General features: G+C 43.5%; 3 protein-coding genes across 3 annotated transcripts in view; all 3 read left to right on the top strand.

Moving 5' to 3' along the window:
- The window catches only part of ankrd34a (ankyrin repeat domain 34A), a 69,325-nt gene extending 63,808 nt beyond the window's left edge, over nt 1–5,517 (top strand). Inside the window, exon 2 of the mRNA XM_085421948.1 lies at nt 1,440–5,517. Within this exon, the coding sequence (XP_085278074.1) occupies nt 1,524–3,122 (1,599 nt within the window). The 5' untranslated portion in view covers nt 1,440–1,523 and the 3' untranslated portion in view covers nt 3,123–5,517. The remainder of the gene's footprint in view (nt 1–1,439) is intronic.
- A 29,236-nt stretch (nt 5,518–34,753) lies between these two features.
- LOC146660064 (uncharacterized) lies at nt 34,754–35,383 on the top strand. Its single transcript, XM_085424223.1, has one exon. It carries the CDS (start codon nt 34,754–34,756, stop codon nt 35,381–35,383), a length of 630 nt encoding a protein of 209 aa, XP_085280349.1.
- Nucleotides 35,384–37,011: 1,628 nt separating this feature from the next.
- LOC146660063 (membrane-spanning 4-domains subfamily A member 15-like) lies at nt 37,012–71,665 on the top strand. Its single transcript, XM_085422092.1, has 7 exons — nt 37,012–37,143; nt 37,233–37,340; nt 40,415–40,471; nt 41,679–41,846; nt 66,628–66,729; nt 66,829–66,930; nt 71,636–71,665. Exons 1-7 carry the CDS (start codon nt 37,012–37,014, stop codon nt 71,663–71,665), a joined length of 699 nt encoding a protein of 232 aa, XP_085278218.1.
- Nucleotides 71,666–72,089: the final 424 nt, after the last annotated feature.

The following is a 72,089-nucleotide window of genomic DNA, read 5'->3' as shown; positions in this document are numbered from 1 at the left end:
TGATGATGGACCACAGGTTCTCAATGGAGTTCAGATCAGGTGAACAAGGAGGCCATGTCATTAGTTCTTCTTCTTTTATACCCTTTCTTGCAGCCACGCTGTGGAGTACTTGGACGCGTGTGATGGAGCATTGTCCTGCATGAAAATCATGTTTTTCTTGAAGGATGCAGACTTCTTCCTGTACCACTGCTTGAAGAAGGTGTCTTCCAGAAACTGGCAGTAGGACTGGGAGTTGAGCTTGACTCCATCCTCAACCCGAAAAGGCCCCACAAGCTCATCTTTGATGATACCAGCCCAAACCAGTACTCCACCTCCACCTTGCTGGCGTCTGAGTGGGACTGGAGCTCTCTGCCCTTTACCAATCCAGCCACGGGCCCATCCATCTGGCCCATCAAGACTCACTCTCATTTCATCAGTCCATAAAACCTTAGAAAAACCAGTCTTGAGATATTTCTTGGCCCAGTCTTGACGTTTCAGCTTGTGTGTCTTGTTCAGTGGTGGTCGTCTTTCAGTCTTTCTTACCTTGACCATGTCTCTGAGTATTGCACACCTTGTGCTTTTGGGCACTCCAGTGATGTTGCAGCTCTGAAATATGGCCAAACTGGTGGCAAGTGGCATCTTGGCAGCTGCACGCTTGACTTTTCTCAGTTCATGGGCAGTTATTTTGCGCCTTGGTTTTTCCACACGCTTCTTGCGACCCTGTTGACTATTTTGAATGAAACGCTTGATTGTTCGATGATCACGCTTCAGAAGCTTTGCAATTTTGAGACTGCTGCATCCCTCTGCAAGATATCTCACTATTTTTGACTTTTCTGAGCCTGTCAAGTCCTTCTTTTGACCCATTTTGCCAAAGGAAAGGACGTTGCCTAATAATTATGCACACCTGATATAGGGTGTTGATGTCATTAGACCACACCCCTTCTCATTACAGAGATGCACATCACCTAATATGCTTAATTGGTAGTAGGCTTTTGAGCCTATACAGCTTGGAATAAGACAACATGCATGAAAAGGATGATGTGGACAAAATACTAATTTGCCTAATAATTCTGCACTCCCTGTAAAGCTGTTTCTGTGCTGTGATGAGCTCTGAAACCTACTACTGCCAGCTTCAAGGCAGAGATAGGTTGAACATATTTAAGATTGAAGTATTGATTAATGGTAGGAATTCTTTGAGCAGTCTTGTAGGAAAGAAGGGTCTATAAGTCACATTGATGATTTGGAGAATACAATAAGATAGTCTTTTATTGTCATTGTACATGTACAACAGAATTGATGAGAATAGGATGAGGAAGTTATTACTGACGTCAACTCAGAAAGAGTTTCAATAAATATCAGTGGTTAAAAACTCCATAGAATTTAAATAGTATCTTTGGTTCCATCATGTTAGCATGTTTTTTTTATTCAGGTGGACTCACCTCAATGTACTTTTTCTGCAGGTCATGTAACTTATCAAGGAGGATGGAGATTCAGCATTAAGCCAGCATCCTGTGGGCAGGAGGTCTGAGGAGAGGCAAGGGATCATGGGCGATGGAGGACCCCTGCAGACTGAGGGGAATGCCCTCCTCAAAGCTGTCTTCCAGGGGAAGTTGAGGCTGACCCGCCTGCTGCTCGAGGGTGGCGCTTACATCAATGAGGGCAATGAGCGTGGCGAGACGCCCATCTCTGCTGCCTGCTTAGCAAGCTACGATGACCCACAGACCCGGCAGAGGATGGTGAGGTATCTGTTGGAGAAAGGAGCTGACCCGAACATCCCCGATAAGAGTGGCCGGACAGCGCTGATGCATGCCTGTGCAGAGCAGGCAGGAAAGGAGGTGGTGTCACTGCTGCTGGAGAACGGAGCCGATCCCAGCCTCAAAGACTACTCTGGTTCCTCTGCTCTTGTCCACGCCATCAACAAAGGGGACCGTGACACCCTGCAGGTTCTGCTGGACTCCTGCAAGGCCAAGGGCAAGGAGGTGATCATCATCACCACCGACACATCTCCGTCAGGCACCAAGAAGACCAAACAGTACCTCAACTCCCCACCATCCCCAGGCATTGTGGACAAACTGTCTCCTGCCTGTATGTCACCCTCTGAGGTGGAGATTGGCACCTCCTCCCCTGCAGGAGACAAAGATGAGGAAGGGATCTTCAGCTTCAAACTCACCTCAGCATTACCTTTACCTTCAGCTCGACCTCCAGGTGAGAAGAGGCCACCTCCCCGTAAACTGCTTAAGCGTCTGAACTCAGAACCGTGGGGCCTGGTGGCACCTTCAGTTCTCAGTGGGGTTCCCCAGGACCGGGTGGATGGAGGTCTGGAGGAGGAGGAGGGCAACAGCAACCTGAACAAGACGATCACAGAGATGAACGGACTGACTGTCACAGAGCCGGTGAGGCCACTATTGTCACGGCGTCACAGCATTGAGACGCACGACCCCACATCCCCTAAACTCATTGACCGATCCTGCTCTGAGGACTGCGCAGGGCTGTCTGGTCCATCGTGGGCTGACAAAGTGCAGCAGCACCAGATCCTCTACCGCAGGAACACAGCTCCAGAATCCCAGGAGAACGCTGCTGGACCTGGGACAGTTGTGGCCCGAGCCCTAGCTCACCCCAAGCTCACACGGATGGAGCACTATGAGTCAGATACCCACCTTTGTCCAGAGTCCATTCCTGGATCACCGGACTCTGGGAGGATTTCGGTAGAACGGAGGAGGTACAACGCTTCCCCCTTGTCCCTGGTCACCAGTTCTTCCAGGGAGTCTCTGGAAAACATCCCCAACTCAGTTTCTCCCATCACTATGCGACGGCGTGGCCCAGGGCTCCTGGAGCGCCGGGGCTCTGGGACCCTGCTGCTGGACCACATCTCCCACACCAGGCCCGGCTTCTTGCCTCCGCTTAACATCAACCCGCAGAGACCCATCCCTGACATCCGGGCCAATGGGAAACCCACCTCCCCCATCAACTCCGGACACAAGATCCTGGTTCCAGTAGCCCCAGCCTCACCCAAACGGGGCCCAGACTTCAAGATGAAGAAGAAGCTGATGAGGAGACACTCAATGCAGACAGAGCAGATGAAGCAGCTTTCGACCTTCCAGGAGATTCTGGCGGAAAAAGTCATTGAGTCCAACGGGGATTGATGAATGAAGACAAGGGAGCAAAGCAAAGGGTAGCTGCAGAGACTTATCAGGGGTTGATTTACTGTGAAGCATCTCCATTAGATCATCACAGATGAACTCAAATTAATACCATGGTGTGGTCTTTAAGGAGAGCTGCACCAACAAGGACTCAATTCACCTGAGAAGAGTTTAGGTTTAATACAGGTTTTGTCTGTTCCTGGTGTGAAACTGTGAGGTCAGTATGAGTTTAATCCAACCAACATTAAAGATCATTGCAACATGCAGTTAGACTCTATCACCTTACCGATTACCTTTCATATATAACATCACATCTTCAGGAATCAGATTATTCTGAGAATATGATGACGTGTGCATGTCTGTGCAGGTTCATGCAGGTGATAGCAGTATTAAGTTGATTAGACTTCTTTTTTAGGTTATTGAAAAAGCGTTTCTGATGAGACTCAAGTATATAGAGAGTTCCTAGACGTGTACGTCCACACGCAGAGACGTGTTCATAGACGTGTACGTCCACACGCAGACGTGTACGTCCACACGCAGAGACGTGTTCGTCCACACGCAGAGACGTGTTCATAGACGTGTACGTCCACACGCAGACGTGTACGTCCACACGCAGAGACGTGTTCGTCCACACGCAGAGACGTGTTCGTCCACACGCAGAGACGTGTTCGTCCACACGCAGAGACGTGTTCATAGACGTGTACGTCCACACGCAGACGTGTACGTCCACACGCAGAGACGTGTTCGTCCACACGCAGAGACGTGTACGTCCACACGCAGATCATGTACAAGATCATGGGCTCTGAAAATAACAAGTAGAAAATATCAAATTGTAAATATTAAATCCAAGAAACTAAATAACGATCAACATGTGAGACCTTATTTTCTTACGAAGCTGTTTACAAACCTGTATTAAATTAAGTAATGGTGCTTTATGTGGCTGTTCAGTGACATTGCGTGACGCTTGTCAGCAGTGTCTTCACAGGTAGTCCTAATTTGTTTTAACATATTAGTACGAAAGCTGCATTTTAAATCAAACTACGTATTCTTGATCACAAATACTGTTCTGGCATCTTTAAGAAACCAAAGTGCTTGAAAATCACTTTAAATACAGTGAGTTATGAGGATATACTTACCTTGTTTGTGCAGAGGCCCGGCTCCCCCTGATCAGCATGGCCACTGTGCTGACATACAAGGGGGAGTTCTTAAAACATCTAAAATTTAAATTAAACTCAGAAGGAAGATTATTTACACCATCTGCATGCCTTCAGTTCCTAATAAACCATATGACATATGTAACTGACACAGCGATCACCTGCTTTTCATACGGTGCATGTGCATTACAACTTGTAGGTTACAGTGGGTCCTCAAAAGCATAAAATGTTAATGTTGAGTATTTTTGAACTAGAAAACGTTGATATTTATTCTTTATGAGTCAAACATCATGCAGAAGTACTTGAAATTTTCCATGCAAAGTAAATGCTGGTATCACCGCAGTCAGCCACGCATTTGACTAAAGTCCTGGAGCAGTCGGTGGGTTGGTTCTGGCCTAGTGGGCCATAATTTGATATACAGTGTTTAATGTCTTCCAGTGACAGTCACGATTACTTCTTTATAGTGTGGCAAACAGATGAACAGCTTCCTGTTGCATCGTTTTGCCACAGACAAACTGCAGTACCTCTGGATGACCAGTAGGAGATCCACAATATTGGTGTAAAATTCTTACATCCAAGGAAAGCTCGATGAAGAACTCCAACCCAAGATCAGTTTAATGAATAAAAGAAAGGATAACTGAAATTACCCAATACTAGAGCTCTTTAACATATTTGCTCATACACGTGGTAATTCGTTTCACCGTTGTAGCTCCCTCAGAGATTTCCAGCAGGTTGAAGTTGAAACTTGTGGGTGAAGCTCTCCTTACCTTCATTTAATTGTCTGAATGTTTAGCCACAGAAAGCTCCTCAGATTCCTCCGAATTTCTCATCCTCTCCTCCACTCAGACCTGAACTGGCCTAAAGAGAAATAATCAGACTCCTTTGATGTTTACAGATGCACAATTTGCACTGAGGTCATTTCCATTTTCCTCCTGCTACCAGATGAAGACACAAACGTCCTGCTGCAAACTAACTTGTTTTCATTCATAAAGCTGACATATTTATTTATACGCTCCTGTTTGATTGATAACGTGTAAAACTACCTACTGCGCTGTATGTACTGTAATGATCTATAGTCAATATAATAGTTGGTATATCTGTGGAAACCCATCTTTATTTTACCCGTTTCCTGTGTCTGTACTTTCAGAGATGATATTTTGATTGAACTTGTGTTGAGAAACATTGGTTTATTGTTTATGATACTCCAAAGAAACCAGTTCACACTGTAAGTACTGAAAAACAAATCTGTAATGTTATACACTACACCTGTTTCAGCACGAGGGGACCCTGTTAAAGGAGCAGCTTGGGCAGAAAAAGTCAGTTCACTCATTTTATTCTGAGATGTTAGCAGGTTTTAAATCAGAAGCACCTTTATTAATAAACAGGTGGAAAAATCGTTGGAAACTGGGGCGTGTCCTCATCTCACAGCTGAACCTATGACCCCCTCAGTTCACTTTTATTTATATATAATCCTGTGAAAAAACCAAGCCCACTGTTACTAGTTCTATAGGCATCAACATGGTGTTACCCGAGGGAGGCACCCATTGCAGTAGGAATGAGCCGTAGGTATGCAGTCAGTCCACAAGGCTAATCCTAATACAAAAACAACTGTTCTAAACAGGTAACAGGAGCACACAAGACAATTGTAGGTGGGAGACAGACAAGCGCTGAGGGGAATATATTAAAAACGAACACATTAAACGGCAATCCACACTTGACGATGTGTCATAGAAACTCTTCAATGCCCGTCACCGCGGTAAGATAATATAACCTTTATTAGTCCCACGCGTGGACAGTGCAAAGTTACATAGAAAAATTAGAAAAAAATAAAGACTGGAATAAAATATCAATAAGATACTGTACACAACTGTACACAATAGAATAGAATAAAATACTATATACACAATTGAATAAAATAGCATTTGTATTCTATTTTATTCTATGTACATGTAAAAGCGGCGAGAAAAAGGATCAGCTTCCACGTGGCGCCTTCGCTGTCTGCGGTGCTAAAACACAATCCGTACATTAATGGGTGCTGATACGATGAGATAATTAACAAATAGACCAAATAAACAGCCACAACCATCAGAACAGTTCTCAGCTCTTCACTGTCAAATTAAATCAGCCTCAGAACACATGGCAGCAGACACAGACATCCAAGGACGTCGGCCCAGCAGCCATTGGCTATCTGTAAATTAAAACGGGACATTACTTACACTGAGCAGGTTACCTCAGAAGGAATATCCCTCCCACTTTGCCTCATGTCTGTTTTTCAGTTAACTGCCCCCGGCAAGTTTCCACACAGTTTCTTGCTACTGGGGTACAAATAACTTTAAACCTCTGCCAAAACTCAAGCAGAACGTTATCTGGGGACTACCTCACTAACAGAAGGCCACACCAAGCTGTTGTAGAAAAGCTAAAAAGGCCAAATAGCGCTGCTTAGACCCAGTATTCACACAACTCCAGGTTCACACAAGAGATCAACAAATTACCTGCACCTGTGCTTATAAAAGGGAAAAACCCAGCTCTGCCTGCCAGGGCAGTTTCCAGACTCAGGTCTCGCCTGTCGCAAGGGTAAGAAGCAACCACCTATATAAAAGTAGAAATGTTGTCAGCATTCAAGAATGTGTTATCAGTGCTCAGGATGAAAGACATCAGCAATATTCTTGGTGCTGTCCATCAATCTGGGAGGAGCGATGAGATCATTTCCACACAATGTGAAAGTCCGTCATTCTACAGTGAGAAGGATTGTTCATAGGCGGATGTTGGTGTGGCTGCAGTCAATTTGTGCAAATATCAAAGCGCTCCATCTCACACTCTACAGGCCTCAGTTAGCATCTTAAACACTGAAGTTAATGACAGCACAAATAGAAATAGACCAAAGAAGTTGATAGGTTTGTAGCTTGAACCCATCTGCTGGAACGTTGAAGACAATATAATTACACTGCAAGCAAGACGCAAGTAGGCAAACTTCTTCATGGTACTCGTGCACGGGAGAGAACCAGACAAACGCCGTTCCTTCGCTTGACCCCAGTAGCTCTCGTCCGTTCTCCCATACACTGTCCTTTTATTGAGGTTACATGAATATGCATAGGTTCATTAACATACGACGTCTACATACAAACAAAGAGTACCTTGCCTGTGTGTGTGTGTGTGTGTGTGTGTGTGTGTGTGTGTGTGTGTGTGTGTGTGTGTGTGTGTGTGTGTGTGTGTGTGTGTGTGGACTGCTGATCAAAGGGTCAAACATCCTTGGTCAGGAAGAGGGTAGCCTCCCCCTCACCCTAGATGGTTCATCCTAGATAACACGGTGAGGAAGTCCTGCAGTTCATCTAAACAAAGAGCACTTAGACTAGAACAGACGCAACTACGTTAATCCTACCATAAAACAATAAGACACGGTATGACCTCTCATGCTCCCAAAGTGCTGTCTAATACACACAAAGTTTGCAGACTATCAAGGATCAAAACCTCTACCAATCTACAACTAATTACAAAACTCTAAGCATATATAAGTAAATATTTCTAAGCATAAATGACAATCAACAATACAAATCTAACAGAAGTATTGCTGCTTTAAAAGAGAAGAGGAGAAAACATGACTTAGGTTTGTAAAGCCGCAGCAGACTTCAGCAACAGACGAGAGTAAAGTGCACAGCAGCAAACGGCTCGCTGTGAGCGCCGTGCAGGAGTGATGACGATCCGAGTGGACCGTGAACTCCCCGTACATCCGAGTATTCCAAAGTCAGAGTGAGGCCGTGTGTCCCGCAGCTGAAGCTCGGACCAATCGGCAGGACGCTGAAGCGAGCGCAGACGGAGCTGCTGCAGCGGTCCAGAGTGCAGAGCTCAGAGAGCTGTGCATAAACGAATGGAGCAAACTTCAGCAACGCTGTGAAGAAGAGTGGAGCCAAACTCCTCAGTTAAGTATCTGAGGCTGTGACCACGGGACTGTAACAACATGATTGTTGGGCTTCATTTCTGTATCTAACGGTAGTTTTAAGATGAACTAGTAAATAACAATTAGCTAATGTCACGCATGAGACGAGTGTCATTACACTTTGGTAATGTAAATATAATATGGCTAATATATCTATTATTATATTAATTAAGATTTATTACAGCAGTGAGCTTGAACTCTGTGTCAAATACTGAGCTTCAGTAAAGATTCAAGTTGCAGTTATTTATATTTCCTATCACCATAAATCTTCAAAGACAAGCATCTGTTACATGGTATATACAGATGTATTATATATAAGAGACAAATATTGTTCATTTAATTTGTTGGCATTATTTAATTTGGCTCATTGCTTACATATATGTATAAAAAGCAAATGTACGAGCTGTGATAACTGTTTCTGATAGAATGAAGAGTAGACTGATATATGAAATATTCCTTTATTGGGTGAGAAAATCAGACCATGTCATAACTGCTGTAAGTCACACAGAATAGATATCAGAGCCTTAAACAGGCTGACGTCTGCTAAATGGGTCAAACTGGGCAGAAAGTCTACAAACACATAACATCCTTATAGAATATGATGTAACACTATAGATCAACTTAGCTCAGAATATATAAAGCATATAAACAGTTACAGCAATATGATGCAACAAACACAGCAGCTACTGATCCAAAATACTCAAAGCTTCATAGAACTGGAACAAACATTTACTTTTAGCTCCATTCTGCTGCTGATACAGACTTTAGGTTTCTGAACATTAAACTTGTTGCTGCCTTTCATAGTGTGTAACCTGAAGGCCCTGAGTACTCTGAGTACTTTCTCCCACACTGGAAACACTGGGATGATCACATTATGTGAACATTACCTAATAAGACTGATTCAGCACAGACAGTCATGTTAAACTTTCCTAGCAGTCCTTCACAAACAGGGAACAGTCTGTCTATTCTCTCCATCTGTCAGCTGCTGCTGGCTCTTCCTCCTCCTCTTCCTCACACACTGCTGAGTTTGTCCTGGTGGATCATCAGGGCTGCAAAGCCTCACAGATGATGTGCAGCAGTGGCTCCCTCAGTCTGTCCTCACTCTGGACACTTGCAGTCGTCACACATGGAAATCAAACGTGTGATAAGCTGCAGGATTCAGACACAAGTGTAACTTATAAACACATGTTCATACTTTTATTCCACAATCAGAGAGAAAGAAACAGAGAGAGAGTGCAGGACAGACAGACAGGTTAAAGTCTCAGGTGTACACACTGCTACAAACAGGAGGATTTAGTGTTTGTGTTATTACAGTGTAAACAAGAAGAGTTCCAGATGGTGCAGTGGACACATGTGTGACTGCTGTGATTAAAGCATCTTTCTTTCAGCTTAACGAGTGAACCGTCAGCTCGTTCAAACACACGTTAAAGTCCGTTTGGCTCGACACCACCGAACAGAGGCAGCAATATAACACAGCTCACATTAACAGTGCAGTGAATCCTGCTTGTGCCGTGATGTTCAGGACTGCAAACCGAGCAGCATCACTGACTTTCAGCTTGTTGTGTTTGTGGATATATGACTGACTTTAATTATCCATGAAATCATCAGAGTCTCTGTGAGATTAAGCTCAGCTATTGAACGGCGTATATTTAAAGGCTTTAAAACCAAGTTAGTACAAACGTCACTAATGTCACATAACTGTGCCGACATGTGGCCAACAGTCATGTTTTAATGTTCTTCGTTATTAAACATTCGCACATAAATAAATAACATTCAGTACTTACATTTAAAAGTTCACTTTTCAGCTGCTCCGCTTCACCCATCTGCGATTTTTTTCACAAAAAACTATCCACACCCACCGCCGCGCTATGAATTGTGGGATAGGTTGGGCCACGAAGGCTACACCGGACTCAGCCTTCAAATCTGGGGAAATTAAGGATGCATTTGGAGGACTCTTTGAGGACAGCCTTCGTTGCGTCGTTGTGACGTAATCAGTCTACAAATGTGCACTACAAAGCATGCGGTCGCTGGATTGGGACACAGCCATCGTCTCACATTGCAGAGTCACGGTGTTAAATCACAGGTTCTCTTCTGGTGTTTATCTCCTGTTAGGGTTAGGTCTCCTTTTGCATTTAGCGTTTTGGCCAATCAATAAGAGTTCTCTAAAGCTTTGTGTCGTAAATTGAACATTTATCAGGCTTCGGGGATTTTAGAGTTTTGCACTTTGATTCTGGGCTGAAGGTGGTTGATTAGTTTGGTACATTTTAACATTTTATGACTGCAATTTAAAAGAAATCTGCAGATTATTTAAAATTAGATTTATTTAAATATATTTAAAATAGATTATTGATCACTGGGCCTTGATACAGGCTATACGGTAATACGTTTACTTTCATAACCAGTTTCCCAGATGTGGATTAAAGCTAGTGCTAATTGAAAAGCCATTTTAACCTGTAGCTTCACGTAAAAAACATTTTTGGTCCAAGACTGGACTTAATACATGTCTGAGCCTTAATGTTTAACTTTCAACAAGTCTGCTCTGATTGGTCCAGCACTAAGCAGGGTCAGATTCAAGAAGTAATGTCGCAATAAAAAAGGCTGAACTTTTACTCCCAGAGATGAGCTGTAAAAATCAATTTTAATCACCAAGTTTTGATTTTGTGAAAATAGTGTCTTTAGGATGGGCTGCCAAAGAAGCATGAATTGAATGAGTGAAGTCCTTTACAACACGTTACAGCGGTGGTTCTCCAATGTTTTACATCATTCCCCACATGGCAGGAAGAAATATTTTCACGCCCCATCTAAAGAAAATTAAAGCCATAAACTCAGTCACAATGAATCCTTCAGTCATTTTTGTTTTAAACAACTTTCATTTCAGATAACTATTTGTAACGTTTGTCCCTCGACTGCTTCAATCGTCTGAAGCACTTCTTCTAAAAAGCAACAAGTTGAACAGGATGTGAACCAAACATGGAAATAAGTCCAGAAACTTTTGAACGGAGATGAAAAATATATAATTTAGTGAGAGTTTAATACTTTTCACTCTTAGTGGCTGCAGTCAGCCTGTTTTTGACTGCAGAGCGGTGGTGTGGCGTGGTCTGTGATGCAGCTGCGGGGGAGGCGGCTGTCACAGGCTGGGTCTCCGACCCAGCACTCTGAGTTTTCTTTGTATTTTTTGATATGTTATTAGTTTGTGTTATTTCCTATTTGCCTTTAGTTTAGGCAGTTATTGTTCCTGGGTTTTCTATGTTTTGGGGTTTTCTATTTATTTCATCACGTATTAGGTCTGTTAAGTTGTGTTGTCATTTCCTGTTTTATTCTGACAATGTCATGTGTTCTTTGTTCATTGTATTTAGCTTTCCTCTCCTGGTCCTGTCATTAGGTTTATGTCTGTCAGCTGTTTTCCCCCATGTGTCGCCACTTCCCCTGATCACCTCATGTCTGTATTTAAGCCTTTTGTTTTCTTCATGCCATTGTCAGTTCGTCTGTTTATTCTCACCAGAGTTACAGTCATAGTCATAGTCTTAGCCTGTTTATTTTCCACCTCGGTCATAGTTATAGTTTTTGGTCTTAGTACCTTTAGTGTTTTGCCAGCTTAGTGTTTTGTTTCTTAGTGTTTTGCCTGTTTGCTTTGGTCTCTTGGTTCATTTCCTGCCGTCATCGCAATAAAGGTTCACTTTTCTGTTAATCATTACTATTCCTCGTCATCATCTGCTTTTGGGTCCTGTTTCCGCACACATCGGCGCACCCCGCCGTGACAGCGGCTGCACCTGAGCAAAATCCCCAATCATGCCTTGCCGGCTTAAAACAGAAAGAACTGGGTCCTATGTTGTTGTTGTTGTTGATGTGTGTAGGCTGTAGCTGAAACACTGCAGTTGCATGTGTAAGTCGCCAGCCGCAATAAAAAAGTGTACTGAAAAGTGCGAACACGTGGGCGAGTCTGTCGTGCCCCAATCCAGGGTTTCAGCACCGCTGTAAACAATGAACGACAGATTCGCCCATGTATTCGCACTTTTCAGTACACTTCTTTATTGCAGCTGCCGACTTACACACGCTGCTGCAGCTTTGCAGTGGATGTACATGTTATTAACTTCTGCAAATTTCTTTGTTCCGCTGTAAACGTGATTGCGATGTTTAACATCAGCTCCGCTTGAGAACCACTGTGTTACAGGGACAACACCAGAGAGAACATGGGCTCTTTGAGTTATCAGGCAGAAAGCTTTATAAAACATTGATGAATCTTTAGGTTGGTTAACCTTAATGGGGTTTAGACTAGGGATGGGTATCGTTTAGGTTTTATCCGATACCAGTACCAAACCGGTACTTTTGAAGCGGTGCTGGTGCTTAAACGGTGCTCGAACCGGTGATTAAATAATCAAGAACATAAACACTCTCATGTTTAGCTGTTTTCTTGTAAAAAGATAACAATGTTAGCCTTTTCTGCAGCTATGGGGCATATATGGTATCACTCTTGGCTGGAAGCAGTGCTTAAACAATGGAAAAAACACAAACTTTGTCCAAAAACCTCCCATGTTCAGCTGTTTTCCACTTTTTCTTTGGTCATTTTAGCCTTTTTGGCCAGGGTGCAGGGAGTATCTGCCATCAAACAAGAAGACAGCCGCATGTAGCTATGATGATGTTTGCTAGTTCACCTTACATGCATGCGGGGGTTTAAGTGTTAATAACGTGGTTAGCCTACTCAACGTAAATTACACACCAACAACATTAAGCTACTCACACAGAGAAGAACAGCTGCTGCTGCATCATCATCCTCATCATTTCTGCTACACTGGCAGGGCTAGGGGCCAGGACTCTCCTCTTCGGGTTTTTGGGGGATGTTGCTAACTCCGGGTCCGATAACAGGCACCACACTCGCAGTAGATGCGCTCGGTGTGAGGTCTCGCAGCAAGCTATCAAATACGGCGCATTTCTCGGCTTTTAACAAAATGCTATAGGTCGCCAGGTGTTTCATCAGATTCGAGGTGTTACCTCCTTTGACAGTATCACAGTATCAGCTTAAAGCACTTGTTGCTGCTGAGTTTGCATATTTTGCTGTGAAGTACAGCCAGACTTTGACAGCTTCGCCTTGGGCATTTTTAATCTGTAGCTCTGCTCTAAAAGAACGTACGTACTTGGGCCCGCCTACTACGCTTGCAAAGGTAAAATGATTGGCTAGAATCCAAATTGTATGACATTTCAGGGAAAAAAAGCACCGAAGTAAAGCACCGAAATGTGCGCTGCTTTTCGGTCTGGTTACTACCGTTTATGTCAGAACCGTGCCATAATGGCACCGGATACCGGTGCCATTATGGCATCTGTCATCAGTCCTTGAATGCAACACAAGGAAAAAAACTTGACAGTCTGGGCAGCACAGTGCATAACCATGAGAGCAATTGTTCCTTGGAGATATACAGGGATATAAATATGTAAAAAATCTCAAAACATATAAATATTTGAGGACAAAAATTTTGCATTTTTCTAGTTCTTGAAGTGTGCTTTGACTCTTTGGCTGCCAAAATATACACAAGAAAAGAAGAAGAAGAGATGATCGCCGAGACTCAGTCATTAGAATGAGAAGCAAAAACCAATTCCACCTGTGGGTGGATTCCCTTCATCGTCCAGGGGGGAAGTTAGAAAAGGTTTCATTTTATCACAGCAAAGTATTTTTCCCTTAACCTACAAACGCGATACAGGGCTGGTGTCAGGTGAGACATTGACTTTATTATGAATCTATAATCTCTACTCATCTAGCCTCACATGATGAGTAAAAAGTTGTTATTTAGGCACTGATGGGTGTTTTATTGTTGTCTTGGCAATAATAAAATGAGAGCTGATTGGCAAAGTCCTCCAAATTACTCTTTAATATACACGATTTTCCACTGACTTCCTCAGTCTGTTCAGGTGTGTTTGAGATAAAATGATAAAAATCCAGTCAATAATTAACTCAGTACTTAGCACAGCAGCTTGACTCTCGTGGGCTCAGACATGCAGCAATCTCCATCAGCAGGGGCGGCATCAGGCACCGTGGTCGTGGTTTTACTGCGGTACTACATCACCAGAAAGCAACTGCCGGCACTGGGGGTGAGACACCTTTACATCCTGATGGGGTCAGATTGAATCCAGACAGAGATGATTAAACCACTGATCTTTAACCTGTGGATGCTGAAGGCATGTGATTCACAACCACGCTGCTGCTCTGCTGTCGATCTCTCAGCTGACTTTAATGACAGAGGACGTCTGTCCTCAGAGGCTTTTGGATCGCCTCGGAAAATAATCTCTGTTGGAAATTAAAGTTCAGAAAGATAATGTCCAGAAGACAAGCTAAATGTGAATACAGACTCGTGTTACCGGTTAGTTCAAACTTCCTCTCAGCACAAAGTGTAAGGATGTGGTTCAGTAGATGTGGAGATAACATCTTTGGCATCAGGACAACTTCATCAGGGACAATTTAAACAGGACTAGAAGTTGGAGGTCAGCTGATTGTTAATGACTTGGCGGGAACATCTGACTTTCAAGCATAAATGTTTCAAATGTTAAAGTGTTTCTTTCATCATCTCTTTGGCATCACTTGTTCTTACAAAGGCTGAATGAGCCAAAGGCTCTGAATGTTTCCTCTGAGACTTTATGTCTTCCTGCAGGTGATTCAGATCATGGTTGCTCTGACTGTCATGGTCTTTGGGGTCCTGAGGGCAACATGGTCCAAAGGTGTGGTCTCTGATTGCATGGTGTACATCTGGAGACCAGTGATGGTGAGTCAGCTGACACTTCTTCCCCTTCATATCGTTTCCCTAATTAATCACTGCTCTCTCTTTTAGTTCATCATAGCTGGGTGTATGACGATCTATGATGGGACTTCACAGAGACCTAAGGTCAGTAACTCATCTCTGTGACTTCCTCAAGAAGGCTTCCTCAAAGATCAGAGTGGTGTCTGCAGGTTCCTTTGAATGTGTGCTATGCATATGTTTTCGTGTATTAAACACATTACTTGCTAATTGTCTGTGAGAGCCAATGAGAGAGTTGCCTCATAGAACTGATGAATATTTTCAGGTGTTCCAGGTGTACTAATAGCAAGGTGTGGTTTTCTATGCACAGTAAGAGTGCTGTGGTTCTAAATGTTGCTGCTGGTGTGACTTAACTTGTCACAGCGACGGTCTTCTTCCTGGATGCATCTCAAGCATTTACCAACAGCGACCCTGGGGAGTCAGACCTGGACATAGTGAGCTTTTTTCTTTCATATTAAATTAAATGAGAATGTGTATTTAGAGCACAGGTGAATGCGGACTGGCTGTAACAGCTGTGACCTAGCTGCAGAGGTCTGTGGAGCAGAGATTATAGGTGTTTGACCAACATGCTGAAGAGAAGAGAAACTGTTTCAAATTTTTAGTTAGGGCAAGGGAACATCAGCAGCCTGTTTTTCTTTCTTTCAGTCCAGCCAGGCAATTTCAGGATTTTCAGCCATTCTCTGCTTGATCCAGCAGATGTTGTGTGGCTGTTCTGCAGGAGTAGGCAAACCTGGAGGTTGCTGTGATCCCACACGTCAGGTGAGTCTATCTACTGAGTTTTCCTCAGATCAGTTTATTAGCTACAGTTGACTAAACATAATGGAATTCAGTTCTATTCAGTTTTATTTATGTAATCCAAAATGATGACAACAGTTGCCTCAAGGTGCTTTATATTGTACAAAACGATGCTACGATAATACAAAGAAACCTCAGTAATCAGACTCTATAAGCAAGCACTTTGGTGACAGGGGGAAGAAAAAATTCCCTTTTAACAGGAAGAAACCTCTGCAGAAGGAATTTCTCCCTCCCATTCTACTTTTAAATACTCTAGGAACAACAAGTAGGCCTGCAGTGCGAGAGCGAAGTGCTCTAATAGTCCCTCTTTCTAGTCCCTGTCAGGACTCTTGCTGCAGCATTTTGGATCAGCTGAAGGCTTTTCAGGGAGTTTTTTGGACTTCCTGATAATAATGAATTACAGTCGTCCAGCCTGGAAGTAATAAATGCATGAACTAGTTTTTCAGCGTCACTCTGAGACAGGATATTTCTAACTTTAGAGATGTTGCACAAATGGAAGAAAGCAGTCTTACATATTTGTTTAATATGTGCGTTGAAGGACATGTCCTGGTCAAAAATGACTCCAAGGTTCCTCACAGCGTTACTGGAGGCCAAGGTAATGCCATCCAGAGTAAGAATCTGGTTAGATACCATATTTCTAAGCTTTTCAGGGCCGAGTACAATAACCTCAGTTTGATCTGCTCAACCCCATCACACCCCCTCAAACAGATGCCACTACCGTCCAATCACATTCAGCATTCTGACTTTTATTTGTGCTTCAAAGTTTCCCTTAAACAGACTGATCATTTTGCCTGTTACTGATTATCATCGATTATGTTATTAATTGCTTCTCATCCTTCCCTTCACTTTTCTGATTTGATGTCAGCTTGTTGTAACTGTTAAATAAAACAGTGTCATCTTTATTAATAATTAGAGAGCTTCGAATAATGACAACACAGCAGAAATGATACAGGTGTAATACCTGGAGATGACCACCCGATGGCGCTGTGTGGTCAGTAACATCATCACAGGTGAGACAGAGTTTTTTAAACCTCACTTCTTGAGATGTGTGAGGCCGAAAGCAGCTCCTCACACTGTCTCTGTGTGCAATAAAAAGGAGATTTTGGACATGTTTTCCTGATGTGGCATCTTTAATGGGCCAATTCTCCAAAGGCAGGTTTTCAATATTTGCTGTCAGAGATGATTAAGTGACCTAAAAACTTACCTCATAACTTGTAAATCATAATAAAGGACTTTGTATCATGGTTATATTACATCTTTGGAAAGATCAGACAGCAGGTTCAATCCTCTGAGGGAAAACTAAAGGATTACTCATCGAAACAGCAGGATATGCGGACTTCCTGTTATACAGGAATGACATCATGAACCTGCTGTTAGTGTAAAGTTACATGAAATAAAGTTTGTGTTAAACTCAGGATAAAACAAGCCACACAGGACATTTTCACGATAAAGCAGAAAGTTTCAGATGAACTCAGAGATGACGAGGGTACCTGTAGAGAGCATCCTGAATCGTCTCAAACAGCATGTTCAAGATTCGTGTTTGAACCACACAGCAGATACACATGGTGGTACATACGGGTGTGCCATAGCTGGATTCAGACAGCTTACCTGTGGATGAGGAGTCCTGCTCAGGGTCCTGGATTTGTCTGAATTGTTTCCAAAATAAACTTCCCTTACAGGAAGGTGAGAGGGGATCATCTTGTAGAGGTAGAAAGGTAGAGATCATAGAATAAATAAAAAAGCAACAGATCAGCTGTAAGCAAAATATTCAATAAAGATTTTATGATCAGAATGTGAGTACACGCAAGCCAAAGAATCCAAAATGTTTACGAAGAGTCCCAGAAATCTTCTGTATGTATCCAGTCAATGTGAAGGAAAATATAAGAAGATAGAATTAAAATCTTCTGATAAATAAATAATTTATTGTTCCCTTTGCAGAAAACATGTCTGTGGATTTACTTCCCCTCGATTTAAAGATGAAACACAACAGGGGTTCTGTTTGAGTTGTTCTTCAGTGATGCTTGGGTTCACCACTTTCAGTCTCCTCCTGACCTCATGTTCCTGAAGGGAGATGGAGGGGGAAGTGTGGGAGGAAGGTGGATGTGGGTGGCAGGGAGTATGAGGGAGGGGTAGACTCAAACCAAGCAAACAAGGTGTTGAGCACCTCTGCCAGGTTGAGGCTGCTGGGGCTGGGGGGCGCATTAATAGTTTTTTGAGGGCTTGGATGCCTCCCCAGACCTAGCTGCTGCTGGTACAATTAATTAATTAATTTGCCATTACTTAAAAAGCCATCTCTAGACCCAGTGGTCTTAGCTAATTATTCTCAGGTTTGGGTTGTGTGTAAGCAGGAGAGGACCTAAACGCACGATTCAAGACAGACGGGGATAAACTCAAAAGGCACGGCTTTATTAACAGGAACACAGGGCGCGATACAACACTGTACTGGGAGAAACTAAAAGCTAACGCACAGGGGAGACACAAGGAAACACACACAACCACGAGGGACGACACGACACGGAACAGAGGGGACGCTGACATAAATACACAGAAGGTAACGAGGGAAGTGGAAGCACACGGGAAACACAGCTGAGGACAATTACACATGACAGAGCGGGGAGGACACGAAACTGAAAATGCTGATGCCAAGACACGGACCTTAAACATCACACAGAAGGTACACAGAGACAGCCGAGACAGGCAGAGAGAGAGAACATGATGGGAAGAGGAAAACACAGGACACAAGGAGTGGAAGCAAAGCACAGTAACTCAAATCACTATATACACAGTCACACAGAGGGAGACACAGAGGAAAACACAGGGGCAAATCTAATAAACAATACCGAACAGAAAACCTAGGGATCTTAAGAATACAAATGAACTTAATACACAATGTCAAAACATCAGGTCAGAAGTCCTGGGACCATGATAATCATAGGCCAATCTCCAACCTTCTGTCATGGTCTACGGTGGGTGGCTGGAGTTTCCATTAGGCTCCTGAACTGACCTGGGATCCGCCCCTGGGCAGGGCCAACTCCAGCTCCTGCACACCTGGAGCCTATTGCAGGCAATCAAGCCAGAGGGATTTAAACCACACATCGATGTTCACTCACTGCCAGTTCGTCATCAACCCATGTTGGTAACAGGTCTTGTGCTTCAAATTCTCGCTGTGATTCATCTTACTAACAAAGACTCTTTTGTACTACAGTTGCTGTACCCACCCAGGCTCACTCCACCTCCGGACTCGGGATACCTAGTGCTCATTCTGGAAATCCCTCTGTGCCTCACCTGCCTGCCCTCCTGCCATCACACTCCATCTGGAGCCCCGGATCTCAGGTCAGCCTTTCCACGCCACTCAGCCTCCCCTGGATCTTCATCACCCCCCTCTCAAACACTCCAGGTCCCTAACTGTAAGTAAGAATTGCTGCTCTTATACTGGCCACTTCTGAGCTGCCTTCACTACCTGCCTAACTCCTATATCCTCTTCCCTCAGTGTGACTGTTCCCCACTCAGCTCCGTTCCGCTTCTCAGGCCTCGTTCCCTCGCCCTAGCCACGTTCCCCTGGGCACGCCACACCAAGGCTCCACGTCTCGTCATTTTCTGTCTTTGCCACGTTTCCTTTTTTTCCCCTTTGCACTTAACCGTAATAAACTGTTAAATCATCTACTGTCTCCGCTCTGGGTTTCTGCACCTGAGTCCTATTCAGTACCGGCCATCCGCCGCCGTGACACCTTCCTTTCATATCAAACATCCTTGAAAGAGTAGTTGTCAAACAGCTAACAGATCATCTGCAGAGGCTTATTTGAAGAGTTTCAGTCAGGTTTCAGAGCTCATCACAGCACAGAAACCGCTTTAGTGAAGGTTACAAATGATCTTCTTATGGCCTCTGACAGTGGACTCATCTCTGTGCTTGTCCTGCTAGACCTCAGTGCAGCGTTTGATACTGTCGACCATAATATCCTATTAGAGAGCGATTAGAACATGCTGTAGGTATTACAGGTACTGTGCTGCAGTGGTTTGTATCATATCTATCTAATAGACTCCAGTTTGTGCATGTAAATGGAGAGTCCTCTTCACACACTGAGGTTAATTATGGAGTTCCACAGGGTTCAGTGCTAGGACCAATTCTGTTTACATTATACATGCTTCCCTTAGGCAGCATCATTAGAAGACATAGCATACATTTACACTGCTATGCAGATGCGCCCTCTCAATCTCAAATCTCCATTTGAAGTTTCAGCGATCCTGGGATCAGCTCCTGGGAATTGGCAGTAAAGGAATTACCTAAGTCGTTGGATCCTCTCATTTCCATGTGTAGCAGGATGGATGATCACATGCACGAGTATGGTAAATGGACCTCTGATCCTCGGACCGCCAGCAGGGGGATTTACACCTGCGGCAGGAGACACTTCCACAGAGCGGCGCTTGGAGGGAAGCGAGTTGGCAGATGGGGATGAGCAGCCCATGCAAGTCAGCCGTGCACAGCTTTCCCTGTTGGATCGGAGAAGACTGCTAGCGGGTGAGTGTTTCTATCGTGGGCAGAAGGGGCACTGTGTGTACACTTGACTCCTCCTGGGTGAAAGATCACGCCCATTGGTAAGTGTGGGGTTGCTGGCAGGCACGATTCGAGAAACTTCCCTACCATGACTCACCTGTTTAGCTAAGTTAATGCAGAGCGGAGTAAAACTTTATTGATCAGGTGTTAGCTCAAAGTCTTGGTCATCCATTGATCCCTCTGACAGAACCACTACAAGTCTCGGCTCTTAATGGGACCCTACTCGCTGAACATTCAGCTATCACTGTTTGGTAACCGCATGGAGGAGGTTAGTCTGTTTCTTTTCCATGCTCCGAGCACTCCTTTAGTTCTTGGCGACCCCTGGCTGGATGGAATACCTAGCATTACAAAAATTGCTTGTATGCAGCTACACCTAGTGTGACTTCCAATGAACTCCTCGACCCATTAGATAAACCTGACCTTTCCGCAGTTCCAGAAGTTTACCATGACCTCACCAAGGTTTTCAGCAAAGATTTGGCTCTCTCTCTCTGCCACCTCACCATCATTACGATTGTAGCATAGATTTGCTTACTGGCGCCCCATCGCCCCATTACCCATCAGTCAACTGTATAGTCTGTCTATGCCAGGAAGCTTGACATCCCACAAGCTTTGGATGTTGCTGGGACACAAACAAGGTCAAGGTCACGTTTATTTATATAGCACTTTTAAAACAACAGAGTTTACCAAAGTGCTGTATAAAGTCTCTGCACTCATGTCTGACAACACAGATTGTATCTCCTTGCCAGGGCTGACGGGTTAGGGTTAGGCTTAGTCTGTTTGGTTATAAAAAGGGGCAATGCAGTCCAATACAGCAGTGCAGGTAGATATAAAACAGTTTGTGAGGTCCTCAGTACTCAAGCTTGAGCAGAAGTCCAAATTGCTCAAGTCATAGCGTAAGGCTCAGTTATATGTCGCAACAGTCAGCGTGCTTGTGAATAGCTTTTATTGCTGTTGTTGTTTATTCCAGACAGCTTTCCAACTGTCTCCACACTACCTTGAATTTAAAGAGCTGTAAAGCTCTTGGCATCCTTCATGCGATGGAACCATTGCAGCAGGGTGTGGTCTGAGCAGATGGTGAATGAGCATCCTAAGAGGTAGTAACAAAGAGTCGACCGCCCAGCGGATTGCCAGACATTTCTTCTCTACCGCACTGTATTACCTCTCAAAGTCAAAAGTCAAAGTCAAAGTCAACTTTATTTGTCAATTCTGCCACATGTACAGGACATACAGAGAATAGAAATTCCGTTACTCTCAAACCCTAGATGAAATAGCAAATGAACATTTAAATATAAGAGAGTGATTAAAAAATGCAAATAAAATAATTAAAAAGTAAAAATTTAAATAAATACAATTTAACAAGAAAGCTATGCAATATACAATATACAGTATTCAGGTAAGGGTAAATGACATTGAGTGTAAACCAGGCAGAGTAGTGCAAATAGGCAAATAGTGCAAATGGAGATTTAGTAATGTACGGTAAGAGATAGTGTAACAACAAAGTCTTATGAGGTAATGGCAGTCCAATGCTCCACAAAGTGACTGGTAACTGGTGCAGGCCAGTGAGTGAGTCAGAGAGTGTGTGTGTGTGTGTGTGTGTGTGTGTGTGTGTGTGTGTGTGTGTGAGACAGAGTTCAGTGAGACCATGGAGGAGAAGAGGGGGCAGAATCGGGAGGGAGTTAAGCTTCCTGACAGCCTGATGGATGAAGCTGTCCTTCAGTCTGCTGGTCCTGGCCTGGAGACTCCGCAGTCTCCTCCCTGACGGCAGCAGCTTTAAGAAGCTTTGCATTGGGTGCGTGGGATCAGCCGCTGTGCAAAGGGCTTTTTTTAGTGAGACGGGTGCTGTAAATGTCCTGGAGGGAGGGGAGAGAGACACCAATGATCCTCTCTGCAGCTCTCACTATGCGTTGGAGGGTTCTATGGCAGGACGCATTGCAGGCTCCAAACCACACAGTGATGCAGCTCGACAGGATGCTCTCGATGGTGCCTCTGTAGAAAGTGTACATGATGGGGGCTGGTGCTCCTGCTCTTCTTAGTTTGTGGAGAAAGAAGAGACGCTGCTGTGATTTCTTGGCCAGTGCTGTGGTGTTGTACGTCCAGGAGAGATCCTCTGTGATGTGCACACCCAAGAACTTGGTGCTGCTCACTCTCTCCACAGACGCTCCGTCAATGGTCAGAGGAGCATGTTGGGTGTGCATTCTCCTGAAGTCCACAACAATCTCCTTCGTCTTCTCCACATTCAATATGTGCATGCACTCTGGTCCCGGTCATGTTGCCCCAAACCTTTCATCAGCTGTAAAACAGCCTGTTTCAGTTTAAGAGTTGTTTTCATGCCCAGCTTGAATCATTCTTCACCACGACGGCCTCCTACAGCGGTCGCATCACTGCAGCTGTGGTCCCAATACATCTGTTGATCTCTCGTTCCCCTCTTTGCTCACTCGTGAACAAGACTGTCCTCCACGTGGGGCAGTAACTCATCCCTGATGCAAAGTAGGTACTCCACCCTTTTCTGGGTGAGGACCATGGCCACAGATTTGAAGGTGGTGATTCTCACTCCCGCCACTCAACACTCAGCTGTGACCTGCTCCAGTGACCACTGGAGGCCACCACCTGATGGCTGACCAAGCCCGACAGGCTTCATGGTAATTACTATCACGACAGGCACCAACAACCTTACTGTCGCAGCTCCTTGCAGCAGCCTAAATGATGTCCATTCTTAGCCGCCCTCAGAATGCTGTTGGGTGTGCTAGGTCTGTCCGTCATGCTCCCTGCCACCTGATCCAACTCACCACCAGGTGATGATTAGCTGAAAACTCAGCTATCAACTGAGGTGATTATCTCTCATCCTCATGCATAAATCAGGCACTCTCCCCACCAGAGAGGTGATATTCAACGTCAGTCTCAATAGCTCTGAGCACCACACAATAATGCAATGAAAGCATATTTTTTAAAAAGGGCGACAAAAACCTTTCATTCCTATGAGCTGCAGAATAATTTGGGCACAAAACTAATTTCACTGTTCAAAAACTTGCAGCTTTCACTACAGACTGTGCAGACAGTGTTGGCAGTCTAAACTAAGTCTGTGTGATATAATCATGAGTTACACAGCATGTCTGTAGAATTAACTGGAGTCATCAGCAACAGCAGAGAGCAGCCCCACCTTAAGTCTAATAAGAGAGGACAGGAAAAGAACATTTTTAACAAAACAAATACTATTGTTATTATTATTTAAAATGTAATTAAACAGAAATGTCCGTTAAATATAAAAGCATTTTGCTTATGTTGTTAAAGAAAGGCTAGATATGATATTAATAGATGCCACGGATGTTCAAAAACTGCCATAAAGCATTAAAATAAATACAGGGATTAAGTATATACAGTTCATATGTTATAAAGGTTCATATGGATTAAAAACAAGCCCCATCCCCTAATGACCACTGCTACACTACGGTCAGGGATGCTACAAGGCACAATCCCGCCCTCCTTTTGGCAAATCCGATCACGCTGCCATCTTCCTCATGCCAAAATACAAACAAAGGCTGAAACAGGAAGTTCCGGTTCAGAGGAAGGTCGCGCGCTGGACGGACCAATCGGTGGCCGCGTTACAGGACGCACTTGATGACGCAGACTGGGGCATGTTCAGAAACAGCTCCAATGATGACGTCAACGTGTTTACGGAAGCGGTTGTGGGATTCATCGGGAAACTAGCGGATGATACCGTGGAGACAAAGACTATCACAACGTTTCCCAACCAGAAGCCGTGGGTGGATAAAACCATCCGCGACGCTCTGAGATCCCGCACCGCTGCCTACAACACGGGACTCACAACGGGGGACATGGACCCGTACAAAGCCGCGTCATATAACGTGCGGAGGGCGGTGAAAGAGGCGAAGCAGCGCTACGGGAGGAAACTAGAGTCACAACTCCAACAGAGTGACTCTAGGAGCCTGTGGCGGGGACTAAGGACAATAACGGACTGTAAAGCACCAACAACCGGTATGACGAACGCGGCCGTGACTCTGGCAGACGAGCTGAACACTTTCTATGCTCGCTTCGAGGCTGCAGCTAAGGACTCCACGATGCTAGTGCTAGCGGCGCTAACGGCTGCAGACAGGAAGATACTGCCAGCACCGGAAACGTGCTCGTCATCTCCGAGCATGAAGTAAGGAGAGCCTTCAAGAGAGTGAACACCAGGAAAGCAGCAGGACCAGACGGCATCCCAGGTCGTATCCTCAGAGACTGCGCATACCAGCTAGCTCCTGTGTTCACTGAGATATTCAACATCTCTTTATCTCAGTCGGTGATCCCCACATGCTTCAAGGAGTCCATCATTGTTCCTGTCCCGAAGAAACCCCACCCTGCTTCTCTCAATGACTATCGCCCTGTAGCCCTCACCTCAGTAGTGATGAAGTGCTTTGAACGCCTGGTCAGAGACTTCATCATTTCTTCACTACCAGACACACTGGACCCACTACAGTTCGCTTACCGTCCAAATCGTTCCACAGACGATGCCATCTCTCATCTCCTCCACACATCACTCACTCACTTGGACACTAGAAGGGGGAATTATGTTAAAATGCTCTTCATAGACTACAGCTCTGCATTTAACACCATAATTCCCTCCACACTCACCACCAAGCTGGAGCATCTGGGACTCAGCTCATCTATGTGTCAGTGGATCTCCAACTTCCTAACTGGCAGACCACAGGCAGTAAGGATGGGCGGACATGTCTCAGCCTCCACCACTCTCAGCACTGGAGCCCCCCAGGGGTGTGTTCTGAGCCCCCTGCTGTACTCTTTGTACACATATGACTGTGTGCCCACTACCAGCTCCACCACCATCATCAAGTTTGCTGACGACACCGTCGTGGTGGGCCTGATCTCTGATAACAACGAGACGGCCTACCTGAAGGAGATTAGGAATCTGGAGAACTGGTGCCAGAGGAACAACCTCCTTCTAAACGTCAGTAAGACAAAGGAGCTGATAGTGGACTTCAGCACTAAGCAGGAGAGGAACTACCAGACCCCCGTCATCAACGAGTGCCCAGTGGAGAGAGTGGACAGCTTCAAATACCTCGGAGTTCACATCACGCAGGACCTGTCATGGTCCTGTCACATCAACACCGTGGTGAAAAAGGCCCGACAGCGTCTCTACCACCTCAGACGCTTGAGAGACTTCCAACTGCCCTCCAAGGTGCTCAGGAACTTTTACTCGTGCACCATAGAGAGCATCCTGGCGGGAAACATCTTAACCTGGTTCGGGAACAGCACCATGCAGGACAGACGAGCTCTACAGAGGGTTGTGCGGTCAGCTGAGCGCACCATCCGCTCCGAGCTCCCTGACCTGCACTCAATCTACAGCAGGCGGTGCTGGACCAAGGCCAGGAAGATGGTGAAGGACCTCAGCCATCCCAACAACAGACTGTTCTCTCTGCTGAGGTCAGGAAAGCGATTCCGCTCCCTGAAGACCAACACAGAGAGACTGAGGAGGAGCTTCTTCCCGCAGGCGATACGGTCTCTCAATCACACCACCACACAGTACTGACCCACACATATGGTTCTTACACACACACTGGACTTTCTGCACTTTGTTTACACTAATTCGATTAGATGCGTGGTCATCTAATTGAATCACTTCATCACTAAATCACTTTAAGCATATTTGCACTGCAAGAGACACTTAAATGTGGATTGCACAACACTCAAGGTCAAGGTAACTTTATTTATACCCAAAGGCAAGGTAAATTTGCTTTACAGAAAAATGACAGCATTTGGCATCCCTTTAAAAACACACATACCTAGTAAATATAAAACTCACTGTGGCACATATATAGTAGTTTTGATATTTCGAATCAAAAACAGTTCTTATTTAATTCAGTGACAGCAACGGGGACAAAGCTATTTTTATAACGCTTTGGCCTACATCTCGGAAATAGAAACCTCCGTCCTGAGGGAAGAAGCTGAAATTCACCCCTTAGAGGATGGGAACCATTTTTAAGGATTGATAAAGCCATCCTCTGTACCTGCTTAGAGTACAGGGAGGCTAAACAAGACTGTGGCTCACCTATCAGACGACTGGACCATCTCACTATCTGATTTAGAGAGTTTTTCTCTGTGACAGAGGTCTGACCAAACCATGCCACCAAACAAAAGGATAAAACAGACTCAATAAAAGAACGATAAAACAAAGTTAAAATTTTTTGGTCAATGTGGAAGTGAACAAGTTTCCTAAGACAATAGAGGTGCTGGTGACCCTTTTTACAAACTGATTTGCAATTTTGATCAAAGTTCAGTTTTTCATTTATTATGGTCCCAAGATATTTACATGATTGTACTTGCTCTATTTTCTGACCTTTAATTAAAGTGACTCCGTGCCCATTTTGTTGTTTCCTAAAATCAATCACCATATCTTTTGTTTTAGATATGTTCAGCTGGAGATGAGACTCCTCACACCACTGAACAAAGTCATCAATGACTGGACCGTGGTTAATTTCACCCTCTTTCAGTAAGCTGACAATAACAGAGTCATCTGCATATTTAATAATGACCCTGTTTTCATGTCTGCCCTGACAGACAGAACCCCATTTATTCTCACTCTTTGTGACCTGTCAGTTAGAAAATCTAAAATCCAGCCCACCAGGTTTTTCCTGATTTCAAACTGTTCTAAAAGTATTTTAATTAAAATATGGGGCTGTATTGTATTAAAAGCCGAAGAAAAATCAATGAAAAGAAGTCTTGCAAAGGTCCCTTTACTCTCTACATGTTTAAGAATTAGATTTAGTAAAGTCAAAAGTGCGTCCTCCACTCCTCTGTTGGGCCTGTATGCAAACTGCATTGGATCCAGCTGATGTTCAGTCTCTTTCATAATCACATTTCTGATGATTTTTTCAAAGACTTTCATGACAACTGAAGTGAGGCAACAGGCCTGAAGTCGTTTAGATTTAGGGACAGGAACCACGACTGCTTCTTTGCAAAGAGAGGGCACATGTTGTGTTTGCAAGGATTTGTTAAAAATAACCTGAAATATAGGACTGAGTTCATCAGCACAAGATTTAATTAGGCGGCCACTAATATTATCAGGACCTGGCTCTTGTTCACATTGACTGTATGAAAGGCCTTTTTAACATCGCTGAGTTCAATGATAAAGTGCTGAGTATCTCTCAGTTTCTGTTTCAGTTCCAAAATATCCTCGCTAAAATCAAAAGAACTAAAACGAGCATAAAACATGTTTAAGGCATTTGCAAAATCTCTGTCTGAATTAAAACCATCTAAGATGATCTGACTGCTGCTCTGGGGATTTTGAAACCCTGCTATGGTTTTCATACAAGTCCAGGCAGACCCAAAATTTTTTGCAGCAAATTTGCTTTCAAGAAGGTTTTTGTAGTTCTGTTTTGCTTTCAAAATCTCGATTTTCAGGTCCTTGGTGGCTGTCTGAAAATCGGTAACACCCCCCTCTTCAAAGGCCTGTCTCTTTTTCCTTAAACAGGATTTGACGCTTTTAGTGACCCATGGCTTATTGTTAGCGTAGACTTTAACGCGCTTACGGGGTATAATCATGTCTTTACAAAATACTGCATAAGAGCTAGTAACATCCACCAAAGCGTCGAGATCATCTCCACAAGACTGAATAAAAACTTCCCAATCTGTAAGCACAGATTCTTCTGACCATATGTCAACATCCTTAGTCTTTGTCTTCTCTCGTTTTAAGACAGTTTTGTAGATGGGCAGAAGATGCACAGTTATGGTCAGAAGATCCCAGAGGAGGAAGCGGGAGGGATTTATAAGCATTCTTCACCGATCCGTAACAAAGGTCCAACATTTTATCCCGTCTGGTAGGACAGGATACATATTGATACAGATTGCCCAAAGTTGATTTAAGGGAGACATGGTTAAAGTCCCCCATTATAAAGTTTGGTGCATCAGGAGAAAGCGCCTGCAGCTTCTGTACTACGTCTGAGATGATGCTGCAGGTGGAGGCGGGGTGAGCCTCCGGGTGAATGTAAACTACGGTAATAAAAAGTTGTGGAAACTCACGGGGGAGATAAAAAGGGCGCAGTGACACGGATAAAAGTTCAACATCTGGTGTACAAATACACTCTCTAACAGTCACAGCGCTACAATAACGTTTGTTCACATACAAGCATACTCCCCCTCCTTGAGATTTCCTTGTTACCCGGGCACCCCGATCCTGGCGAAAGGGAGCTCCAAAACCGTCAATTGAAAAATCGGCGTCCTGATCCAGCTCCGTCAGCCATGTCTCGGAAAAAGCCATTACACAGCTGTCCCTGAAGTCTTTCTGGAACCTGACGTTTCCCTGGAGTTCATCCAGCTTGTTCCTAAGAGACTGAACATTTCCAAGGATAACAGACGGCAGGGGAAACCGACTGACCTGTTGTCTCCTCATGCGCAATTTAACACCTCCACGTCTCCCTCTTTTCCTCTTCCTCTTCTCACTCGTTCTGTTAAAATCTTTATGTATAAAATCCGGCATACATGAGGTGAGGTCCTTACCGTCATACGGTAAGTTGAGTTGTAACAGTTCGTCGCGGGAATAAACAATCCTCAGCTGAATCCATGACGTTCTCACTATTGTGGAGCGTGTGTCACTTTGTAAGAAACTGTCACTTCTTTCAACCAAAACACATGCCAGCAATAGAACCGAAAAGAAATGATAAAAACTTATAAAAACTTAAAAACTTAAAAACTTAGGATGCCAAGCTCTCACTCACTGCCGGTCGTTGCGTGCGCATGCGCCCAGTTCAGTGGACACTGGACATCATATTTCTTCATATCCACTTAATACTGTACAGCTGCTGTTATTGTATATATATATTTATATTTCTTCATACATTCTTATATAGTTCTATACTGTGTATTGTGTATTTTGTTGTACAGTTATTTCATTTTCAACTTTAATTTATATATTTTATCTTATTCTTTCCCAGTTAAATTTACCCTTCATTCTAAATTGTTGTTGTACAGTTATTTCATTTTTAACTTTAATTTTTATATTTTATTTTATTCCTTCCTAGTTAAATTGACCCTCTTTAATTTTCATATTTATTTCCTATGTTATTCATAGCCTTTTTTTTTTTCTTTAGGTCACGAGCAGTTGTGTAAGCATTTCACTGCATATCATACTGTGCATGACTGTGTATGTGACAAATAAAATTTGAATTTGAATTTGAATTTGACTGCATCTTCTGAAAAAGTTTCGTCCGGGCTCTTATTGAGCAGCTGCTCAGTCTTCTAATTCAAACAATCAACAGAAAATTTCACTGAGAGATTTTTATATCAGGCTTTTAAAGCTGTGGTGTTAATTTTTAAGTAACATGAGCCGAGAGGCAGCAGCAATGCTAGGCTAACACTAGCTAGCTAGCAAGTTCATAAACCTGGTGCTAAACTGAGAGAAGGCACATAAACAATTTGAATAAGTGTAAACATTTGCTCACCAAATCAGTTTATCATGTAAAGAATCGCAGCAATGACAACAATAATCTAAGCTGAAGATTCTCCAGCTTCACCCAGTGTTGCCAACTCCTTAGTAAGGAAAATCGCTATTGGCTAAAAGTATTGGCTAAAAGTCGCTAGAATTCGCTAGATGATGTCATCACCTTATTTGCATAATTGGTCATGCTTGTGTAATTGTAACCACCGCTGTAGGAGAAAGAAATAACATTGTGGAAGAGACAAAGTAAAAAACACCCTAAATGCATTTAGAATATATTTAGAACCACAAATTAATAACTGCTAAAAGAAATGTTTGGGTTTTTTCTGTCACAATTCAAACCCTGCATTATCTGAGCTTGGGACTAGCAAAAGTGACCCGAAGTGGCGGAGTTCCACATGTGTGTGTGTGAGTAGTTTTAAACCTTGTGATCCACCAAAAGTAACAGTAAAAAAACTTCAGGTGGGAGCAGCAGCTTCGCTCATTCGTGATTCATTTGCAGTAAGTATGCATAGGTGTGAACATCTGTTGCTCTGACAGAAGCTGGGGGCAACTGCTGCGTGATGACTATCCGCCACCTTTGAGCGCTTTGGCACGGGTGAGCTGACCACGGCAGCACCGGCTGCTTGTTGAGAGTAAGAGCGATTTGCGCTTTCGCTTAAAAAGTCGTCATAGGTCTCCAATAACACCAGCAGAAGTCATCCGATTTGTTGCTAGTCGCTTTTAAGGAAAAAGTCACTAAGGGGGTGTGAAAACTCACTAAATGTTGCGAAAAGGTTGCAACACTGGCTGCACCCATGTTTGCACAACATACACAAGGAGGAAAAAGTGGGCACCATGAACATGCAGGCTGATCTGTGCTAGGGAGGAGGAATGCAAAACCAAGACCATTTTGTCATCTGCTGATTTCGAGAGAGTGATTCATGCATTCATATCATCTAGGCTTGACTATTGCAATAGTCTCTATTTTGGTATTAACCAGGTCCTACTCTCTCGTTTGCAGCTGGTTTAGAATGCGGCTGGCCCGACTCCTAACAGGCACTCGCAAATTTGAACATCTCCTCAATCCTGGCATGTTTGCACTGGTTACCAGTATGTTGTAGAATCGACTTCAAGATTTTGTTTTGTTTTTAAATATCTGAATGTATTAGCTCCATCTTATGTCTCGAACCTTTTATGTGGCTGTGTGGCAGGATGTAGGACCCAAACACAGGACACACAACATGGGAAGTTAATTGAAAACAGCAGCTTTATTGCTGGAAATAATTCTACACATTTACAGAAAATCAAACCAAAACAAGGAATTAGAAATAAGAAACTCAAACCTGATAATTGGAGGTGAGCTTCCCTCCCTCCAAGACATCTACAGGAAGCGCTGCCTGAGGAAAGCGGGGAGGATCATCAAGGACTCCAGTCACCCCAGCCATAAACTGTTCAGACTACTTCCATCAGGAAGGAGGTTCTGCAGCATCCGGTCCCGTACCAGCAGACTGAGAGACAGCTTCTTCCATCAGGCCATCAGACTGCTGAACACGTCATAGACACCTCAGCTTCACTACTGGAACTTCAACATTATGCACTCCACACTGTATATAAATGCCACTTGTTTTGCACATATTCAACTCTGTATATTTTATATATTTTATTATTATTATTATTATTATTATTATTTTTTATTATTATTATTATTTTTTTTACTATTTAATTTGTAAAAATGTGTATACACACACACACACACACACACACACACACACACACGTAGGAAAATATTTAGTATACACATCCAGAAATGCATACACTATTATATATTGTACATATATTTATTAGTTTCAGGTTGGCCATTCTTGTATTTTGCTCGTTTGTGTTGTTGTGTTTGCACATCTCTGTTGCTTGTGGGGCTCGCACACAAGAATTTCACTCGCATGTGCTGTGCCAGTGTGCCTGCACATGTGATGTGACAATAAAAGTGATTTGATTTGATAAAAGTCTGACAGCAGCAGAAGGGACGAGCTTCTGTTACGTCCCCTGATACAGTCGGGTTGGAGGAACCTGTTGCTGAAGCTGCTCTTCAATTACAATTATTAAATAAAATATGGCCTACTGTCTACAATCTACAATAAATATAAATATAACTATTCAATGCCCTCTTCACCCACAGGAACCTTTAAAAGGCACTCGAGATGCTTTTGGCTGGCACGTCATCGAGCGGAAACACGGGTAAGACAATCGTATCCGAAAGGTAAGTGTTAAAGTACCGTTTTAAACAGCACCAGCTGGAAGACCGCTCACAAGAAAAACCTGTAACCAAATAATCAACAGCATAACAGACCTTTGTATGAGTACTGTTTGCTGTAATATAAATATGAAAATCACTCATGTATGTTTCTGTGGTTAAGGAATGAAGATGACCTTGGTCACAATGCCAAAGACTGTTGCTAACTCTGAAAAAGGACTCTGCTACATAAGGAGTACTTTTATGTTTGACACTTTGGGTGTATGAGGAAACTTTTGACTCGTTTCCAAGTATTTGTGATGTGTAGCGCTGAAACGCTACTCAACAGGAATTCATCATTTTGTCACATGACTGAATCTTTGTATTGTTTTGCCTTTGAGGTTTATTTAAGTACTTTAGGAAGCATCCAGGGACTTTTACTTGTTGTAAATACATAAATGGGTAAATCAGGTCATTCAGTCATCACAGAGTAGCTTTTCTCTATGTTTTCAAGTGTTGAAACCAACCTTGGACTGAAATAAAAGCGATGAAGTGAGTGGTTTGTTTTCATTTTTACAATAACACAAAGTTTGTGTGAAGTCTTTAATATTCTAGAAAAACATCTGACTGCACAAACATGTTTGGACTTGACATCACTGAATTTCCACGAAGCTGCTCAACTGTTAAAAATAATTTAGATTCGATGCTTCCTCTTATGAAACTATGTGACCAGCATGCGTGGCTGCTGACCTGAATATAGAGCCAGCTTTAACTCACTGTGCATATTTAAAAGGATTAACTGTGGAGCAGAAACAGCAGCTAGTATTTCCTCCTACATATAAGCAAATATTTAAACTCTGATTTATGGAGCACATTTCAGGTCAGAGGTCATCAGGGAGGAGAGTTGCTGATATGGTGGGTGGCTGTAGCTCAGGTGGTAGAGCAGGTCATCTACTGATCGGAAGGTTGGTGGTTCGATTCCCGGCTTCCCCTAGTCTGCATGCCAAATATCCTTGGGCAAGATACTAACCCGAAATTGCTCTCCGATGCATTCATCGGAGTATGAATGTGTGTGAATGTCAGTTGTGCTTGTGCGAATGGGTGAATGCACAAGTTGTGTAAAGCGCTTTGAGTGCTCAGAAGAGTGGAAAAGCGCTATATAAGAACTAGTCCATTTACCATATGCGGTTACAGTTGTACACCAGGTCACCAAGGAATTCCTTCAGTTTACCAAAAAGCCCTTTTAGAGCTCAGGAGCTTCTTCCTTTTTGTGTCTCTACTCTGCAGAAACAATGAACTACAGATGTTCTCAGAGCTCTGTGTGGGGATGTACTTGATTAGAGGTTTCCTGAAAAACAAGAGGAAGCTTTGAGTGAAGTAAAAGCTCTGAATAATTTTATTAAGTCAGCCTTTGAGGTCCTCTTGAGATCTTCGTTAGACATCGTTTTTTTTGTATATGCATGTATTACTGATACTGGACGCTCTATGGTCCTAGTTTTATTGGACCTCTCTTCGGCTTTTGATATGGTGGACCATAGCATCTTATTATTAAGACTTGTCTCACTGAGGATATTAGAGGCACTGCCCTTGACTGGTTTAAATCATACCTCGCTGACAGGTCTTTTTCGGTTAACTTAGGCACCTTCTCCTCTTCCTCTGCACCGGCCTTTTGCGGTGTGCCTCACGGATCAGTTTTAGGCCCTATTCTTTTTCATTGTATTTGATCCCTCTAGGCGCAATCTTTGAAAAATACAATATCACCTTTTCCTGTTACGCCGATGACATACAGATCTATTTTGAATTTACTGATGACCTTGCTGTGTCTCTGCACTACTTTCAAGAATGCAGTGTGAGGTCAAAGAATGGTTCCTGAGTAAATCCCTTGTTTTAAACATTAAGAAGACTGAGATCGTGGTGTTCGACAGTAATATCCCTCATGTCCAACTTCATGCTGCTTTGGGTCCCTTTGCTAGCTCTTCCTGTGACTATGACAGTAACTTGGGTGTATTGCTGGATAGCATAGCAAGTCCCGTATTCAATTTAAAATATTGCTGCTTACATTCAAAAATATTAATAAATTAGCGCCGAGTTATCTTAGTGAACTTCTCAGACCACATATTCCTGCTAGAACACTTAGATCTGCTACTCAAATACTTGTGACCCACTGGTGTCAAGACAACCATCTCACCCTCAATGTCACAAAGACAAAGGAGTTGATAGTGGACTTCCGGAGGTGCAGAGAAGTACACACCCCATCACCATCAACGGCGCTGCTGTGGAGAGAGTGAGCAGCTTCCGGTTCCTTGGAGTACATCTGGCTGAGGATCTTACGTGGTCAGTACACACAAACAAAACAGTGAAGAAGGTGCAGCAGCGCCTCTTCTTTCTCAGGAGACTGAAAAGATTCGGCATGAGCCCCCGCATCCTCAGGACCTTCTATCACTGTGCCATTGAGAGCATCCTCACTGGATGCATCACCACCTGGTACGGCAACAGCACCGCTTACATATGTATATATACATATGTATATATGTATACACACACACACACGTACATATATATATTTAGTATACACATTCAGTAATGCGCACACACTCTTATATTGTACATATATTTATTCATATAACTCTCAGATTTACCCATCTTATATTTTGCTTGCTTGTTCCCTGCTTAGCTCTATGTCCTTCTCTAGTCTCGTGTTTTTTGTATTACTTTCCCTGGAACACTCTCACAGTCTGTTTCTAAAACCTAAAGAGAATTATGGATTTGATCAACTGGTCTCTGAATGCTATTGACACCCTTTTCTCAACGAGAAGTCTGGGCTTGGAAGAGCCCGAGTGCCCTGGAGGGACTTTCCCTGCCGGATACACGATGGACGGGTGGCAGAAATGGAGGGTCGTGTGCCTGGCGGGACTGTCGATCGAAGACGCTGAAGATATCTATCTATTCGGAACCATGATAACAGGGTTCTTGCTGATCGGAGCTGGCTTGGCCTTGGCTTATCGGAGAATTAAGAGAGCGGAACTGGCTGTTCAAACCCCCCCAAGGCTGCCCGCTGGGATTGAAATGATGGGACGAGGCGCGACTTCTCAGAACGGGCTCATTGAGAGCAGCACGGTTAAGACCTTGGAGACGCTTACGGCTGCCGTGAATACTCAGAATAACACCTCCGAGCGTATATTGGGTTACATCAAGGAGAGGCCTGCTCAGAATAACACCTTTGAGCGAAAGTTGGATTACATCGTGGAACAGCTAACTGCAGTCGTGAGTTCTCAGAATCGGCTCTCTGAGCAAAAGAATGACAAGACCACAGAATGCAAGTTTGATACCATAATGGGGAAGCCCGCGGTTCTCCAACGGGAGATTGAGAGACCAGTGTCGGAGTGTTAAAGAACAGCTTGAAATTCTCATGAGGTGTTGCAAAAGAAAAATCACCATCATAATCCAGCTACCCCTACAGCGCCAGCTGCGGGCTCAAGGCTGGAGCCGAACAACAACTCCCTGATAATGACTGTGTTGAGTCTGTTCCTTCCCATCCCATGCAAGGCTACCTGAGTTGGCTGGAAGACTGTTTACTTAGCCTGGCAGGGCGAAGGACACTGTCTCAGCTGAACTATGGACACGCACACACATACATATACTGATACTGATAAGCACTCACTGACGCATCACCCTCCCTACCCCGGATCCAACGCCACCTCCAACGTGGACATCGGGTCAGCTGGAGGCGCAGTCGAAAGATTGCAGCAGTCCCAGATCAGATGTACACACTGGAACTCTTTCCCATGTTGCTGTCTGTGTTTATTGTGCTGTGGTGTGTTGATATCTGTGCATTCCTGTATTATCCTTCTGTGTTACACATTTCGATGTTTTTTTCCTCGCTACCTGGCCTGACCTGTCTCCCCAATGTGATGTTTGTGTATTGTACGTACGGTCGGAGGTCTGTCATCTCGGTTGTGGGCAAAAGACCTGCAAATGACAAATAAAGGCCATCTCATCTCATCATCATCTCATCATGTTATTTTATTTTTAGACACCTCTGTTGCTTGTGAAGCTTGCACTCAAGAATTTCACTCGCATTTACTGTACCAGTGTACCTGCACATGTGATGTGACAATAAAAGTGATTTGATTTGATCTGATTTATGACGCAACCTAGATCTCGGCTGAAGTCTCGGGGTGACGGTGCGTTTGCTCTGGCTGCCCCGGTACTGTGGAATAACCTCGCTCTCGCTATCCGCGCCTCTGACCTTATTACACTGTTTAAATCACGACTAAAGACCCGCTTATTCAATCTTGCCTTTCCTTCTAGTTAACATTTCACTTGTGATTCTACATTATGTACTTTTATGCTTATTTTAAGTCTGTCTGTGTATCTGCTGCTTCTCCTATGCCTCAGTGACAGTGATCTGCTTGCATACCTAGTACTTGCTTTGGTCCTATTTCTATTTACCTTTCTTCTATCATGGATCATTTTAACAAGTTTCCATCATTGTTGGCTTGTCTGGCTGATCTGGTTTTGGAGACTTTCTTAGCAAAGTCTGGCATGTTCAGTTTGATCAGCAATGGTCTGACCGATTCTAACAAAGAAAACAGATCCACATACTGAGAGATGTTACATGTTACAGGTACCAAAGAAGCCTGACTCTGAGGATCTAAGAAGAGTCTGAAAAGGAACTGGCCCATCTGGTCTATATGTGCTTTGTGGATAAATACAAGATCTCATGGTTCATCCATTATGGTGCTCACAGCAGGAGGGCTATAAGTCATTAACTAGAAAAGTTTAACAGCAGCCAGACCAAAAAGAGGAAGATGAATTTTTGCAGGGAGCTGAAGCATGAAGGTCAAAGTCAGCTTAATTTTTCAGGGCTAAATTTCCTCCTTCTCATGAAAACACATGCTGTGTTTTCGTGAAGGGGAATTGAGGAGGAAGCAGGAAGCAGTCCGGATTTAATCATTAGCTGTGAGCTCAAATACAAAGCAGCAGCCCACAGCAGCTTCTATCACTTCAGCTCAAACATGTCAGCATCTACATCTGCAGCAGGGACGGTGGGCAGCGTCTTCGTGGTCACCCACGTGATCCCTGCTACTGAGCCACAAAACACTCCACAGAAGACCAAGTTCAGCCAAGGACGACCGGAGGCCCTGGGGGTGAGACTCTGTAACTGCTCAGAATCACAGTAATAGTACACAGTGTTTGCAGTAAAGCATCTGTGTGGTGCGTACGGTTGTACCCACAGACGGTGCAGATCATGGTTGGCCTGCTGCTCCTCCTGTTTGGGATCATCGTGCTTCCACACTCTGATTTGGAGATTTATAGCGGTGTCTTCTTGTGGGGATCTCTGTCTGTAAGTGTGCTGAGACTCTGTTGGTCTTTTCTCTGCTGTCACTTTACAATTCTGAGGTTTTATGACCAAACTCACTACCAAACACAGAAAATGCATCACCTTTAAGAACGGATACTAAACAACATCGTGGGAAATCGGCTAAACAGGACTTCTTCCCTCCTGTTGAAATTTCTGAACTAATTTCAGTGATTTTGCATGAACAAACAGATTTCATTTCATTTATTTATAAAGCGCATTTAAAACAACACAGAGTTCACCAAAGTGCTGTACAACAGAATAATTAAACAATGACATTAACATCATCAAACAGGTAAGAACATTCGAATAAAAAAATGGTAACTCTCATGCAGTATAGAAAGCCAAAGAGAAAAAATATGTCATAAGATGGGATTTAAAAAGAGTGACAGTTGCTTTTCTAATGTGGAGAGGTAGATCATTCCACATTTTCGGCGCCACACCACAAATGCCTGATCCCCTCTATGAACCATTCTAGACGTGTGTAAGGTAAGCAAATGATCACTTGATTGAAGGGCCCTGAAGGGTGAATAAAGCTGCTAAAGGTCAGACAAATAGTCCAGCGCTTCTGTTGTTACCTCTGAGCAAACTTCAAAAATTACTCCAGCATGTGTGTTAATTTGCTTCAAGCTGCTTTATACTGTGAGGTTATAATATAATATCCAAGACAACCCCCCGCCACAATCAGGCAACCCCTAATCTGTCATGGTACTGGTACCCTGTTAATTCATGATTGTTTTGGTTTTTGGAAATGGTTGGTTAGCTCTCTGGAGCATTCTCTTCCTACTCCGTCTTCCATGTGCAGTCGTCCTCATGATTTACCACTTTGATCTTTGCATCTTTAACTCCCTGTCTCAGTGCTTGAGTTTTCCTGTTATATTTTGGTAACCTTCTGTCCCTCTGTGTTTTTGTGTCTAGTTTTTCTCCCTCTGTCTCATCTTCTCTCAGTCTCATCGTTCGTTTTCTGTGTTCTCCCTCATCCCATGTTCATTAAGCAATGAATTTTTTTACAAGAGCAAAGGTGACATACACAGCAGTGGATTCCCAAGCGCCCGGTGCAAGGTGCCAAATGCAAAAATACTTCCTCCACAACTTCTCCCAAACTATGAAAGCCAGAAACAAGTTTAATATTCAGAAACCTTTACTGAAGCTCACTGCTGTACTATATCATAATAATCTAATACTAAATATAATACTGGCCATATTATATTTACATTACCAAAGTGAGATGACTTTAGTCTCATGAACAACATCAGCTAATTGTTATTTACTAGCTAATCTTAAATGACTGTTCAGCACAGAAATGAAGCCCAACAATCATTTTTACAGTCCCGTGGTCTCAGCCTCAGATACTCAGCTAATCAAAATGATCTCATAAAAAAATGAAAGAACAAAAGACATTTTTCTCCTTCATTTCTGTCACACAAGGCTGTATGAAACGTTTCTCGCGGTTAGTATCATGGTTGCTAGGCAACCTGAGCAGCGCGACAAAGGCCAGACCGTCCCATTTCACAAGCCTCTCACTTCGGCACTTCTCGCAGTTCGTAGTACCCACACTTCGCAGACTACTGTATGGTCGCTGAATTGGGACACAGCCCTTGTCTCCTTCACTATGATCAGTGTCAGCTGTGCTCCCACCTGTTTCCTCTCCCTCTGTAGCTGTCCATGTATAATGCTTAGTCTCCCTCTCTTCTTTATCATGTGTTCCCTCATCCTGCATGCACTCCCCCCCCCTGTTGTCCATGTTTCCCCTGTAGTTTCTGAGTTTCCTAGTTCCTTCCTTGCTTGAGTTTTTGTATTTTGTATTATTCAATTCCCGAGTATCACCATTAAAGCTCATTCATTGCAGTGAGATTTACTTTAAATATGACTATCCAGAGTTGGGACCAGGAAGCAGAGTTGCAGTTTTACACGCCTCTTTGCAGCTTCTCTCCTCCTGCTACCCCCCCAAAAACCCATCTCCATAGAGACTGTGTCAGCTCCCAAACAGACAAAAAAACAAACTAAAAACCAGCAACAAACAACTTAAACATAAACAATCACAAAGAAAGAACAATAAAGTATCCACATCTGAACCAAAGAGTAAAACAGTGAAATGTGGATGATTAAATATTAGGTCTCTCTCCTCCAAGTCTCTGTTAGTACATGACTTAATAATTGATCAACAAATTGATTTACTCTGCCTTACAGAAACCTGGTTGCAGCAGGATGATTATGTTAGTTTAAATGAATCAACACCCCCGAGTCATTCTAACTACCAGAAACCTCGAAGCGCAGGCCGAGGGGGAGGTGTGGCAGCAATTTTTCACACCAGCCTATTAATCAACCAAAGACCCAGACAGACTTTTAATTCATTTGAAAGCCTGATGCTTTCGCCTCGTCCACCCCAGCTGTGAAACTCAGAAACCAGTCTTACTTGTTATCATCTATCGTCCACCTGGGCCTTACACAGAGTTTCTGTCTGATTTCTCAGACTTTATATCTGATTTAGTTCTCAGCTCAGATAAAATAATTATTGTGGGTGATTTTAACATCCATGTAGATGCTAAAAATGACAGCCTCAACATGGCATTTAATCTTTTATTAGACTCAATTGGCTTCTCTCAAAATGTAAAAGAACCCACCCACCACTTTAATCACACTCTAGATCTTGTTTTAACATATGGCATAGAAACTGAACATTTAACAGTGTTTCCTGAAAACCCTCTCCTGTCTGATCATTTCCTGATAACATTTACATTTACAATAATTGATTACACAGCGGTGGAGAGTAGACTTTATCAAAGTAGATGTCTTTCTGAAAGTAATTATATATATAAATTATGGAGTTCCACAGGGTTCAGTGCTAGGACCAATTCTGTTCACATTATACATGCTTCCCTTAGGCAGCATCATTAGAAGACATAGCATACATTTACACTGCTATGCAAATGACACCCAGCTCTATCTGTCCATGAAGCCAGATAACACACACCAATTAGTTAAACTGGGACATGTAAGGTAGCGTTAGGCACCACCTATCTGTGCTAACATGGCACCCTGTTTGTGGTCTCTTGCAGTTTGTCTTAGCTGGATCTGTGACTGTATCGGCTGGGAAATCCCTTAATTGTTGTCTGGTGAGTCTAAAAATATCCAACATAGCAGCATAGCTTTCTGTTATCTAGCTCATGTTATTAACTGGACAAATAAATCCAGGTTATAAAGTCCAGCTATAAGTATATTCACATGAAAGATACAGAAACATGAATAGATCTACTGACAGCACAGTACCTTTACCAAAGTAAAGTGATCTCTCTCTTTTCATCTCACACAGTGCTGTCATACAGCACTTCATCTGTCAATTAATATCCATTAATATGTGGATCCTTCCTTTACATTACTTTCATCTTGTAGCTACAGTTGGCAAGCACCTTTTTTTTTCTTTTTTCATATGAGCATTGTGGATAAACCTCTGGTCTTTGATGGTACAGTGATGGGAAACCAAACTATGATCTGCTCTTTGTGTGGAAAGAACTCATTAAAAGCCTTCAGTTAATCCAAAATGCTGCAGCAAGAGTCCTGACAGGGACTAGAAAGAGAGAGCAGATTTCTCCTGTTTTGGCTTCCCTTCATTGGCTTCCTGTTAAATCCAGAATTCAAAATCCTGCTCCTCACATACAAGGTCTTAAATAATCAGGCCCCATCTTATCTTAATGACCTTGTAGTACCATATCACCCTATTAGAGCACTTCGCTCTCGCTCTGCAGGCCTACTTGTTGTTCCTAGAGTATTTAAAAGTAGAATGGGAGGCAGAGCCTTCAGTTTTCAGGCCCCTCTTCTGTGGAACCAGCTTCCAGTTTGGATTCAGGAGACAGACACTATCTCTAATTTAAGATTAGGCTTCAAACTCGTTTCTCTAATTCAGAGTCAAGGCTGTGCCCTTGCCAGCTCTCATAGGGTGAGAGATGGAGTATACCACGGGCAGGTCACCAGTCAGATGAAAGTACAATATTAGCAGACTGACAGCATCAAAGTGTGACTGAGAGGAAAACGATTAAAAGTTCTGTTTAGTCAGGTTGGAAAAGAGCTCCATTTCTGTATTTATAAAGTTAATGTGAAGCAGAAAGGAAAGCTGTCCCATCATTAGGACACAGGTCTATAATCAATGTTAAATAAAGTGGTTAAATGTACTTTTTTCAGGATTAAATATTCTCTAACATCTGTTCTAAAACTAGTCTCCACACTGTCCCGTGACTCTGGTGAGCTGCAGTTTCTACAGGTTTAATCTGCCTTTCAGGTGCTGCCAGGTTTTCCAGGTGTGCTGACCCGTTTTGTGCTCTGCAGGTGAGAGGCGCTCTGGGAGCCAATGTTATTGCTGCAGTTACTTCAGCTGCTGCCATCATCATCTACATCCTGGAAGCCTTTTGGCCACATTATGCTTATCATTATTATGGTAGCTCTTACTTGAACACCAGTACCCCCGACTGGTCATTCACTCACAACTATGAAAGGGTAAGACATTTTGTTTTATATTGTACAAAATCTTCTACACGTCTGATTTCAGCCTCTTGATCAAAGCTGCTGAAGGATTTTGGGGGGTGGATCTTGATTGTGGTCACACCTCCTCTGCAGGTACCAGATTCTCAGAAAGCGCTTCAGTGCTCTGTGTTCAGATGAGGGAGTTTTTAAAGACAGGAGAATCAGAGGAGCATTGAACATCTTTCTTATTTAGAAAACTACAGACCTGCTGCCAGTAACATCCATGTAAAAAGCAGCAGCTAACAGGGCATCTGAAGGACAGACGTCACTCAGTGGTTGTGTGGCGCAGAAGCAGCCCTGTTATTCTGTGTAAGAGCTGAAATGTATGTTTGATAAAGGAGGGATAGAATTTGGTTATTAGAAAAAGGGATTTCATGCAGTCACAGTGTACTAACATCTAAATGATCCCTGCATACTGGAATGACTGAACAGGTTGAATCATGCCTTAGGTGCACCAAGGTGAAAGAAAACCATCATCACTTTTACTACAGTCTTCTTTCCCAGCGTTCACTAACATGGCCTCTTATGTAGTATTTATTTTACCCTCCAGTGTTGTGACTAAATTATCCAGATGCCTGTAGAGGACAGTGCCATCTAGATGGCAGCTTGAACAGTTGTGTTTTTTCAGGAGCTCCGAAAGACCGCAAAATTTGCTAAGTAACTTTATTCTCCTTCCACTCGAACTATAACTATGGATGCCCAAAAGGTTATTAAGAATGCAAAGCTGCAATTTGTGTCGTCAAACCCCAATGCTAAGACGTCTTCGCATGCTAAAGTCAGTGACCATGGCTATGCTAGCACTGAAGCTGCCAACGTGGGCCTAAACAAGCGAGAACGGGGAGCAGACTCGGCGCCGCCAACTCCATCAAAACAACCGCCAGAGGAGAAGAGAACAAAATCTTCAGAGAAGGAAGATGATATCTCCAATAAAACTATTTTTGAAGCCATTCTGGGAAGAAGAAATTTGAAGTACAACTGGAAGATATCAAGGAACAAAACAGACAAAGTGCAGCTATGGTTGCCAGCTTGATTAAGGCTGTAGAGTTTAATGCTGCAGAGATAGTTGATTGCAAACTGAAAGTTGTTAAACTGGCAAATGCGAATGAACAGCTGCTTAAAGAAAATGAAGACTTGAAAAGAAGAGTGAGAGAACAAGAGCGCTACTGAATGAGGTGGTGCTTAAAGCTGAAAGGGGTGAAGGAAGACAAAGATGAAAACATTAGAGTGAAGGTTCTGCAAACGCTTCAGAAGATTGCCCCTGACTCGGACTTAGAAGAGGCCGTTGATATTGTCCATCACTTAGGGAAACGAGTTGATGGCAGAAACAGAAACATCATTATTCTATTCACACAGAGGCGAATTAAAGAAGAATTGTGGAGGCGCACCAAAGACTCTTCAACCTGCAAGCAAGAAGGCATCAGCTTCGCAGAGATGTTGCCGCAGGAGGACATACAAGATCAACAGCGCCTATGGCCTCTGGTGGAGGAAGCAAGACGTGCGGGTAAACGAGCCTACTGTCGTGGTCCACATGCCTTCATTGATGGACGCAAAGTTGAGGAAAGACAGGAGAACTAAAAATGACAAAAACTGAAATAGTGGAAACTTGTTCGCGGTCTGAGGAGCTCAGCATTTAGTACTTTTCTCTTTTTCGTTCTTTTCACGTGGTGAGTGATATTCTGTCTATAGTTCATGTTGAATGTTAACATTTGTTTTGGTTCTTTAAATGTTAGGGGTTTAAGAGAATCTGTTAAAAGAAAAGCCTTATTTTTGTACTGCAGAGGTAAAAAATCAAACTGTATTTTTCTACAACAGACTCATTTATCTGATAGTGATGTATCTTTTTGGTCAAACCAATGGGGCAGCAAAATCCTGTTCAGCCATGGCTCAACGAGGTTGGGGGGTGTAGTGATTTTATTCAATAACTTTCCTGGGGATCTTGTAATACAACGAACTGACTTGAATGGTCATTGGTTGATTGCTGCAATGAGAGTTGAAAGTTTGTTTTTCATTTTAGTCAATGTTTATGGATATAATAATGAAAGTCAGAATAAAATTATGTTAGAAGATATAACTTCAAATATTTTTGAACTTAAAGATCGATACCCTACAGAATACATTTTAATGGGTGGTGATTGGAATATGACTCCTGATGAATGGACTGATAGATGGCCCCCAAGGACAGGTAGACCACAAAAAATAACCTAATTATAGATTTTTTGATAAACAACAATTTGACAGATATTTGGAGAGTAAGAAATCCAGGAATTAAGAGCTTTTCCTGGTTTAAACCAAATGGAGCTTGTAAGTCTAGAATAGACTATTGGCTAGGAAGTGACATCATTCTTAACCACACTGTTGATGTCAAATGCACCTCTTTCAGATCATTGCTTTATTGAACTGTGCTTAGAATCGGAAATTAGACAATCAAATAAAAGAAGTTATTGGAAGTTCAATGCCAAACTTTTACAAAATGAAGACTACTGCAACATAGTCAAAAAAATTATAAAAGATATTATGGCTGATCATCTAATTGTAGGATATATCAGTAAATGGGAATTCATTAAATTCAAAATTAGAGAATTTAGTATTCAATTCAGTAAAACCATAAGTCAAAAGCAAAGAGAATATGAATGTAAATTATTCCAAGAAATTACTTATTGCTGTAGTAAAGATGATCTAAATATCCAAGAAAGGAGTAAACTTATGGAGTTGCAGACTAAATTAGATCAGCTCTACCTAAATAAAGCAGAAGGAGCTTTTGTGCGTTCATGGGCCAAGTGGATTGAGGAGGGGGAAAGAAATTCCTCATATTTTTTTAATTTAGAAAAGAGCAGACAGAAAAGAAATTTTATATCTTCTCTGTTAATTGATGGCATTGAATGTGACGACCCTAAAATTTTGGAGAATGAAATTTATACATTCTGTTCCAATTTATACAGATTGTGATGTCTTTTTTGATCAAATAGATAATTTGATCCCTAAAATTGATGAATCGTTTCAGGAATTTTGTGAATCTGACTTCAGAATTGAAGAGTTAGATGCATCTGTTAAGAATCCCCTGGTCCAGATGGGCTTACAGTTAATTTCTTCCAATTTTTTGGGGAAGACTTAAGAGAAATTTTATTCAAAGCTGTACTGGCCAGTATTGAAAAGGGAGAATTGATGTCTAGCATGAAACAAGGATTAATTACATTAATTACCAAACCAAACAAAGATAAACGACAATTGGATAACTTAAGGCCCATAACTTTATTAAATACAGATTACAAAATTTTCTCTAGCTCAGTTGCAACAAGGCTTAAGCAAGGGGTTTCAAGTTTAATTAGTGAGACACAATCAGGGTTTCTGAAAGACAGGAACATTCATAATAATATCATATTGGTTTTAGACTTACTGGACTACAATGATCTAATTAGTGATGACAGTTTTATTCTTTTCTTGGACTTTTATAAAGCTTTCGATTCAGTAGAACATCCTTTTATTTTAGAAACACTAACTCTATTTGGATTTGGGGATAAATTTAGGAAGATAATAGATATACTGTATAATAATAATAATAATAATAATAATAATAATAATAACAAGTAAGATAGAGAATAGGAGGAGGATAATAGAAATAGGACCAAAGCAAGTACTAAGTATGCAAGCAGATAACTGTCACTGATACATAGGAAAGCAACAGGTACAGAGCAAACAAGAATTTAAATGAGTATAAAAGTGCATAATATGAAATCATAAAAGAAATATTAACTAGAGGGAAAGGGAAGATTGAATAAGTGGGTTTTTAATATATAATGATATAAACAGCTCTGTGTCGTTAGGCTATGGCACTGGTAAAAGATTTAGCGTCAAAAGAGGAATCAGGCAAGGGTGTGGAAGCTCTCCGTTGTTGTTCATAATGGTTGTGGAGATGTTCGCAATTCTAATTAAAAACAGCAGCGTTGCCGGAATTGAGATTATGGATAATTTTTTAATAATTAGTCAACTTGCGGATGACACTACTCTTAAAAAATGAACATCAGATTCCCCTGGTAAAACAAATAATCACTACATTCTCAAAAGCTTCAGGCTTAAAGTTAAATTTAAATAAATGTGAACTATTGGCGTTAAAGGAGTGTAATTCACAATTACTGTACGATATAGAGGTGAAGAAGGAGGTAAAATATTTGGGCATCACAATTTCAAAAGATCACAAAGTCTTAGAAAAAGTAAATATTTCAGATAATGTCTGTGAAGGTTCTCTTTTTTGTTTTTTGTTTTTTTGTTTTTTTTGCCTGTCCCGTTTGGCTCTTTTGCATCAGAATTGTTGTCTAAAGGCAAAGAAAGATGCCCAACGGATTTACTTTACCAAATTGACCATCCCAGCCTTGCCGTAATGGTCCATTTGATTCACCTTTTATTGTTTATTTTATTTTCACTTACTGAATACGGGACAGACTTGACTGGGGGAAAGAAGGGGAGAAAGAAAGAGGGAAAGAGAAACAGCTGAGAAGAGGGACGGGGGAGAAGGGCAAAAACCAAAAACCAACAGAACAGGCAGAAAAAAAAGAAGAAAAAAAATGCATATATCAATCACCTGGATCACCTGCTGAGAAAGAAAAAAGAAAACAAGCAGAAGAGAACAAGAGTAATAGAATAAACAACATCACAATGATATATGGGAATATGACAGTAAATACTAAATGTTAAACATTATTGTGCAGCACATAAGATCAACAGAACACAGTGTGCTTTGAGGTAGGAGCCAAAAAGGGTGTAGTTTGTGGGTGTGATCACCCGTGTGTACACCTGTGAGCATGGACGCGCTTGTTTTTAAAAGGTTCCTTCATGTAATGATCTGCTAGAGGGTGTGGGGGGGCCACAGCCCCGTCCTCCAGGGCATGAAGCAGGTATGGAGGAGATCAAAACTCCAGACATCCAGAGGCCCCCAGAACACAAGAGACCAAGGAAGACCCACAGAGGGGCAGCTGTGCCACTGTCCCAGAAAGAGCTGAGGAGAGTCCCAGATGAGGGCTCACTCAGCAGCCGCGGAGCAGAAGCCAGGGGGAGTTGCAGTGACGCGCCCGTGAGCTCCGCCGGCAGCCAGCCATGCCTGAGTGACCGAGCCCCAGGCCGAGAGGCCGGGGGCACCCCACCTCCGAAGTGGCCCGAGCGAGCCCCAGGCTCCAGGCCCCGATAAGCGGCCGCCAAGGAGTGAGCCGGTGTGTACCTGGACGCCCATCCCCGGACACAAAGAACCACCAACCCACCGATGTCTGAGGGGGTCCGCCACTGGCAGGGGAAGTGGTGGTAGGGGGAGATAGGCCTCCAAACCTTGGAGGGCCTGAGATGTCCCCAGAGAGGTGGCGTCTGATACCCAACCTGACATATAGACACAGACATACAGGCACACACAGACACAAACATCCATTCCCACCCTCATGCTCTCATATGCACTTACTCCACACTCAACCAACGTGGAGACAGACATAAAGAGACGCTGTACACACGATCACACTCCCCAAGCGTACTCTACGAACCGGGTCTAGGTACCCTTGCCCCTGGAGGGGGGAACTGCACCCAGTGAAGGTTCTCAGTCATCCAGGTCATCGTAGTCAAAGGAGCTTGCAAAGAAAAGTGTCTGGACTTCTTTAAGTTGCTTGAAGACGTTTCACCTCTCATCCGAGAAGCTTCTTCAGTTCTAAGCTCAAATGGTGGAGAGTCCCAGATATAAACCCGGTGGGAGTTTCCCCCCACAGAGGGACAAAAGGACCCCTGATGATCCTCTAATCGCCTGAGCCAAGGTGTGAAACTGGGTGTGGGTCCCAATCAGCCAGAGTTTCGGGTGAATGTGCAGTAGTAGCAGCAAGCAGGTGAATTCTGTACATTAATATGAATAGATATCTGACTATTTTACAGGATAGACAATATAAACATATTTAAAATTAAAGGAATTGAAATGTACATTGTGCCTTGGTTTAGTGTCTGGAAGAGTCCTGACTCAGTCAATTATAGATGATGTGAGAGGGCGGGTGTGTGTGTTTAGGGCACGGATGGCTTGGGGATAGAAGCTCCTCTTGAGTCTCTCTGTCCTTGCCCGGAAGATGCGGAACCTTCTACCAGATTGCAGAAGTTGGAACAGTTTGTTGCCAGGATGGGACGGGTCCTTCAGTATCTGCGCTGCTCTAGTCCGGCATCTCCTGGTGTAGGTGTCCTGAAGCGGGGGGAAAGCAATCCTGCAGCAGCGTTCTGCTGTACGGATCATTCTCTCTTAGAGCTTTTTGGTCCTTCACACAGCTGTTCCCAAACCACGATGTCATGTTCTGTGTGAGGATGCTCTCCACAGCGCCTGTATAGAAAATCCTGAGGATCTTTGGAGAGACCCTGAACTTCCTCAGTTGTCGTAGGTGGTACAGGCGCTGCCTAGCATTTTTGGTCTGGACCTGAATGTGGGCAGCCCATGTCAGGTCTGAGGAGATGTGGACACCAAGATACTTGAAGGACTGCACCCTCTCCACTGGAGCTCCATTGATGATAATGGGCTTGTAGTCTCTGTGCTGACCCCTTCTGAAGTCCACCACCAGCTCCTTGGTCTTGCTGACGTTCAGCTGGAGGTGGTTGTCCTGGCACCACGATGCCAGATTCTTCACTTCATCCATGTAGGCCGCCTCATCGTTGTTGGAGATGGCACCCAACACCACTGTGTCGTCAGCAAACTTCACAATGGTGTTAGAGCCATGGGTGGCCACACAGTCTGAAGTGTAGAGGGAGTAGAGCAGTGGCGAGAGGACACATCCCTGAGGTGCTCCTGTGTTGATGGTGATGCTGTTGGAGAAGCACCTGCCCACCCTCACCACCTGAGTTCTGCCAGTGAGGAAGTCCAACACCCATGCACACAGACGGCTGTTAAGTCCCAGATGCCTCAGCTTTGTGAACAGTCTGCAGGGCACTATTGTGTTAAACGCTGAACTGTAATCAACAAACAGCATTCGCACATAGTTACCCTGTTTCTTGTCCACGTGGCTGAGAGTGGTGTGTAGGACGTGGGCGATGGCATCCTCTGTGGATCTGTTGGATCTGTCGGCGAACTGCAGCGGATCTGTGGTGTCTGGGATGGAGGAGGAGATGATGTTCTTCAGCAGCCTCTCAAACACCTTCATTACTACCGAGGTCAGTGCAACTGGCCGGTAATCGTTCAGGGATGAGGGTTTGCTGTGCTTGGGCACAGGGATGATGGTGGATCTTTTGAAGCATGTGGGGACCACAGACTTCGCCAGGGACTCGTTGAAGATGTAAGTGAACACACCTGCTAGCTGGTCAGCGCAGCAGCGCAGCAGACGGCCGGTGATGCCGTCTGGCCCCGCCGCTTTCCTTGTGTTCACTCTCCTCAGTGCCGCTCGGACGTCATGCTCCGCGATGCTGGTCACCGGTCTCTCGCTGATGACGTCACTGTCCTCGGTAGTCAGGCGGTAGATAGCATTAGCCGCCTGGCTAACCTCGAAACGGGCGTAGAACCGATTCAGCTCGTTGGTGAATGCAGAGTCGGTGTTGATCGGCGCAGTGTCCCTGGCTTTGTAGTCCGTAATGGTGCGTAGTCCGTGCCACATACTCCGTGTGTTGCCCTGGTGGAAGCGGGACTCCACACGTTCCCGGTACCGGCGTTTGGCATCTCTCACCGCGCGCCGCACGCCGTATGAGGCCGCTTTGTAGGCGCTCATATCGCCAGTGGCGAGACCCGCGTTGTAGGAGGCGGTCCTGGCGTTTACTGCAGTGCGGATCGATCTGTCCATCCACGGTTTCTGGTTTGGGAATGTGGTGACTCTCGCAGTGGGGATAATCTCCTCCGCTAGCATATTGACGAAGCATACTGCTACTTCCGTAAACTCGTTGATGTCGACTACGCATGCTCTGAACATGTCCCAGTCTACGTCGTTGAGTGCGTCCTGTAGCGTAGCTTCTGATTGGGCAGTCCACCGTTTTACTTCCTTCGTGGTCACGTCTTTCCTCCGTATGCTTTGTTTATACTGGGGAATGAGGAAGATGGCGTTGTGGTCAGACTTCCCAAAAGCCGGGTGTGAGACAGCTTTGTAGCCCTGCTTGTATGGCGTGTAGCAGTGATCCAAAATCCGATCCCCTCTCGTTGGACACGAGACATGCTGGTAAAAGTTTGGCATGACTTGTCTGAGGTTCGCTTTGTTAAAGTCTCCTGCTACAATGAGGGCTGCGCCCGGGTCCTTGTTTTGAAGCGAGCTCAGCACATCATGTAATTCGGACAAAGCCATACCTGTGTCCGCTTGGGGTGGGATGTAGACCGCCGTGGCGATGACTGAGGTGAACTCACGGGGCAGATAGAAAGGGCGGCACTTAATGCTCAGGAACTCCAGATGTGGCGAGCACCCGCTGGAGAGAGTAGAAATGCTCCTGGCATCACACCACTTTCTGTTTACCATGAAACACACTCCTCCACCTTTGGTTTTGTTCGACTCTGCCGTTCTGTTCGCGCGGAGCACAAAGAATGAATCCGACGGAGTTACGGCCTGGTCCGGCACGGTGGGGGTCAGCCATGTCTCCGTGAAGCACAGAATGTTGCAGTCCCTCATGTCACGTTGGAAGGTGACCCTTGCTCTTAGGTCATCAAGCTTGTTCTCCATGGATTGTACATTGGCCAGTAGGATACTGGGCAGTGGTGCGCGATGCGCCTGCTGTCTCAGTCTGTTCCTAATACCAGCGCGTTTTCCCCGGCGCTTCTTTGTTCTGCGCCTCGGATGAGCGGCCCCTCCTTTGTTGTTCTCCGCGCCGTGTAGAATCTCTGGCGGCCAGGAAGGGTCAGGTTTAAAAGTGTCCAAGATTAGATGTGCAACCTTGGCACCGATGTTTACAAGTGATCCGCTGTCGTATACTATAAGACTAGAGGATTTTGGGATGAAAACCAGAGCAAAAAATAAGTAAAAAACAAGAAAAGTGGATAGTCGGAGCGGAGCAGTCAGTAAGGCGTCTGGACGTGGCCGCGCCATCTTGGAAAATGGGTGACACGGGGGAGCCCATGGCACAGCCATGTTTTTGTCTGTAGAAACCCTCGTTGTACTTGAAATATGTAGTGGTGAGGCAGAGGTCTAACAGTGTGCAGATCTGATCGGGTGTGAAGTTGGTCCTGTCCTCCAAGGAGCTGTCTTCTTGTAGTCGTTTTCTGACAGTCTCCACGGCCTCCGTGGTGGGTATGCAAGTGAAGAGAAAGACTACATCAAAGGACACCATGGTTTCATCTGGATCCAGGGTAAGTTTCTGGACCTTGTCGGTGAAGTCGGTGGAGTTCTTGATGTGGTGTGGGGTGTTCCCCACGAGAGGCGCAAGGATGGTAGCAAGGTGTTTAGCAATGTTATAAGTGGCTGAGTTTATGCTACTGACTATGGGTCTGAGTGGGACAGCTTCCTTGTGGATTTTAGGAAGTCCGTAGATGCAGGGTATGGCATCCCCTGGGTAAAGCTGTGATATGTAAGGCGGTCAATAATTTTGTCCTTTTCAAGGTCTTGAAGGCAAGCTATAACTTTCTTTTTGTAGCTGTTTGTGGGGTCTCGCTTTAGGGCTTCGTAGGTATTGTTGTCACTGAGGAGAGTAGTGATCTTTGTATGGTAATCTGTAGTTTTTAGGACCACGGTGCATCTTCCCTTATCAGCTGGTAAAACAGTGATGTTGTGGTCTTTGCTCAGGGAAACGACGGCCTTCTTTTCCTGTATTGTGAGGTTGGATGGAGGGACTTTGGCCCTGGAGAGGGTGGCTGAGACTTTCATCCTGATTTGCTCTGCTTCTGTCTGTGATAATTTATTAATCCGTATGGCAGATTCTGTGGCTGTGATGAGGTCCACTATGGGCAACTGTTGTGGAGAAATGGCAAAATTGAGTCCTTTGGCTAATACTCTCTTTTCAGGTTCAGGTTCCCAGACGCCTTAACGCCCACTCACATCCTGAGCCATCTGACCTCAGGAATTCACATGATAAGGTGGGGCCAGGTTTCACAATGAACACACCTGAAACTCTGGCTGATTGGTTCAAGGTTCAAGGTTCAAGGCTCTTTATTTGTCACATGCATAGTTATACAAGTATAACACACAGTGAAATCTAGCCTGACACGCTCCTCGACATGTGCAAAAAAATTGGGAGGGGGGGGAGGTGTAGAGGAAGAACGTTATATATATATATATATATATATATATATATATATATATATATATATATATATATACATATATATATATATATATATATATATATACCCAAGAAGAGACCGGTCCCCTCCAACTACCGACCAATAACCTGCCTCAGTACTACATGGAAGCTCCTGTCAGGCATCATATCGGCTAAGTTGAACAGGCACATGGGTCAATACATGAGCGGGATACAAAAAGGAATTGGCAAGAATACCAGAGGCGCAAAACACCAGCTACTGGTAGACAGAACAATCAGCCGAGACTGCAAGACCAGACTGACCAACCTGTGCACTGCCTGGATTGATTACAAGAAGGCCTATGACTCAATGCCCCACAGCTGGATACTGGAATGCCTAGAATTGTACAAGATCAACGGGACCCTAAGAGCCTTCATCAGGAACTCAATGGGGATGTGGCGTACAACACTAGAGGCCAACTCCAAGCCCATAGCACAAGTCACCATCAAGTGCGGGATCTACCAAGGAGATGCTCTGTCCCCACTGCTGTTCTGCATAGGCCTGAACCCCCTCAGTGAGATCATTAACAAGACTGGCTACGGATACCGACTACGGAACGGAGCAGTTGTCAGCCACCTCCTGTACATGGATGACATCAAGCTGTATGCCAAGAATGAACGAGACATCGATTCACTGATCCACATTACCAGGCTATACAGCAATGACATTGGAATGTCGTTCGGACTGGAGAAGTGTAGCCGGATGGTAACAAAGAGAGGGAAGGTAGTCAGAACTGAGGGGATTGAACTACCAGAAGGCAACATTGCAGACATAGAGGACAGTTACAAGTACTTGGGGATCCCGCAGGCAAATGGGAACCATGAAGAGGCCGCTAGAAAAGCTGCAACCACCAAGTACCTGCAGAGGGTCAGGCAAGTCCTGAGGAGTCAGCTGAACGGTAAGAACAAGATCCGGGCCATCAACACGTACGCCCTGCCCGTGATCAGGTACCCTGCTGGGGTAATAGGCTGGCCAAAGGAGGAGATAGAAGCCACTGACATAAAGACAAGAAAGCTCCTTACCATGCATGGAGGGTTTCACCCCAAGTCCAGCACCCTGAGGCTGTACGCTAAGCGGAAGGAAGGGGGCCGGGGACTGGTGAGTGTCAGCACCACAGTCCAGGATGAGACAAGGAACATCCAAGAATACATTGGGAAGATGGCCCCAACTGACCGAGTGCTCAGTGAATACCTCAGGCAGCAGAAACCCAAGAAAGAGGAGGGAGACGAGGAACCATCATGGAAGGACAGGCCCCTGCACGGTATGTACCACCGGCAGATAGAGGAGGTGGCTGATATCCAGAAATCCTACCAGTGGCTGGACAAAGCTGGACTGAAAGACAGCACAGAGGCACTAATCATGGCAGCACAAGAACAAGCTCTGAGCACAAGATCCATAGAGGCTGGGGTCTATCACACCAGGCAAGACCCCAGGTGCAGGCTGTGTAAAGATGCCCCAGAAACAATCCAGCACATAACAGCAGGGTGCAAGATGCTAGCAGGCAAGGCATACATGGAACGCCATAACCAAGTGGCCGGCATAGTGTACAGGAACATCTGTGCCGAGTATAACCTGGAAGTCCCGAGGTCAAAATGGGAGATGCCCCCAAGGGTGGTGGAGAATGACCGAGCTAAGATCCTGTGGGACTTCCAGATACAGACGGACAAAATGGTGGTGGCTAACCAACCGGACATAGTGGTGGTAGACAAACAGAAGAAGACGGCCGTAGTGATCGATGTAGCGGTTCCGAATGACAGCAATATCAGGAAGAAGGAACACGAGAAGCTGGAGAAATACCAAGGGCTCAGAGAAGAGCTCGAGAGGATGTGGAGGGTGAAGGTAACGGTGGTCCCCGTGGTAATCGGAGCACTAGGTGCGGTGACTCCCAAGCTAGGCGAGTGGCTCCAGCAGATCCCGGGAACAACATCGGAGATCTCTGTCCAGAAGAGCGCAGTCCTGGGAACAGCTAAGATACTGCGCAGGACCCTCAAGCTCCCAGGCCTCTGGTAGAGGACCCGAGCTTGAAGGATAAACCGCCCGCAGGGGCGTGCTGGGTGTTTTTTTTTTTATATATATATATATATATATTCATATTAATGTACAGAATTCACCTGCTTGCTGCTACTACTGCACATTCACCCAATGTATATAAAGCCAGGTATGAAAATCCAACCAAAATATTTGTATAAAATTGCACAAAAAAATAGATGGTTAATCCTCCTCTTCTGTTTCACAAAATACACAATTACCAGTTTCTATTTTGAATCTATCACCAAGGAGTCTATTTGTCGGGTAAATTTTATTCAAAATTTTAAATTGGACTTCTTTCCCTTTAGGAGGGATAGGGAAGGTTAACTGAATACCATATATATATATATATATATTATATATATATATATATATATATATATATATATATATATATATATATATATATATATATATATATATATATTAGGGGTGCAACGATATTCGTATCGATATTGAACCGTTCGATACAGTGCTTTCGGTTCGGTACGCATATGTATCGAACAATACAACATTTGTAATTTATTTTATCAACTTTCCTTCTGACGATGCTGTCTGTGTTGAGCGCTCAGTGAATCTGTGTTCGACTACTCCGCCTAGGCTGCACTGTCGAGCGCAGATCCACTGAGCACACAGACAGCATAGTCAGAAGGAAGAGCGCAGGGCAAGCTAGCGAGACAGAAGTTAAGCTCTCCTTGCAACAAGCAAATTGAACCTCATTCAGATCTGGCGTTTGGAATTATTTTGGTTTTCATGTGACGTATGACCCTGAAGGTAAGCGCGTCATGGACTAAAGTAAAACAGTATGTTGGATGTGCCATGCAATGCTCAATTACATTGGTGTGAACTAGTGTGTTAGCGCAGTTAGCTTGTTAACGTGTTGGCCGTCTAGCCCCATGCACGGGGCGATCGGCGGTAGCTCGTTAACGGAGATTTGCCGTGTTGTGGCGTTAAGGTCATTTCAACGAGATTAACCTGAAAGCACTAGTGGGAACACAACGAATATGACTGCACATTTACGCCGACATCATCCTAGTGCAAAGACAAAAACAACAAGCATGCTACTAACTTTAGCCGAGTCATTTAGACAGCTGTTAGCACATGATTCTCCTTATGCTGCTGAGAATATAGCCCAGAAGAAGCGGATAGTATAGCTTTTATTTTGGAAAGAGCCATTTCTCTGTAATAAACTCTCTTTTCCAAAGATGAGTGATTCCTCAATCAGATACAGGGCTCGCAATATCGCTAGCCCGACGTCCCGGAGCTAGCGATTTTTTCAGTCGGGCTACCAAAATCTATCTCTTCCCTGCCCGTCGGGCTATTGTAGGAAAAATATATGTCAATGCTTTTGCATTCTTTCAGAAATGTAGCTGGGTAATTATGTCATTGGCATCAGTGAGCCACTGTCAATATGTGACATATTGAAGTCGCGTTTGAATTTGCGCTTGTTTTTTTGCTTTCACTTTGCAATCGTGCGAACTGTGTATAGAGAGCGACAGCACTGATCTGTGAGTGACGATAATTTGCGCACCAATTCCTCTGACATCGTCTTATTAATCGTTAGCTTACTATGCAAACATGACAAGTGAAATCTCCCGCAGCTTAAACATGTGAGAGGTTGATCGTGCAGAGAATCGCTGAGCTTATGTGAGTGAGTGTGTAAAAGCATTTCAGTTATGCTGAGCCAAATAAGACAGGTCAGGGTGAAGAAGTGACAGCCAAAGAAAAGCTTACCACAAAACGGAGAAGTTATGACAAATCAGACTATAAGGCAAAAAGAAAGTGCAGCTTTATGGTTTCATGGACAAAATAATTTCTGTGGCTGCAATATGATGAGCTAAATAACCAGGGCTGCACATAAGTGGTCCGCAGGTGCGCATTCGCTGTCAAAATAAAAAACACGCACAAGGGTTAGGGTTAAATTTAAAAACTGTACTTTTTTTTTTTTTTTTTTTTTTTTTTTCTAAATGACATCAGAAACAGCAGTATGCGACATTACGTGATGGCAGAGCTTCAGTTCATCCTTTGTCATTTTTTTTTTTTTTTTTTTTTTTTTTTTTTTTTTTTTTTTTTTAATAAATAGGACAGGGGGAATGAATGAGAGAGAGAGGGGGAGAGAAAGAAAGAAAACCCAAGGGGAGAAGAGACGGTGAGAAGGGAGGGGAAAAGAGACAAAAAAAAAAAAAAAAAAAAAAAAAAAAAAACTCCTGGGTCACCTGTATGGAGAAAAAACAAACAAACAAACAAACAAACAGAGGAGACAGCAAACAACAAAGAGCAACATAATAATAGAGAAAACAAAGCACCATCACAATAAACTAGCTAGTCATAGATATCAGTATTTACTAAGTAATAAACGATATTGTGCAGCACGCAAGATAGACAGCGCACAGTGTGCTTTGAGGCAGCAGCCAAGAAAGCTTTAGTCCGCGTCTGTGAATACCCATGTGTGCATACCTGTGTGGATCAGCATGCTTGCATTCCAAAGGTTTCTCCATGTAATGATCTGCTAGGGAGTGTGGGGGGGCCACAGCCCCGTCCTCCAGGGTGTGAAGCGGGTATGGAGGAGATCAAAACTCCAGACATCCAGAGGCCCCCAGAACACAAGAGACCATGGAAGACCAACAGAGGGGCAGCCGCGCCACTGTTCCAGTAAGAGCTGAGGAGAGTCCCAGATGAGGGCTCACCCAGCAGCCGCGGAGCAGAAGCCAGGGGGGGTTGCAGTGACGCGCCCGTGAGCTCCGCCGGCCCCCAGCTGCGCCTGAGTGACCGAGCCCTAGGCCGAGAGGCCGGGGGCACCCCACCTCCAAAGGGGCCCGAGCGAGCCCCAGGCCCCAGGCCCCGACAAGCGGCCGCCAAGGAGTGAGCCGGTGTGTACCCGGACGCCCACCCCCAGACACAAAGAACCACCAACACACCGACACCTGAGGGAGTCCGCCACCGGCAGGGGAAGTGGTGGTGGGTGGAGATAGGCCTCCAAACCTTGGAGGGCCTGAGGTGTCCCCAGAGAGGTGGCGTCTGATACCCAACCTGACATATAGACACAGACATACAGGCACACACAGACACAAACATCCATTCCCACCCTCATGCTCTCATATGCACTCACTCCACACTCAACCAACGTGGAGACAGACATAAAGAGACGCTGTACACACAATCACACTCCCCAAGCGTACTCTACAAACCGGGTCTAGGTACCCTTGCCCCTGGAGGGGGGAATTGCACCCAGACCCAGGTGGTGTTACCCTTTTCCCTGCGGTGGGGAGAGGCAGACCACCCCGACTCCGCAGCAGCAGGGAGGCCCCACACCCCAGACCGCAGTCGGACGGCCAACTCCTCCTACTAGCCCTCCCGCTCCAGCAGGCCGCAGAGAATGGGGGTGGGAGAAGACTCCAAACCTCCCTCCACCCGCTCATTGTAGTGTTGATGCATATGTGTTCTAAGGTGCAATTAAAACCCAGGAGGGCATGGAGCTACCTGCCAAGGAGCAGCAGGTAAGCGCATAGTCCCTCCTGCTAACCCTCAATGACTAAGTGTATTTAAAATTGAGAGGTGGGCAACGACGTCAGGGGTGAGGTATACACCCTGATGGTGATTTGGACTCCGTGATTGTGCCCACCCCCAAGATCCTATATGTATGTGTAATGAGAGTGTGAATAATGTGAATGTCTAAGTTGTGGGATAAAATTGAGGCAGAGGCAGCCAGAAGGGGACAGGGGGGGGGGGGGGGGGTAGCCTCCTCTGCACCCTGGTGACATACCCCCACTCCAAGGCCCTGCATGTGTGGGTGGTTGTGGAGGAGCGGGAAGAGGGAGGCAGCTGGAGATGGGGAGGGAAGGAAGGGAGGGGCAGGTAACCCCTCCCTGGGGCCAGCTCCCCCGCTGACCCCAGTAGGCACTCCCACCCTCCGCGACCCGCCAGGGAAGGGGGGCCCAGGCCCATCAGACCGGGGCCCAGTGCAGTAGCGCCCCCCGGCTCCACAGAGCCCTGGACAGTCCACCCAACCCCACCACAGAGAAAACTGCACCCACCCCACCAACCACACATCTTCCAGACTACATAAGACGGTAAACGCCCAGGCTGAGATCTTCCTCCACCTCTCCTGTATCTCCCCCTCCTGCAGAGAGTTCCTGAGAGAAGAAAGCTCCTGCCAGATGTGACCATCCCCCCCACCAGTTGAAGAGCCCCCCAGGCGGCTCGATGCACCGGCGGCACCCTGCTCCAGGGCCGGGCCCCCATGCACCCACCCGCCCACAACCCCGGCAACGCACCAACCAGGACCCGAGCCCCCGAGGCCCGGCCCGGGCCCCCGCCCAGAGACGGAGCACCCCCAGAACCTCACGCCCATCCCGGACCCACCCAGGGGCAGCCAGGTTGCCAGGTCAGTAACCCACGTCCGTCAGCACAGACCCTCCCCTAGCCCCGCTGCACGCAGCTGCGAGGAAACAGTCACCTGAGAGCCAACAGAGCCCTCAACCGGACGTGACCGCTACCCCGGGTTGAGCCCCCCAAGGAAGATGCCTCCGGGGAACCCCCCGACGCCCTAAGCCTGTCCCTACCCCCTCACCAATCACAACAGTGAAGGCGGGACCAAACTATGACCCCCCACCCCCACTAGGTGATGGAGCTGATAAAAGGGGCCCAGAGCAATTGATCTGATGTGGTGGCAGAGGCTGTGTCAAGACTAATGTAATCTAATAGATAATTTCTATATTGGTTAGAATTAAGATTATTTTTATTTTTCCAGTTCATGAGGACTGTTTTCTTGGCTATGCATAGGGCAGTGAAGATCATATGGGCTATATTCTTTTCTGAAGTGACATTATCTAAGCTGCCCAACAAACACACTAAGGGGGAGGTTGGAATGTTACATTTCAGACATTTTGATAAATCTTCACATATCTCGCGCCAAAACTTCTGAACTGGTGGACAGAACCAAAGAGCGTGGATGTAATTGTCTGGTGTATTGCCTTGACAGTGTGAGCAGTTGTTGGAAGATGTAAAGCCCATCTTGAACATCCGATGACCTGTATAGTGCACTCTATGAAGTATTTTGTATTGTATTAATTGCAGACTGGGATTTTTAATTAATTTAAAAGTTTTTAAGCAAATCTGAGACCAGAAGTTTTGGTCTAGGTTGACTGATAAATCTGCTTCCCACTTTGCAGTAGGAAGGGATATTGATTCATCTAATTTAGAAAGTGTTCTGTATATTTTAGATAATAATTTGGGGGATTTAAGAGTAAGAAAATGTGCCGCACTTAGTGGTGTTTGTAATTCAACTTGACTGAGGTTAAATTTCTTTTTTACTATGGATTTAATTTGTTGATATTCTAAAAACCTTGTCTTGTTGATCCCATATTGTTTAACTAGTCTGTCAAATGGAATAAATTCTGTTCCCTCTAATATATGTTCTAAGTATTTAATTCCTTTGCAACTCCATTCTGGGAAATTAATCATATTATTGTTTTGTAATATGTCAGGGTTATTCCAGATAGGTGTACGTTTGCATGGGATTAATGAAGACTCCGTTATTTTTAGAAACTCCCACCATGCTGTTAGAGAAAAGCTGATGTTGATACTTTTAAAGCATTCATGTTTTTTGATGTTTGAGCTAATAAATGGTAGGTCTGAAATCTCTAGATCCTTGCATAGTGCCTGTTCAACATCTAGCCAGGGCTCAACTAAGAAGGTATGTTTTAACCATTCTGAGATGAACTGAAGCCTGTTGGCTAAGAAGTATTGGTGAAAATTAGGCAGATCTAATCCTCCTCTATCCTTGGTTCTTTGTAGCGTTTTTAAGCTAATACGCGGGGGTTTATCTTTCCAAAGGAATTTGGAAATATATGAATCCAGAGATCTGAACCAATCTTGTGATGGTTTGTTAGGGATCATCAAAAATAAGTAATTTATTTTTGGCAAGATCATCATTTTTATAGTGGCGACCCTTCCCATGAGTGATATGGGTAAAGATTTCCATCTAGTCAGATCGCCTTCTACTTTCTTTAGAAGTGGGATGTGGTTTAGTTTAGTTAAGTCTGAAAGCTTAGGAGAGATATTAATACCTAAATATTTAATATTTCCGGATTGCAGTGGGGCAGAGGAAGAATTATGGAAAGAGCAGTTAATGGGGAGAACTGTAGATTTTGGCCAGTTAATTGAATAATCTGAAACTCTTGAAAACCAGTTTATTAAAGTAATTACCTCAGAGAGGTTGGTTTGTGTGTTTTGCAGAAAAAGCAACACATCATCCGCATAGAGACTGATTTTATGTTCTATGTTCTTACATTTTATGCCCTTAATTGTTGTAGCCTGTCTAAATGCTGCTGCTAGAGGTTCGATAAAAATTGCAAAAAGTGAGGGGGAGAGTGGGCATCCCTGTCTGGTGCCCCTCAGGAGACAGAAGCTGGAGGATGTCTGGTCATTTGTTCTGATACGAGCCGTTGGGGAATTGTATAATATTCTTATCCAGTTTATGAAAGAGTTTCCAAAACCAAATTTGTGTAAAGTTGCGAATAAAAATTTCCAATTAACTCTGTCAAATGCTTTTTCTGCATCTAGAGATAATATTATGGCTTCGATGTTTTTATCGTATGAGTAGTCTATTAAATTAAGTAATCTACGAGTGTTTGTTGAGGAGTGCCGACCTTTTATGAAACCAGTTTGGTCAGGATGAATTAAGAGGGGGGTCATTTTCTCTAATCTCTTTGAGAGAGCTTTGCAGATTATTTTAAGGTCTACATTTAAAAGAGAAATTGGACGATAGCTTGAGGGAAATAAAGGGTCTTTGCCTGGTTTTAGCAGGAGACTAATGTTGGCAGAATTCATATTTGGTGGTAGTCTGCCCTTTTCCTCGATTTCCTGCAACATGCTGTGGAATACTGGTGCCAAAATTGTCCAGAATTCTTTGTAGAATTCTGCAGGGAAGCCGTCTGGACCTGGAGCCTTATTATTGGGCATACTTATCAGGGCTTCCTGGAGTTCACTTGGCGTCAGTGGCGAATCCAATTCCATTGCTTGACTGTCTAGTAATTTTGGAAGAGTTACGTTGTCAAGAAACAGATCAATTTCATTTTTAGATGGGTTTATTTGTGGTGAGTATAAAGTTTCATAGAAATCCCTAAAAATGTTGTTTATTCTTCCAGGATCATATATTGTGTTCCCCGATAAATCTTTAGCAGCACATATAGTTGTTTTTTCTTTATTTATTTTTAGCTGGTTAGCTAGAAATCGACCTGATTTGTTACTGTGTTCAAAATTCTGCAAGCGAAGTCTTTGTATAAGGAATTGTGTTTTTTTATTAATAGTTTCATTTAATTCTAGTTTTGTTTTGCATATTTTGTTCAATGTTTCCTGATCTTGGTGGGACGCGTAGGCTTCTTCTAGTGATTTGATGTTTTTTTCTAATTCCTGAATATTTTTGTTTTCTTCTTTCTTTTTGTGTGATGAGAAAGAAATTATTTTACCTCTCATCACAGCTTTCCCTGCTTCCCATAGAACAGAAGCAGATATTCCGGGAGTGTCATTAAAGTCTAAATATGAAGTCCATTCCTTTTTAAAGTATTTAATAAAGTCTTCATCTTTAAGTAGTGATATATTAAATCTCCAGTTTTTACTTGGCGTAGTATTATTCTTGTGCATTAGTGTTAAAGATACAGGAGCATGATCGCTGACAGCTATAGGATGAATCTCAGTGTCTGAAATGTCACACAGCAGTGAGCTGCTGACCAAAAAATAATCCAGACGAGAGTAAGAGTGATGAACATGCGAGAAAAAAGTATATTCCTTACTGGTGGGGTGAAGAGAGCGCCATGCATCGCAAAGACCAAAGTCGTTCATATACTGTTTGATTATATTTGTGGACTGCCAATTACGCTGAGTTCCTGTTGTGTTGAGCCTATCCATTTCTTCATTTAGTCCAAGGTTGAGGTCACCGCCAAGAATGAGTGTGCAATCAAGGTGTTCAGAGAGTGCACTAAAAAAACCGTGGAAGAATGAGGGTTCATCAACATTTGGACCATATATACTAACAATACATAGTTTTTTGTTCAATATTGATAGTTTAATAATTAGAAATCTACCCTCTGGATCTATAACTGTATCGAGTACTGTAAAATTAACATTTTTATGTATTAAAATTGCTACTCCCCGTTGTCTAGAATTATAACCGGCTGCAAACACGTTAGGAAACTCAGGTGTTTTAAGTTCATTTAAACCTGTGACAGGTTTGTGAGTTTCTTGTAATAAAACAACATCTGCCTGTAGTTTTTTAAGCTGGTTAAATATTTTTAACCTCTTTCCTCTGGTGCCAGCTCCATTTACATTCCATGTGACAAACCTCAGCATGCCCTTAATTGTGCGTGTATGTTTAATGATGTATGCTGGGTGTTTCGTTTAGACAGGTGGAGAGAATATGGAAACATCCCTTGTTTGTAAATAGAAAGAGAAAAAGAAGTGTGGTGAGAGATTCCATAGGTCTGACTATGTGTGTGAATATTCACTAATATGAACAAGCGTGGCTTGCTTATGTGTCCTGCAAGTCTGTGCGTGCTGTGAGGCTGTTGTGAATGTGCTGCCGTTGAGCTGATGTGTTTGCGTGATCGTGTTGTGAAAATATGGAGAAATAGAGGGTGTTGTTTGTAGGTGAGTGGGGAAGTAGGTGACCACAGCAGTGAAAGACAAGAGAAAGAAAGAAACCACATGAACTGTGAGCGACAAAAAAAAAAAAAAAGGAAACGAAACGGAAACATTCCAATTAAAGCAATGACGGAGGGTGACGGTGTTATATCTGCTATGACATCCTACTGATATTACTAGGTTAAACACATTTTAAAGGAGAAAGTGTGAATGAATAAGAAAAGAGTGTAGCGGGTTCTTATCTGGAGTGCAGTCAGTATAACCACGGTGTGGTGCCGGGGTCGCGGTACAGCTGTCCGTCCACGTAGAGCCGGTCCACAGCGATGACAGCACGGGAGCCTTTCTGGATAAAGCTACGTCGAACTGGGAACAGGACCTTGCGTCGTTCCAGGATCTCTTTGGGGAACTGGTCGTTCACGCTGAAGTCCGTTCCTTTCAGCTCTCTGCCGCGACTCTTCACCTGTTCCTTCTGTACTTTTGAGTTAAAATATATATTTATAATTTTAATAAATGACAAATTAAAAAGGCATGAACATTTTTTGTATCGAAAAAATATCGAACCGTGACACCAAAGTATCGAATCGAACCGAACCGTGAATTTTGTGTATCGTTGCACCCCTAATATATATATATATATATATATACAGTATGTACATTGGGTGAATGTGCAGTAGTAGCAGCAAGCAGGTGAATTCTGTACATTAATATGAATAGACATCTGACTATTTTACAGGATAGACAATATAAACATGTTTAAAATTAAAGGAATTGAAATGTACATTGTTCCTTGGTTTAGTGTCTGGAAGAGTCCTGTCTCAGTCAATTATAGATGATGTGAGAGGGCGGGTGTGTGTGTTTAGGGCACGGATGGCTTGGGGATAGAAGCTCCTCTTGAGTCTCTCTGTCCTTGCCCGGAAGATGCGGAACCTTCTACCAGATTGCAGAAGTTGGAACAGTTTGTTGCCTGGATGGGACGGGTCCTTCAGTATTGGGACCCACACCCAGTTTCACACCTTGGCTCAGGCGATTAGAGGATCATCAGGGGTCCTTTTGTCCCTCTGTGGGGGGAAACTCCCACTAGGTTTATATCTGGGACTCTCCACCATTTGACCTTAGAACTGAAGAAGCTTCTCGGATGAGAGGTGAAACGTCTTCAAGTAACTTAAAGAAGTCCAGACGCTTTTCTTTGCAAGCTCCTTTGACTATTTCAGATAATGTTGACAAATGTAAGACAATCTTAAATAAGTGGTTACAAAGAGACATCACAATTTTTGGAAGAATATTATTAACCAAAATGGACAGTTTATCTAGATTTATATATCCAGCTTACTCTTTATCAATATCAAATAAAGTTATTAAAACAATTAATAGCTTGAATTTTAATTTTATTTGGAGGAATAAGTGCCATTATATATCTAAAGATGATTTGGTTAAACCATACATTGAAGGCGGTGGAAACGCAATTGATTTTGATATAATGAATGGTGTTTTGAAACTTAAATGGTTAAAATCCTTCCTAAATAATCCACACTCCATTTGGTTTTTTATACCAAGTAAGGTCTTTAACACACTGGGGGGTATCGACTTTCTCCTAAAGTGTGACTTTGAAATTACTAAGCTACCTGCTAAACTCTCTGAATTCCATAAACAGATCCTTCTTTGTTGGAAAATGTTATTTAAACATAATTTCACTCCACATAATAGCCCAATTTGGAACAATAGATATATACTGATGAACAGAAAATCTATTTTTATTCAAGATTGGTTATCAAAAGGTGTTTGAGCAATTGTCCATTTTGTAGATGAGGAGGGGCATGTTCTAGGACATCAAGATTTTTGCCAAAAGTTTAATATCCAATGTTCTAAAAGTAAATTTAATCGGGTTATAAAATCCATTCCATTGTCACTTAAAAACATAGTTGTAAATGATATAATATATTCTGACATCTCCCCCAAGTTAAGGCAATTATATATAGATGGTATTCAGTTAACCTTCCCTATCCCTCCTAAAGGGAAAGAAGTCCAATTTAAAATTTTGAATAAAATTTACCCGACAAATAGACTCCTTGGTGATAGATTCAAAATAGAAACTGGTAATTATGTATTTTGTGAAACAGAAGAGGAGGATTAACCATCTATTTTTTTGTGCAATTTTATACAAATATTTTGGTTGGATTTTCATACCTGGCTTTATTCCAGTGGGAGTCAAATTACCCCATTTACCTTAAATATGATAATGTTTGGAGTGTTTTTGAAAGAAAAGAAAGCTAATTATGGTGTTAATGTGTTATTAGTCTTGTGCAAGCAATTTATACATAAATGTCATTTTTTTAACACCAAACCAACACGAGCTTACTGGAAAAACGACTTAAACCTGTTGGTTAAATCTTAAGATAAGATAAGATAACCTTTATTAGTCCCACGTGGGAAATTTGTTTTGTCACTGCAGGAAGTGGATAGTGCAAAAGTTATATAGCAAAAATTAGAATACAATAAGAATAAAATACTGTACACAGTAGAATAAATAGAATAAAATATACAATAGGATAAAAATAAAATACAAATGCTATTTGTATTCTGCACTGACTTTAGTTAAAAACAAAAAGTCTGTTTTTTTTGTTTCCTTTTTGGAAGATTTTGAGTTAATAATCTGTTAAGTTTTATGACCCCATTTTTATATCTTCTTTTTCCTATGTATGAAAGTTGCTAATATGTAAGGAATGTCTATTCTCTGAATGTGTAATATCTGGTGCATTTTGTTTGTATGTTGATTTTGCTAATAAAAAAAAAGAAGAACATTTAGAGCAGCTGTGTCTGCCAATCAAACGAGTACAGAAAACTTGCATGACAGTCAGGTCTCAGACAGAAGTGCTGCCATCCCATCGCTGACGCTCACATCACCTACTACCAACAGTAAAAAAGTGTAATGTGTAGGTTTACGGCGCATTTAGCAGAAAGTGCTCTTTAGTCCGGTTCCTTCAAGCAAAAATAGTCTGAAAAGTGTGGCGACTGGTTTAACATTAATGTGGAAACTTTTGAAGCGATGACGTTCTCTCCTGTTATAAATGATCATCATTATTATGATTCATGTCCTTTTTATTGAGAGTTTTATTCTGTGTCTAGATTTACTGCGATTGACTGTGGTCTCTAATTGTTCCTGTTTATCATTAGAGGCTATCAGTATTTCTTGCTACAATAATTAAGCCCTTTTCCATTAGTACCTGCTCGGGTTGGCGTGGCATGGCTTGACGTGGTTTTTAGGGTTTTCCATTAGGTCACAGATGTCGAACTCCAGGCCTTGAGGGTAGGTGTCGTGCAGGTTTTAGATGTGTCCTTGGTAATTTAGCCATTTAAATTGCTAAATTACCTCCTCAACATGTCTTGAAATTCTCCAGAAGCCTGGTAATGAACTAATCATTTGATTCAGGCATGTTGACCCAGGGTGTTATCTAAAACCTGCAGGACACCGGCCCTCAAGGCCTGGAGTTCAACACCCCTGCATTAGGTGGTGGTTCCTGATAGCAGGTACTTTTTTAGTACCTACTTGGATCAAGGTTATCTGGTTGGCTTGTCAGTGGCACCACTCCATGAGTCATGAGAGCGTCTCCTTTGTGAAAATCGAAGCTGCCATTTTTAAAATCTGGCAAAGAGGGAAACAACTGCACAGAAACAACACTGCGGTCCCCGAGTCCGACAAAAAGCCACAGACCGAGCAGCAAGTAGAAAATGGCGTTCATGCTGCATATAAATGACATCACAGGACATTCAGCCGTGTTGCTGTAATTGTCCCACGCACATGAGGTGGTACTCAAGTCGCCTCAGCCTGATCTGAGTAGGTTCTAATGGAAAGGGCTAAAAGCACAGGGGTTTTTTTTATCCTCCCAGGTCCAGAGAGCTGTTCTGGCTGTTTTCTGTCTCCTGGAGTTTATCGTTTCCATCTGTATCGCTGCCTTTGGCTGCTACGCTTTGTGTCCCTCCACTGATCAGGTGAGTCCACCTGTGTCCACCTGAATCAGCTCAGTCTTTTCACATTCTTCATGTTTCCAATTCAAACCTTAACAGCTGTGTCTTTTGGGTTGTTTTTAGCCAATCATCTTTATCAACAAATCGCTCGAAGCTGCTTCAGAATGTACATACGAATCCCCACCTGTGTCAGAAGCCCCACCCCCTTCAGAGATCAGCTATGAGGTGTGTTGTTGAGGTGGGAAGCTGGGGCCTGTACTAAGATGTTTCCTCATCTGGCTTCACTTATCCTAACACAGGAAGTGGTCATCAACTAAGTAAATCAACCAAAGTTTATTGAGCATAATTACATGCAAAGGGCAGAGTTTGCAACATGTGACCAGCCTGAAAGATGGACAGGTGTGCTGACACAGAGCGGCTGATTTTACACAAATGTGTAATATCATAAAAACATGAAGCTTGAACACAGACTGCAGACAGCAGAGTGTGCGAGAGCTTTAAGAGCTGCTGTTTAATAAAGTTTATTTGAAGGAGAGACAGATATGGGTGAACAGACTCCGCATGTGACTCAGAGTCAGGATGACCTGATGGTGTGTGTGTGTGATCTCACCACCTACTGACCAATCAGTTCACCAGAAAATGGTGTCATCACTCCTGGAGGATCCATCAAAGCTGTGTGTGCAGACAGTGATAAGCAATAATAGTGTGTACTTGTGTAGGACTGAGTACTGCAGAAACTCAGAATAAGTGACAGTCATATACAGACTGTGCAAGATTAAAAAAATCAAAATAAAATAATAATAACATCAATAAGCAGCAGTGTCCAACTGTAACGACAAACTTCAAATTAACATAAAAATCTCAAAGTTAAATCTCAAACTCTCTATGTCTGTCACACTCAAATGTTTCGGAGCAAACAAATTTAAATATTAGACAAAGATAACAAAGGTAAACACAAAATACAGGAAAAACTCCCAAACCTACAAGGCCCTGTGTGAAAGAGTGATTGCCCCCTAAACCTAATAACGGGTTGGGCCATCCTTAGCAGCAACAACTGCAATCGAGCATTCGTATTACTTCATTGAGTGTTTCACAGCTGTGGAGGAATTCTGGCCCACTCGTCTTTGCAGAATTGTTGTAATTCAGCCACACTGGATGATTTTCAAGCATGAACCACCTTTTTAAGGTCACGCAGCATCTCAATCAGAGTCGGGTCAAGAGTTTGACCAGCTCACTGTAAAGTCTTCATTTTGTTTTTCTGAAGCCGTTCAAAGGTGGACTTGCTGCTTTGTTTTGATCGTTGTCCTCTTGCTGAAACCAAGTGCGTTTCAGCTTCACCCAGTCTCTTTCTTATGGTGGAGTCATGAACTCTGACCTTAACTGAGGCAAGTGAGGCCTGCAGTTCTTTGGCTGTTGTTCTGGGGTCTTTGGATGAGTCATGGCTGCGCTCTTGGGGTAATTTTGGTCAGTCACTCCTGGGAAGGTTCACTACTGTTCCATGTTTTTTGTGGATAATGGCTCTCACTGTGGTTTACTCGAGTCCCAGAGCCTTTAAAACCTTTTCCAGACTAACTGATCTCAATAATTTTGTTTCTGTTTTGTTCGTAATTTACTTCGATCATGCCATGATGTCTGTCTTTTGAAGATCTTTTGGTCTGCTCCACTTTGTCAGTCAGGTCCTATTTAAGTGCTTTCAATGATTTCATGTTGCAGTAATGAGGCCTGGGTATGGCTAGAGAAACTGAACTTCCAAAGGTGTGATCAGTTTTTCACACAGGGCCATGTAGGTTTGGATTGTTTCCTCTGCATTTTGTGTTTACTTGTGTTATCTTTGTCTAATGTTTACATTCGTTAGATGATCTAAAACATTTAATGTGACAAAGATAGAAAAAGTAGAAAAATCAGGAAAGTGGGCAAACACTTTTTCACACCACTATATTAACATTTACAAAAAATAAATACATAAAATAAAAAACTTTAAGACCACTTGAATAATACAAAAAAAAAAATAATCATATTTTCCATGGATGGATCTGAACACGGTTCCAAGTAGAGCTTCAACATGCAACAAGAAGAAATTGGAGTGAGACAAAACATTTTTTTGAGCATGCAGTTTATTGAAAACAACGCTTAAACTGAAACAAGCTGTTTTACAGCTGACCAAAAGTTTAGGACCACATGCCTTTAAAAGGACAAACCTGTGCAGAAACGTGGATTCATTGTCATTTTCTGTCAGGTAGTCACACTGTCATGACGTCCTGATGGCAAAAAAGCTTTTTTGAGCGTGGTCAGATTGTTGAACTGCATAAGCAGGGTCTCTCACAGCGTGTCATCGCTGCCGAGGTGGGACGCAGTAAGACAGTCATTGCGAATTTCTTAAATGGTCCTGAGGGTTATGGAACAAAAAGGCCAAGTGGAAGACCCAAAAAATGTCCCCGGCACTGAGCCTGAACACTGGACACTCCTCGACCCAAATTAAGGCCGTTACTGGTGCCGACTGCAGCCCATAACCCTCAAACGGCATCTGAGACTGAAAGGCTTCAAAAACAAACACACGTCTTCAAAGGCCTCGTCTCCTTGAACGCCACAGAACTGACTGTTTGGACTTTGCTACAGAGCACCAAACATGGGACACTGAAAGGTGGAAGAAAGTTTTATTCTCTGATGAGAACAAATGTAACCTTGATGGTCCTGATGGTTTCCAGCGCTACGAGCATGACAAGGAGATCCCACCTGAAATGTTTTCTACACACCACAGTGGAGGGGACGCCACAATGGTCTGGGGTGCTTTTTCCTTCAGTGGATTTTTCAAGTGGTCTTAAATCTCTCTCTCTCTCTCTCTCTCTCTCTCTCTCTGTCTCGCTATTTGTGATTGGTCAGATGCTGCCAGCCCGGCCCCTCTCACACAAGCCTTCTGCAGGTTAGACCCTGGCATTCAATTCAATTCAATTCAATTCAATTTTATTTATATAGCACCAAATCACAACAACAGTGGCCTCAAGGCGCTTTATATTGTACAGTAGACCCTACAAAAATAGATACAGAGAAAAACCCAACAATCATATGACCCCCTGTGAGCAGCACTTTGGCAACAGTGGGAAGGAAAAACTCCCTTTTAACAGGAAGAAACCTCCAGCAGAACCAGGCTCAGGGAGGGGCGGGGCCATCTGCTGTGATTGGTTGGGGTGAGAGAAGGAAGACAGGATAAAGACATGCTGTGGAAGAGAGACAGAGGTTAATAACAGATATGATTCAGTGCAGAGAGGTCTGTTAATACATAGTGAGTGAGAAAGGTGACTGGAAAGGAAAAACTCAATGCATCATGGGAATCCCCCGGCAGCCTACGTCTATTGCAGCATAACTAAGGGAGGATTCAGGGTCACCTGGTCCAGCCCTAACTATATGCTTTAGCAAAAAGGAAAGTTTGAAGCCTAATCTTGAAAGTAGAGATAGTGTCTGTCTCCTGAATCCAAACTGGAAGCTGGTTCCACAGAAGAGGGGCCTGAAAACTGAAGGCTCTGCCTCCCATTCTACTTTTAAATACTCTAGGAACAACAAGTAGGCCTGCAGAGTGAGAGCGAAGTGCTCTAATAGGGTGATATGGTACTACAAGGTCATTAGGATAAGATGTTTGTTGATTTTGGTGATTTGACCTCTCATCTGAAAAGTTCAATCACTAATCTTGGTGTTAAACTTGATTCTGCGCTTACTTTTGAAGGTCATGTAAGTGGGGTGGTAAAATCAGCTTTTTATCACCTCAGACGCCTGTCGAAGGTCAAGCCTTTCCTTTCCAAACCCAATTTGGAAACTCTTATTCATGCTTTTATCACCTCACGTCTGGACTATTGTAATTCCCTTTTAATAGGGGTCGGGTCGGGCACCTTGTCACGCCTGCAGTTAGTGCAAAATGCGGCGGTGCGATTTTTAACCGGTAGTAGGAAATTCGATCACATCACTCCGGTTCTGGCTTCCTGGCATTGGCTTCCCATTGAATTTAGGGTTCGTTTTAAAGTCCTTTTATTGGTTTTTAAATCTTTAAATGGTCTGGCTCCTGTCTATTTATCTGATTTGCTGAAGCCACATGTTCCTCCTCGCTCGCTCCGTTCAGCTGAGCAGCTGCTGCTGTCGGTCCCTAAGTCGCGGGGGAGAGGAGACCGTGCCTTTTCAATTGCGGCTCCGATCCTCTGGAATAACCTTCCTCTCCAAATTAGACAAGCGTCATCAGTGCAGGTCTTTAAGTCCAGATTGAAAACCTATTTTTATTCCCTGGCTTTTAACTCTGTAGGAAACGGACACCTTCTTATTTATTTTATTGTATGTAATGATTTTATGGTATTTTTAATTTGGTTGTTATTTTGATCTGTGTTGTTCAGCACTTTGGTCTGCCTGGTGTGTTCTTAAAGTGCTATACAAATAAACGATGATGATGATGATGATGATGATGATGATGATGATGATGATGATGATGATGATAAGATGGGGCCTGATTATTTAAGACTTTGTATGTGAGGAGCAGGATTTTGAATTCTGGATTTAACAGGAAGCCAAAACAGGAGAAATCTGCTCTCTTTCTAGTCCCTGTCAGGACTCTTGCTGCAGCATTTTGGATTAGCTGAAGGCTTTTCAGGGAGTTTTTAGGACTTCTTGATAATAATGAATTACAGTCGTCCAGCCTGGAAGTAATAAATGCATGAACTAGTTTTTCAGCGTCACTCTGAGACAGGATATTTCTAACTTTAGAGATGTTGCACAAATGGAAGAAAGCAGTCTCACATATTTGTTTAATATGTGCGTTGAAGGACATGTCCTGGTCAAAACTTAGCTTCATGTGACTTAGTATAAGTGAATCCTGGTCATGGACAGATACCAGGTTACAGGTGTGTTGGACTTGTTGCAGAGCAGGGCTCACGTATCGTGTTGATGTTTGCAGGATGTGAAGTACGACACCAACATCGTCTGACTGCTGCGGACCGAACTCCATGCTGTCCTGAATCTTCAGCTTCTTTTTAACTGCTTAATGGAATCTTTAAGAATCAGTTCCACCTGTTCAGGTCATGATCCTGGGTCTTTTGACCCAGCGTTTAAAGTTTTAGCTTATTTTGATGTTTATAGTTTATGTTTAAGTCCTTTAGGAATTCCAAGTTCATTTCTACTTTGCCTAAGTTGCCGTTATAGTTAATTGTTTTTTCGATTCCCCTTGTGTCCTTTACCCCTGTGTTTATGTTCGCCCTTTATGTGTTTCATGCCTGCGCGTCTTATGGTGTCAGGTTCGTGTTGTCATGTCTGCGTTCCATGCTGTTTCCCTTCCTAATTGCAGTGTGTCTAGTTTTGCTTCCCCCTGTCACCTCTGGTCTGATTTGTCCCACCTGTTCCCCATCCTCACA

Source organism: Rhamphochromis longiceps, linkage group LG11 (assembly GCF_057381845.1).
Source record: "Rhamphochromis longiceps isolate RC_006_pf linkage group LG11, R_longiceps_female_GT1.1, whole genome shotgun sequence".
Lineage (NCBI taxonomy): Eukaryota > Metazoa > Chordata > Actinopteri > Cichliformes > Cichlidae > Rhamphochromis > Rhamphochromis longiceps.
Note: the sequence above shows the minus strand (reverse complement) of the source record. Positions and strands in the feature narration are given on the sequence as shown.

What these genes read in the sequence shown, in the direction of transcription:
- LOC146660064 (XM_085424223.1), top strand. Translation starts at nt 34,754, where the DNA reads ATGGATTTGATCAACTGGTCTCTGAATGCTATTGACACCCTTTTCTCA.
- LOC146660063 (XM_085422092.1), top strand. Translation starts at nt 37,012, where the DNA reads ATGTCAGCATCTACATCTGCAGCAGGGACGGTGGGCAGCGTCTTCGTG. An exon ending in TCTTGTGGGGATCTCTGTCT is followed by an intron (nt 37,341 to 40,414) that starts GTAAGTGTGCTG and finishes GGTCTCTTGCAG; the next exon opens with TTTGTCTTAGCTGGATCTGT. An exon ending in AATCCCTTAATTGTTGTCTG is followed by an intron (nt 40,472 to 41,678) that starts GTGAGTCTAAAA and finishes TGTGCTCTGCAG; the next exon opens with GTGAGAGGCGCTCTGGGAGC.